General features: G+C 31.4%; 2 protein-coding genes across 2 annotated transcripts; one reads left to right on the plus strand and one right to left on the minus strand.

The window, feature by feature from the left end:
* Positions 1–9,086: 9,086 nt before the first annotated feature.
* Positions 9,087–17,312, minus strand: LOC143047691 (uncharacterized). Its single transcript, XM_076220896.1, has 3 exons — positions 17,091–17,312; positions 10,692–10,818; positions 9,087–9,297 (listed from the first exon to the last, which is right to left on the minus strand). Exons 1-3 carry the CDS (start codon positions 17,234–17,236, stop codon positions 9,223–9,225), a joined length of 348 nt encoding a protein of 115 aa, XP_076077011.1. The 5' UTR covers positions 17,237–17,312; the 3' UTR covers positions 9,087–9,222.
* Positions 17,313–17,787: 475 nt separating this feature from the next.
* LOC143047689 (uncharacterized) lies at positions 17,788–41,529 on the plus strand. Its single transcript, XM_076220895.1, has 9 exons — positions 17,788–17,892; positions 27,453–28,473; positions 30,486–30,708; positions 35,827–36,216; positions 36,712–37,329; positions 37,928–38,164; positions 39,357–39,543; positions 40,007–40,346; positions 41,156–41,529. The coding sequence occupies exons 2-9, from the start codon at positions 27,475–27,477 to the stop codon at positions 41,378–41,380; spliced, it is 3,219 nt and encodes a 1,072-aa protein (XP_076077010.1). The 5' UTR covers positions 17,788–17,892; positions 27,453–27,474; the 3' UTR covers positions 41,381–41,529.
* The last annotated feature ends 30,560 nt before the right edge of the window (positions 41,530–72,089 follow it).

Consider the following 72,089-nt stretch of genomic DNA (forward strand, 5'->3'; position numbering starts at 1 on the left):
GCGCAATTTTCTTGGTATTTTTTACAACTCTTATTAAGGAGTTGTCGGTATTCTTTAGCCTTCATATTCATCAGTGTTTTGTTTATATCAGCAGTCTTATTTTTTTTGTATTTCCTTCTTGCTCTGTGAAACTCATCACGCATAATCTTGCATTCTTTTTTAAACCATGATTTGTTTTGAGTTGATCTTTGGCGCTGTTTGCCCGCTGGTTCAAATGCAGTTGAAGCCGTATCTAAGAGTACATTTCCGAGTTCACTAATTAGGTCATTGACCTGTAGTGGTGTAACGGATTCTGTTTGAAAATTTTCGAGGGTGTGTTTATAGTACAAAATGTACTTGTATTTTGTTTACAATTTGTTTAAACAATTCTATTAAATTTTTACATAATTTTTATCTGGTAACTTTATTTCATCCATATTTCAACTTCCAAAAACTGCACCTTGAAATACATATAAAGTCTGGAAGAGGTCAGAAGACAAACAGCAAACTTTTATAAAGCCATATTCAATTGAAGTCAAAATAATTCAGAGATCAATGATGATAAAGTGTAATGGGTGACACAATGTTCATGTATGTATGTAGTGAACTTTTGTGGTTTATTAAATAGATGAAGTTTAAAGTTATCATTTTAAAATATATAAAACAAAATCCTTTCTTAAAAGAACTATAGTTATATTAAACGTTAATTCATTCACATCATTCAAAATGTTTTTTTTTTTTTTTCAATTCATTGTAATCAGATGTAATCATGATTACTTTGCCAATGTAATCATTAATTTAATCAGACACTTTGAGAAATGGTGTAATCATTAATTTAATTTAATCATACAAATGACAAAGTAATTGTAATTTAATCAATTACATTGAAAGTAATCGAACCCATCTCTGGGGTGTTTTGGTCCCAACAGTTTAGGAATTAGGGGCCAAAAAGTGCCCAAATAAGCATTTTTCTTGGTTTTTGCACAATAACTTAGTATAAGTTGATAGAAATCTATGAAATTTTAACACAAGGTTTATGACCACAAAAGGAAGGTTTGGATTGATTTTGGGAGTTTTGGTCCCAACGAATTAGGGGCCAAAAGGGTCCAAAATTAAACTCTGTTTGATTTCATCAAAAAATGAACTATTGGAGTTCTTTGATATGCCATATCTAACCGTGTATTCAGATTCTTAATTTTTGGTCTTGTTTTCAAATTGGTCTACATTAAGGTCCAAAGGGTCCAAAATTAAACTTAGCTTGATTTTAACAAAAAATGAATTCTTGGGGTTCTTTGATATGCTGAATCTAATCATGTACTTATTTTCACTATTAATATTTGGGCCCAGTTATCAAATTGGTCCACATTGAGGTCTAAAATTGAACATTATACGATTTCATAAAAAATTGAATTTTTGGGGTTCTATGATATGCTGAATCTAACCATGTATTTAGATTTTGGATATTGGACCATAATAGGTAAATGTCCAATTTAAAAATTTTAAGATTTTAAGTTTTTAAAAGTTCTTCGACCACATTCATTCTGTGTCAGAAACCTATGTTGTGTCAACTATTTAATCACAATCCAAATTCAGAGCTGTATCAAGCTTCAATGTTGTGTCCATACTTGCCCTAACTGTTCAGGGTTGGACCTCTGCAATTGTATAAAGCTGCGCCCTGTGGAGCATCTGGTTTAAGGTTCATTGGTTAAAGTTAATCTTGTGTTTTGGTCTGTTATTCTTATTCTGTATGCAATAGGTCAACTATATTTGATGTATGAAAATATTTTATGATGTACATGTCAGTCTGGCTTTGTTTAATTGATCATTGTTGATTTTGACCTCATTTTAACGGTTCATTGCTCAATGTTAAGTTTTTGTTTTTAGGTCTATTTCTCTTATAATAATAGCAATAACTATATTTGGTCTATGGAATGATTGTAAGTGTATATGTCTATCTGGCAATTATCTGATTATGGTTCATCAGTCAATCTGAATTTTTCCTGGTTACATTGGTTTCATAGATAGTGTATGCAAAAGGTCAACTATATTTACACAGTGTTAACCTATGTAGTAGTATTTCCAGCTTCTATTCCAACCACAATGTGTATATATTTTTTGTTTTTGTTTTTACCTCTTTTAGCTTTTACTATCACTGCATCAGTTAATAAACCTTTGTCTATCGTTGTGATCTTTAAAAAAAAAAACATCCCTTAAGAAATTCCTGGACCAAATGTTGCTGAACTTTACCTGAATATTCATTGAGAATCTAGTTTAAAATGTGTACCTGGGGATTAAATCATCATCAAACATGGGCTCTTTTACTTTAAAAAGAACATTGAATAAAAATGCAGTTTTGGCCTTAGGTTTGAGAATTTCTTCAACGTTTTGGCTTTTTAATTATATTGGACTCAAGCATCATTGAAGAGACATTTACTGTCAAAATGCACAACTAGAGCAGAAAAATTTGTGCAGTTAATGTTTTTAACCAATACAGTATGGGTTTTCCTCATTGTTTTATAAAAAATATCAGTAGTTCTCAAGTAATAATAAATCCAAAGCCTATCCCTGACCACTGGTAATCTGAGCTGTTGCTAACACTGGATACATTTTCAAGCCTGTAATTAGTACTGTAATTTTTGTCCCAGTATGCTAGACATAGGGATGTCTATTTGGTGGCGATGTGAACTATTTGTATTAAGCTTTATATTAAAGAAGGTAGAATCTGTCGTATGTCCATTGACCTTTACCTCATTTTCATGTTCCAGCAACTGCTTAAAAAAAATTGAAGATTTTTGTATTGTTTATTACTTTTGATGAGAAATAGTCTTACTAAATTTGGTATATGGGTTCCTTGCAATGTCTTCATATTTGTCAGACAGGGTTCACCTTATCTCAACCTCAGTTCATGGATCAGTGATCAATGTTAAATCTATGTTATTAAGTCTTTTTCATACGATTCAATTTTTGCGTCCTATATTGGTATCACGTTGGCGTCGTCGTCGTCCTCCGAAGACATTTGGTTATTGCACTTTAACTTTAGTGAAAGTAAATAGAAATCTATGAAATTTAAACACAAGGTTTATGACCATGGGTGTTTCAGACTTGGGGTAATTGTAATTGTAATCGTTAATCAGCTGTAATTGATTACAATTTTTTAAGTAATCATTGTAATCATTAATCAGCAAAAAATCTGATTACATGTAATTTAATTTAATCAATTACTTTTCAAAATGACCTGTAATCCTGATTACATTTTGATTACAATGAAAAAAATCTTGAACTGTTTTTATGGTCAATAAATGAATCTTTTTGTTATTCTTATTTAATAAATATCTAACAAGTTAAGATAGTTTGGTTTACTTTATCAAGCATGCATTTGTATACTTCAGTAAAAAATAATCTGTTACAATATTAAAAAGTCATCATTAGCCTAAGAAGGTCTTAGTAAAAGATATTGTACATATATTCACAATTTAAAGATGTACATATATATATTTGATAAAAAACAGTAATATTTAAGCAATATTATACTTTTCTTTAACCCCGAATTATAATCTTTTGTTAATATTGTGATTATTGTCAACTTTGAATTGACAGGTAGGAAACTAATTAAGGTTTGTTTTTATTGCAATTTCCAATTGAGTATAGCTGTAGGACAATATATATTATAAAAGATTAATCAGACATGTGAAAAAACCTACAGAAGATGAAAATTTATCTAATTAGCACTAACTAAATTAAAAGTTGGACAAATATCTTGTTTAAAATAAGCAAATGTTTGTATGTACATGTACTTGGACTGGACATGTAAAATGCATTGACTTATATGTCATAAATCAAGATTTCAAGATTTATTAGGAAAACACTCAGACACATTTACAATGTGTTACAAGAGGTCATTATTGATAACATATATACATTAAATATGACAGAAATGAACAAGTGATTAACAAATTAATACAAACAAAATTTACAGAAGAGAAGACAGTTTCTGATAAACATTGACAATTTCTTATATAATTCAATATTGCAAAGTGACAAAAGACCTTCCATTTTTACAATGTTTGGATTATTTCTATAATACTGTGGTAAATATTTGTTTCTCAAATCTACTATCTCTGCATTTTTACAAATAAATAATACATGATACTCATCACCAATATCCTCTTTGCATAAATTACATTTTCTTTCTGATTTTGGTATATTGTACCATCTACCAGTTTCTATAGGCAATCGTAAGTTTGCAGTTCTGAATTTTGAAATCCAAATTCTAGATGACTCTGGTAAATTAATAAGGTATCTTTCTATTTCAAATCTCTTTTTGAACAGTGAATAAAATTGTCCACGTGATGTGGTGTGTAAATCACTATACCATTTTTGTATGAACTGGTCGCACAAAATTTGTTTTACTAAAGCCTTTTCGTATACAGCAAACTGGTTTAAAAAAATAAAGCTCATGCCTAGCTCATTAAATATAGATTCTATGTGGTTTATCCACTTGAAATTCACACCATGATTGCTTTTTAAACATAGCATTAACTTGTATAAAGTACTGCTAAGTTTATTTTCATTTAATACTAATTTACTCCAAAAAAAAAATCATCCTCAATTTGACCCGAATTTCGAGTGGATACCTCCCAAGTTCTCCATAAACCATAAATGATGCAGTTGAATTTCGAACTTTCAAAATTCTCTTACAGAATTTCAAGTGGATTTGTTCAATAATTTTAAGGTTTTCAAAACCCCACACTTCTGAACCGTACAATAAAATTGGTTCAATCATAGAATCAAACATTTTTAATTGTATATCTATAGGTATTGATTTATTAGGAAATAGTTTGTAAATGCAATATAACGCTTTTTGTGCTTGCTCAACAAGTTTTTTCCTTGTGTTAATAAACGTTCCATTATATTTGAAAATAACCCCTAGGTATGAATATGTATCAACAATTTCAAGGTTACAATCTTGCAAGGTAAAAATAAAATTCTGTCTCGTTTTTCTTTTACAAAAAATCATAACTTTAGTTTTATTAACATTAACCTGTAGTTTCCATATATCACAATATTATTGAAAAATGTCTAGAGCTCTTTGCATACCTTCCATACTTTCAGACAGAATGACAGTGTCATCTGCATATAAAATAACAAATAATTTATAAAAAATGTGCAACTCACTTTCGAGCTTCTCTTTAATAATATAAAGAGGTTCACCGTCTAACTGGCTGAAATAACTTTCTAGATCATTAAGAAATATAGAAAAAAAAAACGGTGATAAATTTCCCCCCTGCCTTACACCAGTAAGACAAGGGAAAAATTCAGACTGGTCACCATTATACAGATTTAATATCATGGTACATGTTAAAGATAACCTTAAAACATTTACCTTTAATCTCACAATTTTGTAATTTTGTCCATAGCCCCGATCGCCAGACAGTGTCGAACGCCTTCCGAAAGTCGACAAAAGTACAATAAAGCTTCTTGCCAAACGAAAAATATAACTCAATTAGAGTATGCAATACAAAAATGTTGTCAACTGTTGAATATCCTTTCCTGAAACCAGCTTGGTTTTCGGAAATGAGACTCAACTCGTTAGCAAAAATATTTAATCTAGAATTTATAACAGACGTAAATAATTTCCCTAGGCAACTGATAAGTGTGATTGCCCTGAAATTATCAGGGTCAGACGGGTTACCCTTGTTTTTAAAAACAGGTTTTATAATTCCACTGGTCCAGCTTTCTGGAATAATACCAGTATCTAACACTACATTAAAAAGCTCACAATATATAGAAATTAACAATGGAGTTGAATATTTCAAATATTCATTTAAAATTTTATCTGTACCTGGAGCTTTGTTATTTTTCAGCTCCTTTATTGCATCAGATATTTCTAATTCTGTTATTTTTCCATTTAATAACTCATCATATACAGGATTTTCACAAATACTATCAATATTCAAACTAAAATCTCCCTCATCATCTTTACTTGCATTTAAATTTTTAAAATATTCAAAAAAAGTGTCAATCTCTACCTGTGGGTTATCTTTTCTTTTACTTGAAAATTTGTGAAGTGTAGTCCAAAATGCTTTTGTGTTTGTTTTTGATAGTGATCGAAGCTCGTTTGCGCAATTTTCTTGGTATTTTTTACAACTCTTATTAAGGAGTTGTCGGTATTCTTTAGCCTTCATATTCATCAGTGTTTTGTTTATATCAGCAGTCTTATTTTTTTTGTATTTCCTTCTTGCTCTGTGAAACTCATCACGCATAATCTTGCATTCTTTTTTAAACCATGATTTGTTTTGAGTTGATCTTTGGCGCTGTTTGCCCGCTGGTTCAAATGCAGTTGAAGCCGTATCTAAGAGTACATTTCCGAGTTCACTAATTAGGTCATTGACCTGTAGTGGTGTAACGGATTCTGTTTGAAAATTTTCGAGGGTGTGTTTATAGTACAAAATGTACTTGTATTTTGTTTACAATTTGTTTAAACAATTCTATTAAATTTTTACATAATTTTTATCTGGTAACTTTATTTCATCCATATTTCAACTTCCAAAAACTGCACCTTGAAATACATATAAAGTCTGGAAGAGGTCAGAAGACAAACAGCAAACTTTTATAAAGCCATATTCAATTGAAGTCAAAATAATTCAGAGATCAATGATGATAAAGTGTAATGGGTGACACAATGTTCATGTATGTATGTAGTGAACTTTTGTGGTTTATTAAATAGATGAAGTTTAAAGTTATCATTTTAAAATATATAAAACAAAATCCTTTCTTAAAAGAACTATAGTTATATTAAACGTTAATTCATTCACATCATTCAAAATGTTTTTTTTTTTTTTTCAATTCATTGTAATCAGATGTAATCATGATTACTTTGCCAATGTAATCATTAATTTAATCAGACACTTTGAGAAATGGTGTAATCATTAATTTAATTTAATCATACAAATGACAAAGTAATTGTAATTTAATCAATTACATTGAAAGTAATCGAACCCATCTCTGGGGTGTTTTGGTCCCAACAGTTTAGGAATTAGGGGCCAAAAAGTGCCCAAATAAGCATTTTTCTTGGTTTTTGCACAATAACTTAGTATAAGTTGATAGAAATCTATGAAATTTTAACACAAGGTTTATGACCACAAAAGGAAGGTTTGGATTGATTTTGGGAGTTTTGGTCCCAACGAATTAGGGGCCAAAAGGGTCCAAAATTAAACTCTGTTTGATTTCATCAAAAAATGAACTATTGGAGTTCTTTGATATGCCATATCTAACCGTGTATTCAGATTCTTAATTTTTGGTCTTGTTTTCAAATTGGTCTACATTAAGGTCCAAAGGGTCCAAAATTAAACTTAGCTTGATTTTAACAAAAAATGAATTCTTGGGGTTCTTTGATATGCTGAATCTAATCATGTACTTATTTTCACTATTAATATTTGGGCCCAGTTATCAAATTGGTCCACATTGAGGTCTAAAATTGAACATTATACGATTTCATAAAAAATTGAATTTTTGGGGTTCTATGATATGCTGAATCTAACCATGTATTTAGATTTTGGATATTGGACCATAATAGGTAAATGTCCAATTTAAAAATTTTAAGATTTTAAGTTTTTAAAAGTTCTTCGACCACATTCATTCTGTGTCAGAAACCTATGTTGTGTCAACTATTTAATCACAATCCAAATTCAGAGCTGTATCAAGCTTCAATGTTGTGTCCATACTTGCCCTAACTGTTCAGGGTTGGACCTCTGCAATTGTATAAAGCTGCGCCCTGTGGAGCATCTGGTTTAAGGTTCATTGGTTAAAGTTAATCTTGTGTTTTGGTCTGTTATTCTTATTCTGTATGCAATAGGTCAACTATATTTGATGTATGAAAATATTTTATGATGTACATGTCAGTCTGGCTTTGTTTAATTGATCATTGTTGATTTTGACCTCATTTTAACGGTTCATTGCTCAATGTTAAGTTTTTGTTTTTAGGTCTATTTCTCTTATAATAATAGCAATAACTATATTTGGTCTATGGAATGATTGTAAGTGTATATGTCTATCTGGCAATTATCTGATTATGGTTCATCAGTCAATCTGAATTTTTCCTGGTTACATTGGTTTCATAGATAGTGTATGCAAAAGGTCAACTATATTTACACAGTGTTAACCTATGTAGTAGTATTTCCAGCTTCTATTCCAACCACAATGTGTATATATTTTTTGTTTTTGTTTTTACCTCTTTTAGCTTTTACTATCACTGCATCAGTTAATAAACCTTTGTCTATCGTTGTGATCTTTAAAAAAAAAAACATCCCTTAAGAAATTCCTGGACCAAATGTTGCTGAACTTTACCTGAATATTCATTGAGAATCTAGTTTAAAATGTGTACCTGGGGATTAAATCATCATCAAACATGGGCTCTTTTACTTTAAAAAGAACATTGAATAAAAATGCAGTTTTGGCCTTAGGTTTGAGAATTTCTTCAACGTTTTGGCTTTTTAATTATATTGGACTCAAGCATCATTGAAGAGACATTTACTGTCAAAATGCACAACTAGAGCAGAAAAATTTGTGCAGTTAATGTTTTTAACCAATACAGTATGGGTTTTCCTCATTGTTTTAGGTCGTACGGTTGCCCATGTATAATTATTGCTTACATCTACACGTACATGTATCTACACGTACTTGGTGGATTGATGTATCATTAGCAATATAAATACCTCACCTTCTTATTACTATAAGGTAACAATGAACATATGGAAAAAGATTGTTTCTAAAATGCATACATGCTGACATTGATTGCAATTGTATATACAGACAGACAACAAACGCCAAGTGATGGCACTAGCTTACACATGTGGAGTGGGATCTGCTTACCCTTCCAGAGCACCTGAGATCACACCCAGTTTTTGGTGGGGTTTCGTGTTGCTTAGTCTTTAGTTTTTTATGTTGTGTCTTCTGTACTGTTATTTGTCTGTTTGTCTTTTTATTTTTAGCCATGGCATTGTCAGTTTATTTTCTATCTATGAGTTTGACTTTCCCTCTGGTATCTTTCGTCCCTCTTTTACATTAGCCCTTCAGACAGGAGATATTAAATTAAAAAAAAAACACCATTTCAGTCCATTTAAAATTTTATATCTCAACAAAACATTCATCCACTGTCTAGAGTTAATATACAGTTTATCAATTATACATGAATTTGTGTGTCAATAGCACTACATCTCTACATCATCTGGTGGTATTCCAATGTCACTCTACATCATCTGGTGGTATTCCAAGCTCTTCATCTGTCCATTGGTTAGGATCGGGAATTTTAAAATGAGGCTACAAATATAATATTGAAAATGATAACTTGCAGATCATTTCCTGAACTTAATATTTCAGAAAAGACAAAAGACTCTAACCAGATTTTCAAGCACCTGGTTATATCATTATAAGAATCTTTTTACATAAGTTATCACAATATTTATAATAGTTATTGAAAAACTGGTCATTATCGTGATTATAATATTGACTGCCCACAGGACAGTGGTATTGACTAAGACGCAGTCCATGTATCACGATAATGACCAGTTCTTCAAAAACTATAATGTTTATTTCATAGAGGAACCATGTTTTAAAATATTTTCATAAATTCAATTGTTCAAAGCAAACTTGAGTTATTGTACGATTTCTATAGGAAAGAATGAAGACCAGTCATAGTGATAAGTATAAGTCACTGCCATTCATTTAAGTGTAATTTTCAGTATATGAATACAAAAATAAAGTTTTCTTTAATTAATAATTTTATAATTAACTGGATCACTTATTTCAGAAACATCACTCTAATAAGAGAAACAACACCCAACTGGTCATTAACATGTAAAAGTCTGTTAAACTGTTTTCTAGTATTTTTTTTCTGTTAAAAACTGATGGAATTTTCTACTAAATAATAAAGAATGTTGTGTGGTCTCTTGTTATCCAATATAAGAAGCAAATTCTTTTTTACCAATACAAAATAACAAGAGTTCATTCTATCACTGTCTGATAAGATTTACAATAAAATTGCATAGTCATAATAATTAAGTGACTAAATTGATGTTCCATGATACAGCAAGTGAAACTGTGAGCAGTGATGTTACCCCTGCTACAACTAGATACTTTTAATCATGTTAATAGTGTAAAAAGTATGTAAGTGTTCAGTAAACAGGAAGTTGTTGAGTGATGAAACTGAAAATACATCACACGGTATAGCTGACGATATTAACACTAAAACAAAATTTCAGAAATCCTTGTATTATAGTTCCTGAGAAAGATGTGATGAAAAATATTCATGGGACGGATTGACAGACAGACACAGGTATAACAGTATACCCCCACTATTTTTAAGCGGGGTATCAGGTAAAATTATAGTAAATATGTCAGGTGCATCTGATAATGTAAAGCTATATAGACTGCAATACTGTGAATGATATGTAATAAGGGAGATAACTTGTGTATTTTAACTTGAATGAGCTATTTAACATGGGAGGTAACTCTATATGCTACACCCACTGTATCAGTGATTACCATGATTACAATAAATTTGATATTATTTTGTTTCTTGCTGGTAATTTTTGTATGATATATATGATGATTTGTTCTGTAATTGATGACAGACCAATGTCTGGCCTAAATTTTGATAAATTTACTTACTTACTGACCCCAAGACCCACAAAGGACAATTCATTTCTACTAACCATTAAATGACCGTAATCTGTTATACATTTATAAAATATCCAAAACCACATGCCAAACATCATTAGACCTTCTGTAGATCTCATACTCCAGTCTCTGTCTAAGTATTTACGCCCTCTGTAACCAAACCTTAAAGAAAAAGAAAAACATAGTCATTAGACCTTAAATTTACTGCTACAGTCTTTTATATGCAAGAATTTATGCTCTCTGCATCCAAAGCTAAAATAAAAAAAAACTCTTCACTTTTTTGGTAGATTTCAGACTCCAGTCTTAGAGAATATAGGTCCCCTGAAGTTATCAAACCAAAAAGAAGAGAAAAAAAGCATCTGTACACCATAAAATTTCATGATCCAGTCTTTATCTTAGTGTCCTCTGTATCCAAACCTAAACAATAATCATTATCAGGGACAACATCAAAAGATTGATGTAGGATAAAAAACTTAAATCAAACAGAATATAAAATCGATTTTACATATATCCCTATTGGTCAATCAACTTTTCCCAAATTAAGTGAAGGGGGGGGGGTCAGTGAAAAAAACTATGTGAATTAAGTTTTTTATCCTTCATTGAACTTTTGATGTCGTCCCTAAGACAGTGTGCATGGTGTGTATTGAATGTATTGTTTGATGCATTGCTTTTTTCAGTTTTAGAAGAGATAAAAAAGCAATTGTGTTGTATATATATTGTTTTAAAAATAAAACCTTATGTTTTATTGTCAAATTATATAACAGTCCAATGAGTATATGTATATATATGTTTTCTGATGTAATTTGAATTCAGACAACCAGATGATATAACTTTTTTGAATTTTAATGGGCATTTTTTTTCCTATATGCAGAAGGTGTAAAAATAAACATACACCTGAATACTGTCCACTCAGTTAAACCCTTTAAGGGCATACGATACAGTTTTGATCCTGTATTTACAGTTTGATGAAAATTTCCATATAGGCTATTTTTTGCCTGATTAAATCAAATATGTTATACATGTTACTTTTTGAGTTAAATGAGGTCGGACTTTTGTATATTTGCTCAAAATTTGGATTTGTGGCCGTATTTTTTCTTTCGAAAGAAAGCTGTAACTTTTTTGTTTTAAAAGATAAGCACAAATTGTTTTTTGTTAAATAATTTGTAATTTCAATATTTTAAAAGTATCCTAACAATTTATGCATTTTTTATTCAGAAATAACTCATATTTATCAAATGGTCATAAATTGAGAAAAAAACATAATTTTTTGCTGTATATTTATCAAAATTAAAAAAATTGCACTATTTACAGTTTTATAAAACTTGGTCCACATAATCTCCCTGGAAAATGAAACAAAATGTTGTTTTAAAAAATAGGGGTCCATGCACTCGTTTTCAAATAAAATCAGTTTGAATGATAAAAATCAGTCGAAAAAAGCATTTTTCCCGATATGTCAGTTTGACGTCGCGAAAATAACATTTTACGTTAGCCGGTCTTCACGCCTAGTGGCAGCCCAGGCTGGTAAAATTGCTCTCGGGCCTGTAAAAATCAGACCTACAGGCCAACAGAATCTAACTAAAAATTTTCAAAAATTGAGCTGCGGGCCTGTAGATTTAGCAGTTCAGCGTAAAGACTGTCTTAGCAACGTTATCACCTCCCCTGTAACTGTATCGTATGCCCTTAAGGTGGTACCTAACACTACAGGGAGATAACTCTGTAAAATCAGCTAAACGTTTTAATAACGTTGTGTTGTTAAAGGGATATTAAGCTTCTCAATGATCAAAACAAGTGTTTGTCAAACTGCTATATAACCAGTGTAATTTTTCTGATAAAACGGTTGGTTCAAAATTTTTAAAATTTTTATATTTTTGTCAAGGGGTCAAAGTAAATACTTTGTCAAAATTTTAAGAAAATTAAACGAGCCAAATTAATTTTACTTAAAGTGTTGGGTACAACCTTAAATCACCTATAGCTGTGTAGGTATGGTCTCCCTCCTTTAATCAAGTTTGGTACTTATGGAACATTCATTATTTCTATACTACCCTACAGAATGATGAGTATGAAAGTGCTGGAAACTTTTAATAGAGAAGGGATACAGGCACACCTTTTATATGGTAAATGATGCTATAAAAGCATTCAAAAATTGACTATCTTTTTTAGAGAAAGACATGATTCCAGAAATGAATTATTGTACATAATCTAGTTGATGACAGGCCTTAAACATTTCTAACTGGACAGGCAAGTCTGTACTTTTTTTAGTTTTTTTAGGTGTAAATACAGCCATGTTTATCCATTTGTTATGATGAACCTTAAGTCATAAAATTAACATGATTAATAACAATATGAATCCACCATGCCTATGGCTATGCCAAAACTGGGTCCATTGGCGCCCAATTACGTTCGCGCGCATTCACGTTCACACCCTACATGTTCGCGCCCAAATTTTATTAAGACTATCATATGTTATCATATACTATGAAATATGAATCGTACATTGTATCTTCATATCTTTTTTCTTTGAAAAAAAAAATAATAATGATAGAGTTAAAATTTTATTGGTTTTGTGTTTAATAATTTGTAAATGAGTTTTGGAAAGTGTATATTTAGCCATCATATTGTCATACTTGTCCAAACACACATGAGATCAAAAGAGATTGTGCCTGATATTCATATGATGAAGACATAATTTTTAATCAGTTTAATTGAAGTCCAGAGCTGGCATGTCAGTTAACTGCTAATAGTCTGATGTTATTTATGTATTATTGTCATTTTGTTTATTTTCTTTGGTTACATCTTTTGACATCAGACTCGGACTTCTCTTGACCTGAATTTTAATGTGCGTATTGTTATGCGTTTACTTTTCTGCATTGGCTAGAGGTATAGGGGAGGGTTGAGATCTCACAAACATGTTTAACCCCGCCGCATTTTTGCGCCTGTCCCAAGTCAGGAGCCTATGGCCTTTGTTAGTCTTGTATTATTTTAACTTTCAGTTTCTTGTGTACAATTTGGAGTTTAGTATGGGGTTCATTATCACTGAACCAGTATAATAATTATATTTGTTTAGGGGCCAGCTGAAGGACGCCTCTGAGTGCGAGAATTTCTCGTTGCATTGAAGACCTGTTGGTGACCTTCTGCTGTTGTCTGCTCTATGGTTGGGTTGTTGTCTCTTTGGCACATTCCCCATTTCCATTCTCAGTTTTAAGTTGTTAAAAACAATTGTATTTCATTTTTTTTTTATTTAAAAAAAATTAAAATCTTCAAAGTTTTAGTCATCAAATTTATAAAAATAACAAGAGGCTCCCAAGAGCCTGAAGCCTAAAGTTAGAAAACATGATAAACAAATTGTGTAAAATTGTCCTTAAAGGGCAATAACTCTTAAAGGGGTCAATTGACAATTTTGATCATATGAACTTATTTGTGGATCTTACTTTGTTGAACATATTTGCTGTTTACAGCTTATCTTTATCATTAAGACTATTCAAGATAATAACCAAAAACTGCAAAATTTCCTTAAAATTTCCAATTTAGTCATGTTAGTGGCAGCAATCCAGCAATGGGTTATTAGATTCAGGGCTGATAAAACGTTACCTTATGAACACTTTTATCCCTTGTCAGATTTGCTCTAACTGCTTTGATTTTTGAAATATAAGCCAAAAACTGCCTTTTATCCATATGTTCTATTTTAGCCATGGCGGCCATGTTTTTTGACGAAAAAGAAAATACAACACAAACTTTATTTCTAGATACTCTATGGATCATAGAATTAAGTTTAATTTGAATTGGTTCAGTAGTTTCAGAGGAGAAGATGTTTGAAATAGTTTACACCAGATGGACGACCACGACGGCTAAAGCTCAAAGTTCCTTCGGAACAGTGAGCTAAAAATTATATGGGGACGAAGTCCCCAATTACGGTAGAAAAATCAAAAAAAAAAAAATCAAAAATTTTGGGACAATTTCCCAAATTTTTCATTCTACTAATGAACTCAAAATCGTTAACTTTTTTTTTCAGATCTACTTCCGTTTCCGGTCTTGTTTGCATGAGACTTTGAATAAAATGTATATTTATCAACATATCAACAAATATAGGAAGGAATTCAACACCCAATCATTTTTAATCATTATTTGATATGAAACAAACGTTACCTGGATAACAGCTTTTCTTTGTTTACTTTGAATATGACGTCATAACTTAAATAACGTCACAACTAAATCCCTTACAACAGAACCAATATCGGAAACGTTACAGCATTTCCCTTTCTTTTATCAACATGTTTGAATTAAAAAAAGAATAATACAGACTTTGTCCCCATTCACAGGTTATGCCTGCCTCATATTATGATAATTCCTAAAATTTTATTCAACAAAATAAAATTATTTGGTATCCTTGTGTATTGTATTTTCAACCTTCTAACATATTTTTCTGAATTTCCCTTTTATATGTTTGAACACAGACATACCTTATATTTTGAGAGTCACTAGTATACTTGTGCATAAAATATTTGTATCTGAAACATATTACGATCTTTAATTTGTTTTTTTATTTGAGTTCATTAGATTGATGGCACCTTTGTGGTGGACAAAAACAAGCGTCTTGTGTTTTCGACCTATCTAAGAAACGGGTCAAAAGTCGTACAAATCCAGAATTGGTTATAAATTTAATACCATAGTTTATATCAGAGTAGTGTTAGAGGCGATCAAAATTATGACTTTATAAATTAAAGGGTTATATATACAACTATCATACCTGTCAAGTTTTGAAAGTGCCCATGGGGGTTTTAGTGCGCGACAACAATTTCAAAGGTTACAATTCTTTGTGACGACTATTTTGTGTGTGCTGTTTTGTGGTCTAGAAAAAGTGTCATATTTGTAAGATGAGCTTACATGCCTTTTTCTTAAGTTTATTTGCATGATTCTAGTTATTATATATCAGTAGAAAAGATGAACATGTAGCTGCAAGACCAGGAATTAATTTCATGTGTAACGAAGGATATTAAATAATTGTTGACTTTTCCAATTTAAAATAATGCACAAAGAAAGACCTTTATCAGGTTGGGAACAGCACCTAGGGTATCCCCTCAATGTAAGGACATTAAAAACCACTTTTTAAGTAAAAATGAGCACATATTCATATTATCTGAAGAAACTTTTCCCAAAGAATTATACATCTTATGATCTATCTGGTATAATATGGTCAACACATGTCCAAGAATTTTGGTATGTTCTTGGCCTAATATATCATGTATATCTTCTTTATTTTTCAAAATAATTGGACCCTACATTTAGAAAAGTAGTTCTAAATATAATGTCAGAATTTCCCATTTTTACATGTAAGTTAAATAAAAATCTACATTTTTCATTTTTATTTTTCACAGAAGTAAAATGACCCCTTGACTAACATACTAAGGCAAGTCCCCCATTTAAGGGATTCCTCATGTGGGTTTTTTTTTGTTTTGTCCATGTGAAAAATAAAGAATAGTACATTAAATGATTTGGTATTTTAATTAAATACATAAATAACATTTGTTACAGCAAGTGTAATATCAATAAATTAGTGAATAAACTACTATTTATTATCTTTATGGTAGTACTGCATCATTGAAGTTTGTCAATCAGCCATGCTTTTAATCTTATTCTGTGTAAGAACCTCCTTGCAGGTGAAAAATCATTTGCCATGTTCACGATTTTAAAAAACAGAGGAATTCAACACAAGTTCAAAATCTAGGATGTTAGAATTATCTTGAGAGAAAACGTTTTTGATTGGCTGATTAATTTGATCATAAGAAACATAGAATTTGATTGGCTGAACACGAATGTCTTCCTTGGACACAGTTCAAAATCGGGAACCATCATATTTTTCGTGTAGATTTTCACAAAATCGTGTTTTAGAGGGTTTATCACGATCACGATCGTGCAATCGTGACAAAGGGTCAAAATCGTGTAATACATGCCTAAATCGTGAAAGTTGGCAGGTATGAACTATAAGATGTAAAATGTTATTTGGATGTCTTTTTTGTCATGCGGGCATGCACAGCATACGGGAAGTGAAAGTAGAATTAGGTCGAAAACGTAAGACAGTCGAAAACACAATACGATAAGATATATACATATAAAAAAATATTTAATAATTCCAACTGAAATTCTAATACAAATTGGGCGTGAACCTGTAGGGTGAGAACGGTCTTCAGGGGCAAACATGTGAGGTGCGAATGTGTAGGGTGCAAAAGTATATTGGGCGCAAATGGACCTGATACCGGCTTTGCCATGGAATGTAACCAATATGGTACTGTGGTCGAAATGACATGTAGCTGCACTGATACTTTGGCCGAAATGTCTCTAAAGCATTTAATATATATAAAGTGAACTCTCAGTACAAGCTAGTTGCTGGCTACTGTACATATGTATATATGAATACATATATATATCTTAAACCTTACGTGCTAGTTCCAGGTAAACAATCAACATCGTTTATTTTAGCATCATGGATTATTTCACCGCTGGCTTTACGGGACTGGTTTCCATTCCTTTTTGTTGCATAGCCAAACAGCCTTTGTGTTGGTCGAATCAATCTTGAGACAATCATCTCAAACTGATTGAAAGACCACGAACTTTTAGATTTTACTTGCTATCCCGAAGGACAAATCCGAAAATTATTCGAATGAAGTTTTCGTCAGATTGTTCTCAGAATTTTTATTTTTAAATGATTCTATGAACCGAAACCAAATGTTTTGTCAGCAACACACCAGATTCCACCAAAAAATCAGTTATTTTCAAGAAATGGCAAACTTAAAACAATATATAGTACAATTTGTACTTCCATTTACTTGAGTTCATTGAATACAACAGCTTTTTGTATTTTGCCCTTAATTTTCCTTTGGTGAATCATGTCTTTAAAAGTCTTTAACGTACGTCGCAGTTGGTTTTGTTTAAACTATTAATCTGTATTTATCAAATTTTTACTTTTTCTATTGGGTGACAATGCAACGAGACCTTATTATATATTTTAAAGAAAAATAACAATTTCTTTATTAAACAGATAATTATCTGTGTTAAAAATATTACACATTATTATAACAATTCTAATCAATATAAAGTTTGCAAAAACAACCGTATTTTATAGTACGAAACAGAGGCTGTGAAATTGGTGACTTCCTTGACAACAACAGGTGCCCGAGGTAAACGATTGTAAACCAAAAAAATAATGAACGTTGGAAATTAAACAGTATTCTTCTAATAATTGTAAGTATAGCCTTTATTGTACCCTTAACTATATTTTATCCTTTGCAGAACTCTGTCTGTTTTATGAATGTTGTTTAGATCATTTTCTTGCATGTCTATAGAGCAAGCTTAATATGATGTTTGAAAATCAATGGATGGCACAAGTGGGATTCGAACCCTCAATGCCGGGATTTACAGACAGCACTCTAACCAACTGAACCAAAGAAGATCTTCCCCAACTCAACTGGTTAGACTACCTTCACATTTTCAGGTCTACAACGCTATTCCCCCTTTTCTTTTTCGAGCTGCGTGCAATCCATACAAGCAAATTGTAGGTCCACTACTGTACAACCCCGAGACATCTTACTACCTGGAAATACTCTGGCCAGTTCCACTTAGATATGTCATGGTCATCCTATGACTTCTGGTCAACCACCATGACCATATCAAACTGCCAAGCACCTACAGTATATACATTTTGTACACTGGGTACAAGTCAAATCGGCACCTGGTCAATTCGGGACCCACAGAAAAAGTCAAATCGGCACCTGGTTAAATCTGCATCTATTCAAATTGGCACCAATTTAAAGTCAATTCAGCATCCAATTATATTTGATATAAATTAATTAAAACTATTCAAAAAATGTACAAATGATCTTTCTATTTCTAATTATTTTTAGGGTTTTCTCAACATTCTGTGACTCTGACTGTTGTTTTGATTAGTTTCTTTTCAATTAATTGATTTTAAGAATTCACTAGTACCTATACAAATCTTTGTTGATTAAAAAGTCAACCAAACCAATGTCTTGCTAGCATCATTAAAAGAGCTGTATCTCTGATATACAAGTAGTTATTAATGCGTTTTTTCTTCACTAAAAAACTAAATAAAAAACAATGATGCCATTACGCAAGATGTTGTTTAATCTTGAGAAAGTTAGAAGCAGTAAGAGGGAAAACTATAAGTCCTTTTCATTAGTATCACTTATTATAGCAAAATTGATGCAATTCTAATTAGGTATAGCACTGTGGAATAGCACTGTGTCTGCTTCCGGTTCCGGTCTACAGCAAGTTGAAATTTTTTCTAGTGAAAAAATTTTTGGTAAATCTGTGTCAATCATACAAATTTGTGTCCATCCAAGCCAATTTATACATCAAATTACATCATTCCATCATATTATCCATATATACCACATTATTTAAACCTTTGAACGTACAACATCAGAAATATGTAGCGAAAAACAAAAGTCATCCACCACGTTTTTTTTTCTCCTTGTCCGACATAGGGAAGCCCTATACGGAACAAATCTACTGTGAAAATAAAACAATTACTGTTTAATCTTTTCCATATTGCAACAATTTGACTTAATACAGTTTGTATAAAACATATATGTCGGTGACAAAAATATTGAAAGAAAGGAAGAAGTTTTACTCAAAAATTAGAGGTACGGCGTTAGACCGAGAAACATACCTTTTTACTGATAGTAAAGGAGTTGGATTACAAGAATTTACACCGAATTCCGTTAAAGGAAATTTCAAAGTAATATACAAAAGAGGGGCAACCATAGAAAATAAACATCATATTGGAGACCTACTTCAAAAACTAAAATCGTCACCATCAGATAACCCAATAGTTTACATATGGTTAGGCACTTGTGAAATTACAAGGAAAGTAAATAGAATAATAGAAACAAGAAAATACCCATACCAAAGCATAGAATTCTTTCTGACCAAATACAGAGAAGTAAAAAAACAAATTCAAGATTTAAAACCAGGCAGCACAGTATTGTTTATAGACTGTCCATATTATTCTATAACTAGAGCAAACAATAAATATGCAATTAGAAGAGAAGGCAATGAAAGACCGAAACCAAATAAAAAACCATCTCTAGTGATAAATAAATTTAAAAAGAACAGATTAGTACAGTTATCAACAGAAATTGACAATCAAGTATGCAATCAAGTTGATTACTACAATCGTCAGATAAAACTAATCAACAGAAATACAGCAACTCCTAGGCTATCACAAGATTTAATAATATCAAATAAATCAAAAAAGGACAGAAGGGTAAGATATAGGAAAAACTATAATCTGCTACAAGACGGTGTACATCCAACACGAACTATAGCAAAGCTATGGATTTATAAACTCATTGATCTAGCGCTAGAACTATCAGAAGATAGGTGTTAGACAAACTTATTATAAGGAAGCCTTATTATAAGCTGAATGACTCTTATAGGGAAGCCCTAAATGAGTTGGATATATATAGCAAATGTAACAATTTAGAATAAATAGGGAAGCCCTGTTTGTCTATATTTAGAATTCAAGGAAATAAATTATAGGGAAGCCCTATAAAATAAACAAAGGTGACCCATACTGGAAAGAGTACAAATGAGAGTGGAAAATATTTTTTATTTAGGATAGGGAAGCCCTATACTATAAATAAAGGTGTCCCAGTCTGGAAAAAGTACAAGTAAGAGTTGAAAATATTTAATTTAGGATAGGGAAGCCCTATACTACAAGCTCAAGGGTAAATCAATAAAGGATAACATAAGATAACAGTAATAGTTAGGGAAGCCCTACTACACATACAAGGACAGTTATTTTAATCTTAAGAGTAAGATAGAGAAGCTCTATCATACAACGAAAGCAAATAGGTGTATAATTAGATTTTTAGGGAAGCCCTAGAATCATATTATCACTGTCTCAACTAGATAATAGATAGAGAAGCTCTATCAACTATCAAGAGAAGGCGTAATGACGAGACGTAACAGAGGTACATCAGTAGATGTAATGAACGAAGAACCATGGGAATGTAAAATCTGCTCAACAATATATAAAGACCCAAATGCTAAACTTCTAGAATGCCAGAGATGCAAGGACCACTTCTGTATCAAGTGCCTTAATAAATCAAAACCAGAATATGACCTTCTAAGCAAAACAGACTCAATGTGGTTCTGCGTCCCATGTAGGAAAACAGTAGAAGAACACATAGTTACTGATCTAAAGATAGAGGCGAGATGTAAGGAGATAATGGCAAATTATGAGCAGAGAATACAATTTTTAGAATTAGCTGTTGACACTAAATGTGACGAGACAAGAGTTAGGGAAATAGTAGAAGAATCAATAATTAAAAATAGCTGTGATAAAGAAATGATCAGAGAAATAGCTAAAGATGAAGCTACTAAAACAGGGGACGCTGTACATAAAAAAATGGAGGAAGCTGAAAATAAGGGAACAGGGCCGCAAAAGAAAGCAACAGTTACAACAGTGATAGAAGAGATGAATGAAAGAAAAGCAAGAGAGAAAAACCTGATTATATTTGGCATTACAGAAAATCAATCCGAGGTTAAACAAGAAAGAATAGACCATGATACAGAGAAAATAAATGAACTTTTTTATGATGCAAAAATACACCTGGAGGAAGGAAATATAATGAAAGCCAAAAGGCTAGGGAAGTACGATAGTAAGAAAGATAGTAGACCCTTATTGGTTAATCTTAAAAGCATAGACTCGAAACTCACTCTATTCAAAAATATGCATTATATCAGAGGTATACCAAAATATGAGAAAGTCAACGTTAGTAATGACCTGACACAAAGTGAAAGAGAACAGGAGAAAGTACTATGGGCAGAGGCAAAAAAGCTACAAGAACAATGCATATCGGGGGAATACCAATACAAAGTAAGAGGACCACCCTGGGCCAGAAAAGTGATAAGAATAAAGAAGTAGTGAAAAAAAGTTCAAAGGATGTAAATAAAACTGTAAAAAATAGGGAAAAGGTTTTTAACGGCGAAAATGTAAATAGTTTTGCAGTTCTACCCAAATTGAACTGTTTTTATACAAATGCAGACCAGCTATTCAACAAATTATCCGAATTAATAGTAAGAGCAAGGGATAATAAACCAAATATAATTGGAATAACAGAAGTTAAACCAAAGGTTAATAGGTACAAACCATCCAAGGCAGAATACTCATTACCAGAGGTGGGAAACTATAAAATGTATGAGAAAAATCTAGAAACGGATGAAGGAAGAGGACTACTATTATATATAGACTCAAATCTTGAATCGACAGAAGTAAATATGGAAGCCCAATTCCAAGAAAACATATTTATTAAGATCAAACTTAACCAGAATGACAAATTATTGATAGGCCTAATATACAGATCACCATCTAACAACACAAAGGAATATAATGATAAACTAACGGAATTAATATCGGAAGCAACTCAGAAAGGTTTTTCGCATATACTTAATTAATTAAGAGGAAAAATATACTGTCAAAGAAAATTGTAACCAACCAAGACCCGGAAATTAGAGCTGAGTATAACAGAGTAAGGAATAAAACAAAATCATCAGTTAATAAACTTAAGAAGAAATTTGAGAAGGGATTATCAGAAAATGCAAAAGCAAACCCAAAAGCTATTTGGAGTTACGTAAAATCAAAGTCCAAGACAAGGGAAGGTATTGGTGATCTACACACTGATCCCGACGATACTAAATCTCCAAAAACAGATGACGATAAAGAAAAAGCGGAAATATTATCAGAATACTTTGCAAGTGTATTTACACAAGAACCAGATGGCGAAATCCCTGTACCAAATTCAATAAATATTGCAAATGAATTAACTGAATTAAAAATCAACAAAGATATGATAATGAAACACTTAAAAAAGCTAAAGATTGATAAATCACCAGGTCCTGATAAATTACACCCCAGACTGCTTCAGGAAACAATGGAAAGTATAGCTGAACCCTTGAGCTTGATCTTTAACCAATCATTGAATGAAAAGACAGTACCAAAAGAATGGAAGAATGCACTTGTTAGCGCTATATTTAAAAAAGGAAACAAATCGCAAGCAAAAAATTACCGCCCAGTGAGTCTAACATCAGTTGTTTGTAAGATATTGGAGAAAATCATAAGAGAACACATAATACAGCATATGAAGCTAAACAGGTTATTCTCAAATAAGCAGTACGGTTTTATCTCGGGGAGATCAACATCATTGCAATTACTAGAGGTAATTGACAAATGGACAGAGGCTATAGACGATGGGTATGAGGTAGATTGTGTATATACAGACTTTATGAAAGCATTTGATACAGTACCACACAAAAGACTACTAAAGAAAATTGAAAATTATGGAATAAAAAACCCTATACTAGATTGGATACAAGATTTTCTATCAAATAGGCAACAAAGAGTCTCAATAAATGGTGAAGCATCAGAATGGAAGGATGTTACCTCAGGAATACCGCAAGGCTCGGTACTAGGACCACTCTTATTTGTACTCTACATCAATGACTTACCGGAAGGAGTTAACTCAGATGCTTACTTATTTGCTGATGATACAAAAATCTTTAAAATAATAAAGGAAGACGGAGACCATGAAACATTACAAAAGGATTTAGACAAATTAGAAAAATGGAGTGATACATGGTTACTCAAGTTTCATCCAGAAAAATGTAAACATATAAACATTAGCAAAAAATCAAAGCAAGATATTGAAAAATATAATCTACTAGGAAAAGAAATAAGCAGATGCAAAGAAGAGAAGGATATAGGGGTAGTCATTGATGAAGAATTATCCTTTGAAAAGCATATATGTGAGAAAGTAAATAAAGCAAATTCAATTTTTGCGGCATTAAGAAGATCATTCAAAAATCTAAATGCAGAAATCTTTATTCCATTATATAAAACACTAGTAAGAACACATCTAGATTATGCAAGTTCAGTATGGGCACCTTTTAAGAAAAAATATATCGATAAAATTGAAAGTGTACAAAAGAGAGCTACAAAACAAATACCGGGACTTAAAAACCTAAGCTACGAAGAAAGGCTAAAGAAATTAAAATTACCGACACTAGCGTACAGAAGAATAAGAGGGGACATGATTGAAACCTATAAGATCATACACAATAAATATGACCCGGAAACTAGTACTTTCCTAAAACTGATGTCGAGCACAGAAAATAGGCACAGTACTAGAACTAATAGCAGTAAAATCGTTCATCAAAGGTTTAATACTAATCTTAGGAAAAATAGTTTTACGGTGAGAATATCAAAAACCTGGAACAAACTACCAGAAAAAGTGGTTAAGGCACCGTCTGTTAATGCCTTTAAAAACAGACTTGACAATCACTGGAAAAACGAGGAATTATATTATTCTGATTACCGCGCAGTTATAACCGGAAGCAGCAGTAACAGTAATAATTACGACATAATATATGAGTCTGGTGAAGAGGAGCCGTGAGGATCCTGTACCGGAAAACATCTTTAAGTATCTTTAAGTAAGTAAGTATAGGAAGATGTGGTGTGAGTGCCAATGAGACAACTCGCCATCCAAATAACAATTTAAAAAAAGTAAACCATTATTGGTCAATGAACGGCCTTCAACACGGAGCCTTGGCTCACACTAAAAGGCTAATTTCATTCAGCAATTAGAGGACTGTAAATGACTCATACTAAACCATTCAAACAAGAAAACTAATGGCCTCATTGACTTCAGGGTTGTCAAGTCTCATGGCTTTGCGTGCTTATTTGGCAGCATTTTCCTTTGACATAAACAATTTTGTCCAAGTCTCGCGCATTTGTTTCATGAAAAGTTGGCAGAACTGGGACTTTATTATAAAGGTCAGTTACAAAAATGTATATTACAGTGTATGCTATTTAAAAATATATAGGTTTTTATGTCAAAGGATGCCTTTCCTTGTTAAATTTACCTACTTTTTAGGTTTGGAACACTTTTAACTACAAATGGATGGCATGTGCATATACATGTAGTCACATACATTGTACATTTGTACATGTACATGTAGATTCAAAACAATTTAAGATCAGCTGTTTTTGTTAATAATAAAGGATGACAAATACAAATACAATGTACTAACGATGCAGTAACATCAATAATGTTTTAATTAAATACAACTCTTTGACTGACTAACACCACAAATTGCATATATATATATATACTTTGTCTCCTTTTTAGCCCAACAATTAAAGATCTGCAAATTTTTGATCTTTTCCTCACATCATGGCAGTCCTGTCTGTACTAGCTGTGTGCAACCACCTAGAAATCTGAGTTCATATGTGTCTTGTCCTTTTATCTATAGGTGACTTTGCAGTATTGGTTTTACTCATTGTCAAAGGCTGTTTGGTGACCTATAGTTGTTAATTTCTGTGTCATTTGGTCTTGTGGTGGGGCTGTCTCATTGGCAATCGTACCACATCTTCTTATATTTATATGAATATTATTAAGTGGGAGATTTTACTATAGTTGATATTTGTTTCTATATATTTCCTTTTCAATCAGCCTCCAATTATTTTAAAAGAAACCTTGATAATTATTTAACATACAATATAAGGGCGAAATTTTCTAGGAATATTTGTGGCAGAATTAAAGATTTTGGAAATGATTTTCCTATTTTTTTTTGATTTGATGTTTTGTGTAATCGGTTATTTTTTGTGGGTATCAAATTTTGTTAATTGAAGAAAAGTAGTTTTAACTTTTTGGTTCTTCTCAAGTCTGGATATGACCATATACATGCACATGTACATGTACATGATGTGGAAAATTTTATTATTTTACTTTTTTTTTAACATTTAATCTTGTGGATCACCTTCAATTTTCCCACTATATAAAAAAAAAGCTATAACACAAATACATTTGAATCCAGAGTAGTCTTTACGTTCAGCCACAGGCCCATCAGCCCAGGCTTGTAAAATTGCTCTAGGGTCTGTAAAACATAAAGAGATCTCTACAGGCCATCAGAATCTAGCTAAATTTCTCCAAAAATTGAGATACTGGCCTGTAGATTTGAAACTTTATGATAAAGACTGCACAGTAATCAAACTTCATAAGGTGGGTTTTGCAGCTTACTCATTCTTTAACTTTTAACTGTGCTTAATATATATAATGTATTCTTCAAAATACAAACAATAAAAAGTACTATGCGAAAACATGTTTTGACACAATTAAGTTATCCTGTTCTTGTCCTTTTACAATAATCCCATGCATTTTGAACTTTAATTCAAAGGTCATCTCTCCATTAACGATTAAAGGCAATTTTTTTCTGGTCTCAAGGGTGACCTATTTTAATATAGAGATTTGACTGCTTTACAACTTTTACCTATATCCCAATGCATAGTCAAATATATTTTGATAGTTTGAATAGTTGATTCCGATGATTTAACTATTTAAACTGTTTTAGGAAGCATGTTTACACCCCTTTTAACACTAACATAAATATACTAGCTTATGTTCTATTGACAATTGATATAAAGGTTTAATTTTGACATTAAAAATTGGGAAACAATGAATTCTATTGATTAGTTAATTAAGATCTGTGGATTTCATATTGAATGTATCAAATTTTGGTTCCGACGTCCGTGAACTTTTTACTCTTTCAACTTCTTTTCGGGAACCACGTAGAAGGATCAATATTATGAATCTGTTATTTTTCTCTTCTGTTGAAGCATATGATAAAAAGATCATAACATGTCATTTTTCATATCGCATGTATTATCAGCCCTCGGTCAATATCAGCCCTCGAGCCATGCGGCTCTTGGGCTGATATTGAACCTAGGGCTGATAATACATGCGATATGAAAAATGCCATGTAATAATCTGATAATATTGCAATTTCTACTTGATAATTATACTTTTAGCAATCCATGTTCTAAACATTGTTAAATTAGTAATGCTCTCTGTTTCAAATCATATGATGTATTCAAAGCTATAATTCCTATATAGATAAAAAAAAAAACAAACAAAAAAAACACATATTCTTTGATAATGGGTAGAGTGAAGTTAAACTGTAAAAACATAATATGTTGATGAAGATGTACTATATCAATCATAACTACACAAACAATGAAATAAAGACTATAGTTGAAAAGCATCTTTATTTAAAAAAACCAACATATACAGTAAAAAAAAAAAGAGATTCGTTAACTCGTGATACACACAGAAACGTAGACAAAAAAATGAGCAGTGCCTTTTCTTATCATAAAAAGTGCCCTGCCCTCCACTGGCACCCTGCCCCTTTTGATTTCTAGCTAGAGCACTGTATAGCTTATGTTCTATTGACAATTGATATAAAGGTTTAATTTTGACATTAAAAATTGGGAAACAATGAATTCTATTGATTAGTTAATTAAGATCTGTGGATTTAAACAGATTGTTGAAAGATTTATAAGATATTGATTTAATTACGGTAACTAGACCTATCGATATAATTGAGATTCCCTATAGTAACTACCAAATTTGGAGACTTTAGCTTTCTTTTGTTTAAAAGTGATGAAAGTGAAAATGAAAACACTGAAAATTCCATAATTTCAAAGGTAAAATGTAATATTAATATATTCTTTGATCATGTTGATGCATATATATACATTTTGTATATGTAAACATTTGTTATTATGATTTATAAAGAGTATTTTAAAAATTATCTTGGAATTTCTTTTTCCCTATTCATTGAAATAGAAAATGTAACCTATATTTTGACTGCAGTTTGAGTACTACATTTGTACTTTGTACGTGTAAAAATTAAATGTTTAATAAAATGATCTTTTTTTTCAGGTACATGATCAACTGTTAAAAGATGGCATTAATACCTCCAGAATTGAAGGGTATTCCCACAATATTTGGAGAGGTGCTAGAGAAAAATGTTACATTTTGTATTGATACGTCTGGAAGTATGTACAAAAGTCTTGACGTTGTGAAGGAACATTTGATAGAAACCTTACTAAAACATGCTAACAAACCACCACCTAGGTCTTTCAACATCTTAGAATTCAATTCTGATGTCACCCAATGGGCCGATAAAATGGTTAAGTGTTCACCACAAACTGTGACTGTTGCTACAGATTGGATTAAAAATTTAACCCCTAAAACAGGGACAAATACCCAAGGCGCTTTGCTGACTGCTTTGTCAGATTCTGCATGTGGAGCTGTGTACATTGTCACTGATGGTCTAGCAGATCAGCATCCGGTAGACATTTTAGATAGTGTGTACGAAGCAGCTAGGGGACGTCCAATACACTGTATATATCTGAGTTCCGAGGAACGTACAGACAGTGTGGCAGTTGAATTGTTGGAAGATCTAGCTGTTGAATCTTATGGTTCATTTCATATCATAACATTAACAACACATGGATGTGTTGAACGAATAACACCAATTTATCGGGCAGATCATGCTGCTGAACGCTTAGTCAGAACAGCTAATGGTACAATTCATAGCCAGGACAAAATGTGCAGTATGTCAACATCACTTGCAGTGGACCCTGAAGAAAGTTTGTATCTTACACCTCGAGTCAATGCATTTGGGCAGTATGCCCCATATTTAGATCCTGTTTATCCTTATCAATATCCTGCGTATGCTCCAGGCCTTCCGTGGAATGCCTATCCGTTTAGGTATTATTATCCACATGGTTGGAGCAGATATCGTCCAGCAAGGAATTATTTGAAAGCAAAAGATGTCATGTTAGGGAGCATTGAGGGTGATCTCTCTCCTGCAGCAGGTGCCCTGTTGATTGGTAAAAGTGTGTTGGCTCGTAGAATGGATGATGGATATTTTTACCAGGGAACAGTCAAAAGTCAGGTAAGCAAGTTGTTGAAATTCACATACCCATATAATGGGGCCTTGAGAAATAAAAGTTTTAATTAAGTCCAAAAATTAAACTTCAATTGTTTGATTTTGCTCACATGTATATGTACCTACCCAACAAAAAGCAGCCTAATCAAAAAGTTACATGACACAAACATTTTGACAAAATTATTTTACAAATTTTTTAGTTTTTTTTTTCTGTTCTTCTGTTGTCTTGTAAATCATGATTTTGCCCCCCCCCTCCCCCCTAAAAAAAAGTTAATACCAAACCTACCTACCTACCAAACACTACACTACAAGGCAAGGGTAGGCATCATTAAACAATGAATTTCTTAAGCCTAGCCTAAGATCATTGTTGGATATTTGGTAGAGAGCTGATAATTGAAAATGGGAGGTCGAACGGCACATATAAAGATCACAAATTATTGCAAATATTTAATGAATGGCTATCATTTATTTTGAATTAATATTGCCATTCATTATAAAGAAATTTCCATCAAAAATAAGGCTCAAAGAAATTTTTATATTATTTAAATTTACAATAAAAACATACACACATGTTGGCATGTCAGAGTGGGCGTGTCGCCATAAAAATTGAGAACATTGAAATAAAAGTAATACTTTTAACCAATCAGAAGACAGCAATAAAATTGAGAATGAAAATACACCAAATTTATTTCTTTGAAAATGAAGGATAAACTTGGTTTAGATACATTTAATTTTGTATCAATAAAAATCATTAGAGAAACAGATTCTACCACTAAATCTCATGTATTACGATATCTCTCTCGTCTCAACAGCAGTTAAATTTTGAATATTCAATAAGCTCGGCAGTCTCTCATTTTATTATCACATAATGTCATTTACATTGTAATTAAAATGGAATGACTCCAGTATGAGTGGAGAAAAATATGCATTTACTTGTTCTATAAAAATAATACTTTAATATTTGAAGTAATTGGATTAAGTAAACATTGTAAAACATAAAAAAGAAAACAGGTTTACTAAGAATTTGCTTGTGAAATTTGTGTTCTTAAAATCTGCTAACTAAATATAATGGAGTTAAAACATTCAGACAACAGCTAGAAAGAAAAGAACAGTCTATTGGTAGAAAAATCAATATGCATACAAACATGTAATTTTGTTTCAAAGGTATCAATTATAAACCTTCAAACTGATTTTTTAAAAGACATATTATATCATTTTACCAATTATATATTATGTCATAAAAGTCCACTGTTAGAAATCCAGTCTCTTTTTTAAATGCCTCACCCAGGTGAACAACCAAACACACACTAAAATGTCTATAGCCTGTTAAGTGCAACAAATGGCTCCCTATTAAAAGTGAATAGACAAAGATCTTTATATATGATATAGGTTAATAAATCATTGTAAACTCTTATGTTGATATCAAATTTTGAATAGCTTAATGCAAGCAACGTTTACAACATTATCCCATAGTGAACAGCTTCAAATATTTCATATCTATTAATGTTTACTTTGTTAACTTGCAATTGTTTATATATATTAACCAATGAAATTTAGTAAGAGCTGTACATTCACCTTTGCTATAGGTATTGGTAACTGAATTTAGTTTATAGAAATTGAAAATAGAATAAATGCATTGGAGCTATAGTTATTCATTTTTATACAGAAACATGACAATATTCACAAAACTTATAATTATATCAGGCAGTTGAAATTGTAAATTACCTCCCTTACTTTGAAACAGTTAAGCAGTCTATAAATTTAATATTAGATTTCTCTTTTAGAGAGACAATTCTATCAAAGCAAAATAAGGAGAAAAGATTTACATTATGTAAAACTTTATTTTGTAGTCTTTATTTTGTTTAAGGGAGGGGGGGGGGGTTAAAAAAAAACCAAAGTACATGTACCTCATATGCTTATTAGTTAATTAAACCATGCTAATATAGTATACATGTATATGATGGACTGTGGAATTTTCTATAAAACTTCTAAAACTTTATTCTATTTCTTTGATTTAGATTTTGTCAGACAAATTCCTGGTTGCATTTGGTCCATGTAAACACGGTAAATATAAAGATACAACTTATCAAGATACACATGTGTATGACATCATTGATTATGAAGATGCTAAACGACACACAATTCTGGCTGCCGATCGTGTACTGGCACCATGGGAAGCAGATGGTGAAAGATTTGCTCCAGGAATAGTCATTGATGGACATGAGAAAAGACAAGCCCCAGGTAAGTTCTTTCTAGGTATTCTTATACTGTGGATTCATTTATTTTCGTGGGAACCAATTTTAGTGGATTGAGGAAAACTTGCATATTTGTTAATATTTAATTTCGTGGTTTTGCCAAATTCTGCCTACATTCCTTTAGAAAATTTGTAATTTGTTGAACACTTAAATTTGTGGTTCCCATATAAATGCATCTGTACCCATGAATTCCACGAAAATTAGTTTCCAACGAATATTAATGAATCCACAGTAAATTATAATTGACAATAACCAAAATGACCATCAAATATTTTTTATTAGGAAAAAAAGTTCATTATTATTAACTTTATTTGACAATCAAAATTGTTTTAAACATATCAAGAAGGGAGCAGGTGCATTTCAGACCCTAATTTTGTCTAAAATATTGTGCACACATTCATGTAAAAGTCAACATACAAGATCTATTAGAAGAAGAATAATTTTATTATAATTGTAGCAGTTCAGAAGTGTACATCATACATGTACAGTGTTCTTGTACCTGTCTCTGAGCAATTAATATAGCTTGGTATAGTGCACATGTCTGTTTTTGACCTCTAGATTTCTTTCTATTTTTGGGTTACTGTCTCATTGATGTACTGTCACCACATATTTCATTGTATTCAAACGTGTGATAAACTAGAGTTTTCATCATTCCTTAAATTTTGAATTCTCCGTATATATTTGGCCAAGAAAAGCTCCAGGGAATTGTTTTTAAAATTAAAAAAAAAAGTGATAGACATTCTGAAATATATATAAAATGGGCCTTATATCTATGTAACTAAAACACGTTTGTATAACACTTCAGTGATAAAAGCAACTGTAAAATTTAAATGTCAGGTTATGATTCCCTTTCAAACATACTATCTTTCATATTTGTCTTTTAATATTTACATTTTACTTGATAAATATATATGGACAGATAAAGTCTGAAGATGTTTTACATAGAATTAGAACTATGTACAACTTGTTGTCATAAACAGTCTGAACTGAAATAAGGAATTGTTAAAACATGTGTTGGGAGCTTTTTTTTTCTTCATTTTTATTGATTTTTTGGTCTGAAATTTTTGTGTTGGAGTGATTGCAACATATTTTCTTTGCAAATGTATAGTTTCTTTCAGTATGTTTTTTCCAGTAACTTTTTTTTTCTAAAAGAAAATTTGTCATGTCTACAGTTAAAGATCTTCTTTAGTTTGTACATTTATAATATATAAGCATATAGATAAGATGATCTGAGTGTTACAGATTTTCTTTCCTGTTAACTTATATGTGACAGCATGTTTTTTTTTTAAATCAATGTAAATAAAAAAAGTCTTTGGTATTTGAAGGATTTAGTATACATAGCATAATGACCTTTAAACCTAGAATATTTCAAGAAAAATAATCTGCTCCTGTTTATATTAGAGTATTGCCTGAAACTCTGAATACCATTTATTCCTTCATCAGGACTTCCCATTTGGATGGTTTTACATTAGTAATTTTTTGGGCCTTTTTGTGAACCAAGACTCTGTGTTGAAGACAATAATTTGACCTATAATGGTTTACTTTAACAAATTGTGACTAAGACTAAGAGGGAGAGTTGTCTCATTGGCACTCATAGTCATACAACATCTTTTTATATCTATTTGTAGCTGAAGTGATCTAAATAGATTATCTACAAATATATTGTTTCTGTCATTTGCACTTCTATAGACTACCAGTATACATGTACATTATATGACTATTGAGAGCTTATATATGGACAGAAAAAAGATAATGATATAACAGAGAAAATTGATTGTGAAAAATATACACAGTACCGGTACTGTAGTTGTTAATGAATTCAATATAAAAAGGTATACAAGAAAGGCAACGACAGGGGTTTGTCTCTCTACTAGTATCAACTTCTTTTTCTAAAAAAATATTTAAAAAAAAAATAAAATCTTATTTTTAATTTTCAAAAATTACTTATTTATATAAACTGGATATAATTTATGCAGTCTTTTTAAATGAAACACCTAATAGAAATGAAGATAGGATAATAAATGAAAACCCCAGTAGTGCCTCTTGACAAGTTTCACAGTCTTAACCAAACAATGATTGATTTTTCCTTTTCTATTATGTATAATATTCTTAATATTTGATGATCATTAGATATATAGATTTACCTATATTTATTAAGTCAATAATCCAAATGCAATCATACATGTTTCTTTTGCCCTCAATCTTTGTACTATTTTTTCATTTATACTTTTAATTCCAGAGAGATTTAAATTAATTTGTAATCCATTTTTTGATACATGGACAATTTTTTATTTGTATGAAAGCATGTTCTTTCTTTTTTTGTTATACATACATAAAATTATTACTGAAAATAGGATATTAAGGGCATACGATACAGTTACAGGGACGGTAATGACGTTGCTAACTTAAATTGTTATTTTCGCGACGTCAATCAGTGACTTGTCAGGAAAAGATGCAGTTTTCGGCTGATTTTTATCATTCAAACTGATACAACTTGAAAACGAGTTCATGGACCCCTCTTTTTTAAAATGATATTTGGTTTGATTACGTAAGAAGATTATGTGTACCAATTTTCATGAAAACGCAAATAGTGCAATTTTTTTTGAAATTTGATTAATATATTATACAGCAAAAAATGATGTTTTTTTCCTACATTCATGATCATTTGATAAATTTGAGTTATTTGTAAAAGTAAAATGTACAAATTTATGTAATATTCATATAAAACAAAAATTACAAATAATTTATCAAAAACAGATCATGTTTATCATTTAAAACAAAAAAAGTTTTGTAGTTCTATCGAAAGGAAAAATACATTCACAAATCTGTATTATGAGAAAATATCTCAAATTTGAACCTCAGTTTACTCAAAAAGTAGCATGTGAAGGTATATTTTTTATTACATATTTAATTTAATCAGGTAAAAAATAGCCTACATGCAAATTTTCATCAAAATTTAAATACGGGATCAAAACTGTATCGTATGCCCTCAACATAAAAATATGATATATTATTAGTCTCTACCATGGGAGCGACTGTGCAAGTGGTCTAAGTGTTCATCTTTCACTATTTGGTCAACAGCTAGGCTCTGTCAGTCTGAACCTCCCCCTGTTGGCCCCTAACAGGAAAGGTGTGTAAGAAGTAAATCTTCACAAACTAGGGTAATTTGCCAGTTAAGGTCTGTGGTTCTTTCCACCAAAATATTGTGATCTGTAGTGCTGAAAGTGGCTTTTGACCTCAACAATCAATCAATCTTTTATCATAGAAATGGTGTGTTGATAAACTGAAAAATAATGTCCCTAGAAAAAAGCGCAAATGTCCTAAACATCAAAGCACAAACTTCCCTCACCGAATTTAATTTTAAGAAAAACAAACAATGGTGTTAATTATATAATTTATAAGATCAAATGATCAGATGGTGTGACAGTTTAGTTGATGGCCTTTTGTAGTACTTAATTAATAATATTACCAGATTAATAGATTAATGTAACAACTTAACACTTAGATTAATAAAATGTAAACTTTTAATAAATCTGCCTGTGTCAAAATATTATAATTAAATATAATCTGACTTAATTTATTAGATTATGATTATTCATTACACCAGTCTGACCTGATTACAATAAATCAAACAAATAATTCTAAAAAAAATTCTTAACATGATATTTGTGCGAAAAGGTTAACTTTTAACAGCTACTTTTTTGAAAAAAAAACCCTTTTAATATCCCTATACCAAAATACAACGATTTTGGCAATACATTAAATAAAAAACAAACAAAAAATTATGTCCACATGCAGTGGCATAATTTACTGAACATTTCTTTAAATGAATGTGTCCACAGTATTTACTGACTGAGTTATAAACCATTGAGGGGTAAACAAAAATTTAAAAGAAGATTTTTTAGCTAGATTAATTTTAAGATTAAAAAATAGGATCATTTTAAGATTGCAGAGTTCTTGAATGGCTTTTTGATAATTCAAATTCAATATTTGGGCAGTTGTTAGGAAATTTAAATGATTCATACTAACACAGCACTGAACCATGTCATGACCGTGAAATGAGAATTTAAATATTTTTATTTCGTATCAATGTTACATGAATACATTAAAGGTTTTGAGCGAGAAGTTTTCTTTAAAGTTTAACATAACCGACCACTTTGTTTTATTTTAATGTTTATCAATAGATCTAACTTGATGAATTAAATGGATCAAAGTGTTATATGATTATATCCCTTGATTCTTCTTAGAATATTTTAGAGGTTTAAAATTTTATTCAGTCAGAAATTAAACGTAAATTTCACAGAATATTCTGGTGTAACTTAATGTTTAAGTAAAAAAACAAATCAAACTGATTTATAGAATATTATTTTATATATATGGAAGATGTTGTATGTCAGTGCCACTGATACAACTCTCCATTCAAATAAGTCTCAAAACAGAGAGATACACACAGAAAATATCAATTGAAATGGCTTAACTCGATCAATAAGAAAAACAAATGTATTAATAAAATAAGTAAACATACACATGATCTTTGACACAGTTTAAATACAATATGCATGATCATATGTAAAACAATGAAAGAAAGCTTAAGACAACTATAAATTTGAACAAAATAGCACACAAGTGTAATGAACAGTGATCTATAGTTAACCTCTTTGTCATTTGGTCTCTGGTTGATAGTTGTCTGCATTGGCATTCATACTATCTCTTATATTTTTATATATTAAACAGCAAACAATGATTTTATTTCAATAATATAAGAAATAAACAGAATGATATTTGCTTAAAAACATTAATCAGATTAAACTGGGAACAGATAACTCACAAATTGACTTTTATGTACATTTTGTGAGTCAGCAGCCCACACATACACATACACTCTAGAAAAAAAGTTTATAATTGTACATATCAATCTAATCAAAAAGTTTTCTCATTTAAAAAAAATAAAAATAATTTCAAATTTCTTGGAACTCCAGGATTCTATTCTGTAGTATCATATTGTCTCATTATCTCTCCTTTTAATTTCATTGCATCTTTATGTTGATATGAATTGAAATTGGATTATGAATATAATCAGTTTTTATACTTAATCCCTTTACAGGTCCTGAAGATGATGTTTTAACAGTAACATTTTCCAATGGTAAGACAGCTCAAATTCCTCCACATACTGCAATATGGACACCAACAACTGTATATGAACGACTAGCTTTAGAACTTAAAATGCCAAAAGAAGCAAGAGAGAAACTCCAATCTCAAGATGAATATCCAAAAGAATCTTTACCAGGCTATCCTACATCAGGACCAGAGGCAGAGCCAGAAGAATTTGGAAAAGCCCCACCATTTGAGTTTAATTTAGACCCAATGGTTTTGGAAACAAGGCCATGGCTTAGGCCTTACATACATGTACCTTTGGGACAGACCTTGGGCCATACAATGACACAGAGAACAAAATCGGCTGTCCGAAGTGAGGAAATAAGCAAACTTGTTCCTGGTTAGTGTTAAGATAAATATTTTTGTCAAGAATAGTTTTAATTGAAATCAATTTTAAATTATTAAAAAATGTTAACACCATTTAACATAAGCTTATCAGTCTTCAGTGTAAATGTATATTTTTCATCATTTCTGAGTGAATACAGCATTTGTAATGTCAAATGATTCTGTAATTGTTTTGATATCAACAAAAATTAAACATATTACATGTAGCTTAACCTTTCATGTATTTTGGTGTGAGCATTGATTTTTATAGATTCAGGAAAAATATTTTTTTTGTGTAAGAAAATTTGTTGCTTTGAAAAGGTCTGCAGTCAAGCCTATAATTTTTTTGGGGGTTCATAACTAGAATTTCCTATATGATAGCAACGAAAATCGCATCCGACATATTAACTTATTATATATAAGAGCTTTTTGTTTTAAAGAAGTGAAATTGAATGGGTTTTTTTCTGGAACAATAATGGCATAAATTTACACAAGTGTTTATATTTTGCAGGAACAACACTTACAAATGGCGAGCTTGAACGAAAAATAAGTATGCAGCTGAATGAACATAAACAATTACTTGATGAACAAGAAAAAGAAAAGGTAGGAAAAGATAAAGAAGAAACATATTGTGGAATATCAGACAAGGAAAAAGAAGAACAAAGAGTAAGAGAGGAAGCTTTACTGCTAAGACAAGAACAAGAAAGGGCAGAACTAAGAGAGAAAGAAAGAATACAAATGCTTAGACGAGAAGAAGAAAGGAGAATGGATGAGCAAGAAAGACACAGGTTTCTGGAAGAATTAAGAAGAAAAGAAGAAGTAATTTCTGGAAAAAGACAAGTTACCGAAACTGAGGAGATAGAAAATAGATTACAAGAGCAAAAATTGGCAGACGCATATGGTGAATGGAAATCGGCTGAATGGGAATTAGCATTGGAAACAGAACGATTGGAACATATAGCTCGACTTGAAGAAATTGAAAAGTTACGGGAACTTGGTGGTGATAGATTATTGCAAAAGAGACAAAAACAGGAAGAAAATATGTTTAAAAAGTCTGTATCATTCAGGGGTGATAACGAGGTCAAACGAGAACGACCACAGTCAGCACAAGTTCTTAGGTCTGATACTGGTATGTTTATTTTTAAGCGTTATTGTAACATCTATGCTATCAGTGATTATTTTAATGTTTTTAATCAAAACAAATATAATTATCACTGCAATATGATAAAGGAACAAAATTCAGATTTTTTTTTTTAATATTTACATGCATACAAATTAAAATGCTTATTTTCTGAATTACTTAATTGAATTTCACAAAATTTAACAACATCCATTTTTCTACCAGTTTTACCATCCATCATCAGGGATTTATATATATTCAAATATTCAAATGTTGTTGCTCGTAATCATTTGTTGCTTGTTAAACTATGAAAAATATTCATTCATATTCAGAATAAGAACAAATAAAACAATTGATCTTGTTATAATAGCTTCTGAAACATAGTTAAAATGAAATAAACATCAGTCAATTTCAAGTCACACTACAGTAATCAGGGACAGACCATTTGCCTGACAGAAGACCAGTTTATAGCTTCTTGGAAACTGAAGTTTGTAAATTGTGAATTGATGCCTTGAAAATTGGTACTGTTATCCAATCAAAATGAATGTTACAAGCAATGTTGTTTTAGAGTTACATTTCTCATCTTATTTAGTCTATTTTTTTGTAGGTGAAGAACAGTTTGACTACAGAAGATTTGCTGTTGATGATATGGATATGTCCAGGAGAAGCAGATTAGGTCTTTATCGTCGCTCAAGAAATAAATCCCCTCAGCGACCCGCATGGAAAAAATATTGGAAGAGTGACCCTGCTCCTGAGATCATTGCACCAAATACACATGGTGCATTCAGAGAAACAGCTCTGCAATGTCCTTTAGAAGCTAGAGATCAAAGAGGACCATATATTGGTAAGGAGGTTATCAATTTGAGTTTGTTTATTTGAAAATCTAAATATGGAGCAAAATTCTCTATTAAGGACCGGTATATAAACACATTAACACATAATGCATTTCAAAGGAATTTGGCACAATGAAAAAGGAAAGAAAAATAATAAAGAATTTTAAAATAAATTCAAGCTGGCTTATGATAGTGTAATATGATGAACATAAAACTTGCATCCCTTTCAAAACATGAAAAGAGAGCATTGAAAACCTGCTTTTAAGATATTTTACTATCATAGATATTGTTCTAGCAGAATTTGGTTGTAAACAGGCATAGGGGCATTTTTATTACACTGACACTTGCTGTTTTGAAATCTGCAAGATTAATTTAAATTCTGAAATAAAGGAATTCTTGACCACTGTCAAAATAGTATTATATGGTAAATGTGATGGACAAAATTTCATGATAGGAAATCACTTCTGAAATTATAAATGTGTTTTTTTTTTTATAAATCTGTTAGAGTGGGGTGCGCATATTTGCCTGGGACACAATTTCGCCGTTTTATGATTTTCAGGTGTAAAAACTTCAAAGGATGGCTGAAATGGAAGAAATATGCCAGTTAATTATAATTTTATAACTAATATGATTATTTTTTTAAAATGAGACAAAATTGCGGCACTTCCCGCAAAAGACCGAAAAACGACAACGATTTTTGGCCAATTTCCTGAATGAAAAACAGGATTTTGAAAGAAGTATTTCTTTAGTAATTTTTTTACTGCTTGTCCAAAATTTCAGTTCTTTACACCTTTGAAATGTCTGCTGTTCATCTATAATGAAATTGATTTGATAAATATTGTTTAAAGCTACAGTTATTTGGTTTTAAATAGATGTGTAAAAACGGCGAATATGTGTCCCCCATTGACAAAACATCAGGAAATTTCAAACATCATTTAATCTAACTTTACAGATGATTATTTTCAAACAAACGTGTTTTCAAGCTTTAGAATGCTTTGTATTTGTAGTTATCTTCATATAGAAATATCAGTATACTTCAAAAACATATAGACCTGAACATAAACTGTAGAAAACATGGAAAGATATGGCAAAAATGAGCACCCCACTCTACCCGTTTTGCATTCATAACAATGTCGCAATAATTTCTGAATTGACATTTCATGAGTATGCCAAACAATAAGCATTTTGTTTGTCATTTTGCAGCTGAATGGACAAGTCCTATGTCTAAGTATGTAGATAACTACGCCACACACGATTATTCCAATTCTGTTGAATTACTTATGAGGCACCCACAACCCCCTCCTCCTAGTAAGACAAGGACAGAAGTCAAACGACAGGTGGTTCAAAGGCATCCAGCAGAAGAGAAGGAGGAAAGACGAATGAATTTTAGGTAGGATATTTGTTGTAATCTTTCTGACCTCCTAATTCTGTTCTGTGACAACATGTTGGCTCCACTTGTTATCCACATTGTAAAAAAAAAAAATTATTAGCTTCTGTTATGATATGTGGCCATTTTTTAAAAGTTGTTGCGGCTGTGAAACATGTGAGAGCACAGTCCATATAGAAAAGATGAAAATTGCTGACCCAGACTGTGGCTGCTAGTTTCTATTCGAAAATCATGAAATATTTATTTTAACATTTATCCTTTGTTTTGTTATTAAAAAAACAATCTTTTATTGCTGTTGTTCATCATAAATTCACCTCTATTCAGCCAAAATATGTATTGACAGGTAACTTACTTTTTTAACCATCAATTTATAATTTATTGATCATTTAAAATTTGTGACGCCTACTCGAAATCTGTAAAAAATTGGTATCCATCAAAAATAATTGTATGAAATAATTCTTTGCAGGAGGCAGCAGGTACAAAATAGGCAGCAAGCTTGGGACAAAAGGTCAAGACAAGAAGACAGCATGAAAGAATTGATGCAAGACCATCATCGTGATCGTGTAATTGCTCAACTAGAACGTGACCACCAGCGTCAGGTCAAAGAACAACAAACTGTAGAAAAGGCTAGGGAAGCTAAGAAACATATCAGTGCTGAGATACGGTCAAAGATTGAGGCTAATCAGCTGAAAGAGAGAGAAAGAGACCAACAACGAATAGATGCTTTGAGGCTGAGGAGAGAAAGAAGGGAGGCAATTCAGGGACAACGAGCTCGAGAAGTGGAGCAAGTCGAAATGAAAAGACAGGTATGAAAAAATAAATTATGACATTACATTTTTTTACCTTAAAAAAAAGAAGTTTTCTTACATGACACAATGCAATGCTGATTTTGGCAGTTTTATTCATGTGTGATGAACTGAATATACAACTACAATGTATCGGCTGAAAATTGTTTGAGATTTTAAATGAAAGTAAAACAAGAAAAAAGTATAAAATTTTCTCTGCTTTTGAAACGAGTCTCATGAGTATTAAATATAGAATTTTTAGTATTTCTGTTCAATTCAAAATAAATGCAAAATTTTTAGTTTCTATGTTGTTTTTTTTTCGAATAAATTAAGGTTACTTGGACTTTGACTGCCAAGCAAAATGAACAGTAAATTATGACAGAAAGAGTAATTTGAACATCACAATTGGTGCATGGTATTAGCTGGATACCAAAACAGGATATCCATGTTATATATGTTTATTGCATAATTTTATTTGTACACAATTATGAGTGTAAAATTGCTGATTGCAGGATAAGTAGAATAGCTTGATACTATAATTCAAATTTAAAACAAAACAAATGTTTATAAAAAAAGAACAAAATCTCTTCTGTTGTAAATATTATAGAAACATTATTTTTATGGGTTTAAAATTGCATGGTTTTTATCTCTAAAATATTATTACACAGGTAGTCATTTTCGTTGATTCAAAAATGATGAAGTTATATTCTTTGTAATTTAAAATCTTCATTTAATTTCATGAATAAAGTCTATCCACTAGATTGACATAAATCAAACCCAAACTTCTGCTTTAAAAGTATTAAAAGATTATGTTTATGTTATGATTTCAGGAAGTCAAAGAGAGAAACTCACAAGCCAGATGGGATTCCCATAATCAGAGACTTATATATGAAGATAACCAAAATCATAACGAAGATTGTAGGGTAAGAGCCGCCAAAATAAATCGCATTCAGCATTTCCGTAAATTGGAAGAACAGGGACAAATGAGGAAGGATGCTAGAATTGGTATTACTAATCAACACATAGCAATGTACCAATCTCAAGTGTTACCATAGATAAATTGTTCAATAGGTCAAAGGTGAAGGTCAAATTGTATTTGTAAACTAGTCTGTTTGAAGAAGTAGAATAATGCTTTTAGATAACTCACTGAATGTGTTAACTGTCTTAGAAAACTAACAAAGGAAGACTTGTTTGCCGTTTTACAAGTACTGTAGAGATTATGAACATGATTTCATTCTTAATTTTGCTATAGAAAAAACATGTGCTCTTTATTTTTAATCAGTAATTGTTAGACCCAATACAAATAAACATGATTTATGAGAAGATATAGTTGTTGGCTTATCAACTTTTTTGAAAATATCCAGAATGATTCAAATTTTAAAATTTGTATATACAGCAGAGGGTACTGTTTGATATTTCAAATATAAGTTATCTCCCTTATATAGTAAACATTTTTCAAATATGAGTTATCTCCCTCATGAAGTAAACGTTTGTTGGTATTTTCTGTCTCAATGTATATAATTAGAATTACCTAGATTAATGCGCACAGATGCCTTATAGATGTAATTGCTCAGTTTTGTTATAGAAGAATTAAATGAATTGTTACATGTATATTTTTATATATGACCCCCAGCAAGAATGTGATAGTGTTATTAGAAGTTTATTTTATTTGATGATATGTGATAATAATTTTCGAATATTACAAAATATGTAAATGTAAAAGTCTTTCTCAATTTCATGTTACTCTATAGACCATTTTAACGGGTTAGATTTGAAAAAAAACCCCATCTTATTATGAAAAATAAAGGCAACAGTAGTATATGGCTGTTCAAAAATAGATTGAAATGAATAAGAAACAAACATTGATGAATTGAACACTAATATTGATGAATAGAACATTTATATTGATGAATAGAAAACAGATATTAATGAATTAAAAGTTAGTAGAAATGAATAAACATCAAATTTATTGGAATAAAAGTTAAAAAAGTGTATCATATAAAGTCTTTTTATCATGAATATTCATATTATTTTCAATTTTACTTTCATTTGTCATCATCATATATTCCAGTATGGAAAATTTGTGATTTATTCGTGTAAAAATGCAATTTTGTGATTTCATTATCATTATGGCATGTGTCGGTCAAACATTTATTTGTGAAAGAATAGAAAATGTGTGTTGATTTTACATACTTCTAAGTTTTAAATTGTTGAATGAAAGAAAAATTGATTCTGATTTCTTTTGAATCAGAAAATGTATTGTATAATGAACATCAAGATGTTTCGTTATTTTATTGATATAAATTAATTTTTAAATTTCTAATTGGGAACACACTTTTATAAATGTGTAGATGTTTTACAAATACATATGTCATTTGTACTGTATAAGGAATGTCTTAAAGTTACAGCTATGTATTTTAACTTCAATTACATTTAAAAGTTTAAATCATGAAATCAAGTACTGTCATTTTTTATCAGAACTTTTTTTACCATTTTATTTATATGTAAATGAAGACGGCATCAAATATCAAAATTTATATAAAATATAGAATGTTTTATGTTCATGCTGTATGATTTATAATTGCCTTTTTTTTTAATTTTTTTTATTTTATGAAATTTTTTTGTAATATAAATATATTTAGAAGTGTTCAGCATCATATTTTCACATTAGCGTGTGTATGAAGATTTGAACTATTTTTAATGATGATTGATCCAGAGCTATTTTTAGTTTAGTTTGTAGTGTAATTGATACACATACAGTCAAGTCTGGTAATTCATTTGTTTGGTAAGTCCCTGCATTTTGATCAGACTTATAGGATGAACAGAATTACTAGCCATCATTGTAAATCATTTCATTGCTGATGATGTGGGTTTTTTAAAGACTTAAACATGTAAAAAATGATCAAAATACCGTCCAAACTAGATGTCATTATTTTTTTTTAAATGTCCCCCAACAGTGTTGTTCTTAAAACCTGTTTGTGTTTAGATTCATATTGTTTTTATGTTAAATGGAAGTAGTATTGCATGTAGGGTACTAAATGGTCATCAGTATTCAATGAACTTATAAATCTTCAGACTGATTTGTTCATAAAAATTTCAGAGGAATCTATGTATATTTAATGCAGTTTTCTTGTTATGTTTTTAAACACTTCTTTTTCATAGCTCCTGAGAAATTTTCTGACTGGAAATTTACTCACTATAAGAATTTCCTTATATTAAATTTGTTATTATGATTAAATTTGAATGTTTGGTTTTAAAGAAAACTACAAATAATGTCAAATAACTCTTGACATCTAAACTTCCACAAGAAGTGATAGAACACTAAATTCATTTTGAGTATTAATTATAATGTTGTTTCAATGTTAGTATTTTTTACTTTTTGCAAATATTGTAATTCGTGTATGGCAATTGGCAAACTTAAATGAATAAAACATTTCAATAATTAACATAGACAATTTTCATGACTTTCCCATCATCCTTTTAAAGTTTAAATGCTCTTTGTGTATATATTAGAATCCAGTTTTAGTTCAACTGCCTTGTTTTAAGAATAGACTAGATTTTTTACTTTTATGTACCCAGTTTTTAAATTAGAAAATGTTGTTCAAGTTTTGTTGTCAAAATGATCATACACAGAATGGGATTTGTTATCCTTAGTAACAAGTCAGCAAAGGTTTACATAATTATCCTGAAAAGTTCAGAATCACCAATTAAAAAAAAATTGAAGTATATGAGGCAACTTATTTTTTTTTAAATCACAATATCAAGGGTTGCAAAGTATTAAAGATGTTCCTATAAACTTGTAGGAGGCCATAGTTTATTCAGAAATTTGGATATGTTACAGATATGTTTCATCTGTTGTAACAGGTTTTTGGTGAAATGTCCCGAAGGTCATCCTAAAAAGCAACTTAGTCAATCTATTACTTTTGGTGTCAATGAGATTCTTAAGTACCTTAACTAACAATTTAAAGATCCAATTTGTGAAGATATTTTTGACATACAGAACTTGAGACAAAATAGATTCTATTGCTATTTGGGATTGTGGCTCATGAGAAAAAACGTTTACTTTCTGCTGTGACATCAAATGTTTTCTCTTGTGATGTCACATTATATTGGAATACCTATGATATCCAATATTTGTAATCAAATAACAATAAGATTTATGTTTTTTGCTTTGCTCAACACAATCCAGTATTTATATTTGTCAGCTAATTTTTGGTAGATTTTTCGATTTGTTATTCTTAACATGCATTCATGTAGTACAGATAGTAGAGGCCAAAATCTTCCTAGAAATGTTTTAGTGCTATCATACTGTATTAGTTTAATTACACATAAATAATTCCCAATGAATTCTTCTAGAAATTAAAATTGTTATATTTTTTATATTTTTCTAATTGATTAAAAAAAGGTTTACAAGAAATACATTTGTAAGTAAACAATATTTTAAAAATTAAACTAATTTAGCAAGCGCATAATACCTAGATTAAATAAGTTCTTTCTCTTTTCATTTAATCTGTTGAGTTTTACCATGTCTGATTTAAACATTTAAACAGACTTTTATATCTATTTGACTTTCAGCAGTTTGAGGGATAGTGGAATTATAAGTTAAATTAATGTAACCAGATATAACATTAGGAATCTCTGTCAGTCAGTACTTTTTTTTCGAAAATCAAAATCTTTTTCCTGTTCTTTATTCATTGTAGCAACTTAAGTAAACACAAGGTGGCACTTTTATGTTAGATAATTTGAATTTTTATTTACAATAGACTGGTATCCTAATAAAATTGAGAGGAATACAGTCATAGAAAAATTACACAACAAAAAGCCCACTTTCTGTTTATTAAAGTTGTTAGATATTGTTATGTTTATGTGTTGTTTATCTGTTAACTATGTCTGTGATAATTGGGGTGTTGATTCACCAGATCAGGATTTTTATAGCTGATTGCTTGAAATAGATTCTGTTGTAGAAAATAAAATTGAAAACATAGAAATGTGTTGTTTTTTCTTATCTGATTCTAATATTCGTTAAAGGGAGATGTATGAATGCTCGTCTTGCATTGTAAATTACGGTCAGAGAGTTGAATTTAAAAAGGGCTCAGGGACCCTGTTCCCCTTTATATGGAGCTACATTTATGGTTTATGTATTGTTTAGTTTGGGGGTCCACTGGTCCTTCCTTTTTGAAAATTCTAGATCCGCAAATGACCATGACAGTGTAATCTATTGTATTAATTTAATATTACACAGAAAGAATTTCATGTTGCACATCGAAATTTCTTTCACTCTCCAACATACCATTATTTTCAAGTGGCTGTCCAACAATGCAGTTCTCCATTTCTGCATGTGACCTTTCAGAATCGAACCTACCCATTATATTAAGAATTGAATGCTGCTTTTTGTACATTTATTGTGGTGTAAAAGCGTTGACTGAAGTACATTTTGTATGAAGCACGGAAGCTGCTGGATGTTGACCAAGCAACAATCAATCATACAATCAAATAAAGAAGACCCTAATACTCATATGCTCTTTAATTAAGTGCTGGCATATGACTCGACTTTGAGCTCTTACAATTATTGAATAATTAAATGAAAAAGACCTTTTTAAGTTTTTTATTACATGATCTCTCCTAATACTTTGAATTATACCTTAACTGAATTTTGTCAATAGAATCATTGCAAGTTGACATTTTCATTTGACAGAGCTCACCTGAGTTGACCTCCTTTTTTATTGAACTTCAATGGATTCGTAGTGGCGTGCTTGAGTGCAGGAGGTTCTTGGATTTTAACCGAGGCCGGATCAAATAAGACTAATTTGGTTGTTTCGGGAGGTCATGTATAATACGGTAATCCCAGCCGTATCAAACTAGACTTGAATAATGGTATTTGCTGCTTTTCTCACTAAACACGCGACACTATGGAGTTAGAGCTATTTCTGGTTTGTTTGAATCAGAATAATTTGTCTGGAGAAGGTGCACTGTTATCTTTTAAACTAATTCTTAAAAATCTGGCTCAGTGTGTTGGTCTAGTATAAGGTAGGTTTAAGTTCCGATCACATTATATCATGTTCTCGTCCTGAAAATGCGTTTAATATGTCACTGGATGTGAATGATTCACCAATCAATCTTTTGCGACTGTCATACAAGTGTAAGGTTTATTTAGCTATAAAGTCAGGTTTAGTCCAAAATGTTCTATATAAGAAAATGCCTGTACCAAGTTAGGAAAATTATAGTTGTTTTCCATTCGTTTGATGTGTTTTGAGCGTTTGATTTCGCAATTTGAGACCGTATACGTGGACATGATAAGCGTTTCATGCAAGGCATGCATAACCCGCCATTGGAATTAACACTTAGTCAAAATGTTGCAATTGGGAATAGGACACAATCGGTTTAAATACAGATCATAAGACTTTACTGGTATCAAAAGATATTAGACAGCAAACACACGTCGCTAAATAGTTGAGATATTGAATGTAATAATGCACTCTTAAAGGAGATGTTGATTTGTTGACCGTTCAGAAAGATGTTGCTGTCCAGAAACCAGAAGTTTAAGCATTGCCATCCGAAATTGTAGCAAATATAAGTGGAATAAACTCCCTGTAATGCAAAAACTAGAAGAGTTTCCAATTGTTTTAACATATAGCAACATAGTCGTTTGATTAAGGATGAATATTTTTTTCAAAATTGAATCAAATGAATTCAAATACTTCAGAATTGTATTCATATGCAATTTTACCGTATAAAAATACTTTATGTATTACAGTGAGTCTACCGCAAGCCTCAAGTATACTTAAATTATAAAGCTTTCCGATCTTTCTTGAAAAAGAATAACTAAATTGAAAACGACCGTATGTACTTTATTCCATCCGAGTTTGTTCAGTATTGACAAAGAGGTTTCAGAGTTAAGTATGAACGACATTCAGAGATGAGCTACAAATATGGATTGATGAATGCTTAACGTCTAGTGACATATATTTCATGTCAAATAAAGTTAGAATAAGTACAAAATATGAGCAATTTTTATTACAAACATATATTGCACAAAAATACACAAGCATAGCATAAATGTGATTGAAGAAAACTTGTTACTTCTGACAACATAACAGCCCCTATTACACGTATAATGATATACTCCGCATGGAACAGCTTGATACTATAACAAAAGGCGAAACTTAATAAGTTGGAGCTAGTATGGAAACAACATTCAAGCATGATACAGCTATGAATTTGGAATGTGATTAAATACTTGTATACTTGCTGCCAAAGAAGGACAGTGGTTTCAGAATTTAAAATGTTTTAATTGAGCATTTGCCTTTTAAGGTCCAATATTATAAATCTAAATACGTGGTTATGTTCAGTATATCAAAGAACCCCAAGATTTGAATTTTTGATGAAATCACATAAAGTTTAATTTTTGACACCTATGACCTCCATGTGTACTTATTGTGTTAACGCGACAAAATAGTTTGCGATTATAAACTAGAGGCTCTTAAGAGCCTGTGTCGCTCACCTTGGTCTATATGCATATTAAACAAAGGACACAGATGGATTCATGAAAAAATTGTGTTTTGGTGATGGTGATGTGTTTGTAGATCTTACTTTATTGAACATTCTTGCTTCTTACAATTATCTCAATTAATAATGAACTTGGTCCATTAGTTACAGAGGAAAATATTACAAAAATTTACAAAATTTACAAAATTATTAAAAATTGACTATAAAGGGCAATAACTCCTTAAGGGGTCAACTGACCTTTTGGGTCATTTGACTTATTTGTGGATCTTACTTTGCTGAACATTATTGCTGTTTACAGTTTATCTCTATCTATAATAATATTCCAGATAATAACCAAAAACAGCAAAATTTCCTTAAAAATTTCCAATTCAGGGGCAGCAACCCAACAACCAGTTGTCGGATTCATCTGAAAATTTCAGGGCAGATAGATCTTGATGTGTTAAACAATTTAAATCCTGTCTGAATTGCTCTAAATGCTTTGGTTTCAGATTTATAAGCCAATATCTACATTTTACCCCTATGTTCTATTTTTAGCCATGGCGGCCATCTTAGTTGGTTGGCCGGGTCACGTCACACATTTTTTTTAAAACTAGATATCCCAATGATGATTGTGGCCAAGTTTGGTTTAATTTGGCCAAGTAGTTTCAGAGGAGAAGATTTTTGTAAAAGCTAACGACGGACGACGACGACGACGATGGACGACGACGGACGCCAGACGCAAAGTGATGAGGAAAGCTCAATTGGCCCTTCGGACCAGGTGAGCTGAAAAAAGTGGAGGAAAGGCTCACACACCATTAACAAGTTGTCTTCATATTGTATCCTTTTCGTGATTATTGTTTACAGACTTATATTTTTATTTTGCATGTCATTTTTTTGCAAGCTGGCCTACTAGTATGTCAATTTTCCTTATAATGAATTCTGTTTTGTTTGTTTGATGGTTTTTATTTTAAATCGACTTTGGCTTCATGACGTTGCTCAGTTTTGAATAAATAATAATAAAAAAGATAATCTTTCTTTCAAGAGGATTATCACATTAGTTGAAATTTATCTTCCTCAGAGTCCTCAAAATAGTATTAACATATTTATAGGTAACAAGCTATTTTAATGATATATAATGAATGGATGGAAGAAGAGGGAGTTTTCGAACAGATTCCACGACCGTCGGTAAAATCATGGAAATTGTTGTGACAGTGCACAGTTACGACTCGGGTACTACATAACATAGAAGCGTCTGGATACAGGTTCATTCTATAGTGTTTTGACTATTCTCTGTTATTTGATATCATTATCTACATGTCAATTTGTTGAAAGGAGAATTTGGTATGAATCCTGAATCTTGAATCTAGTATGTTTCTATTACTACTGTATTTCGTTGAACATTAAATTTCGCGGTTCCTTTGTACCTTGAAAATTGGTATCCACGGATATGTATGAATCCACAGTACTAGTATATTAACGGTTTTAACCCAGGCCAAATTAGAGCTTACCATATTCTTGACAAATAATTCATACCATTAAAAAGAATAGATACCAAATCTCAATAGATAATCATCATAAGTAACTTTTGCATCACATTTACTATATATGGTCATATATACATATGAAAAAATGCTATCCCAATCAATATATAAAACGTACAAGCTTAATAAGATGATCAGTACACACACTAATAAAGATGAACACATAAACAGATATGAATGCAACAATTATTTCATATTAAATTAAAACAATCTTCAAAGTACTCTTTAAGTCAAACTCACATGAAATTGCAAAAACACAACATACAACACTAAGATAAAAAAGACAAACACTACTATCTGAAGGAAATATGAGTTCTATAGAAAACTTTTTTTTTAAAAGTACTAACAGGTACTAAAATGCAAATTCTATGAAAATCTAGTTATAGAACAACGAATATATAAAAAAATAAATAAATAAAAAGACCGCTTTGCATGCTATGCTAAAACCCCTGGTATTCAATACAAAGATAATTCTATTTAAAACGTTTAATTTGCTAGTTCTGACTGCACTGAAGTTTTTATATAAATCTGAAAGTCATCTGATACACATATATTTAAAATTGCTTGCTTTTGTTTAGCGTATTCATTTATAAGCGTGGTGTTTTTGATGATTTTTAACTAACACATACTTATCTAAGTATGTGATTTATATTTCTGATGTTAACAATACCAGGATCAAATTCTGTAAACACATGCATCGATTTTTCTGATGTAAGTAAATCGAAATATGACTTTACGAAAATGCATTAAAAGTGGCTTGCAAGTGCCCTATAGCTATCGATTTTTCATCCGTACGTCCGTCTGCGGTCCATGAATAATTATTTTAAATGAAAAAAAAACTCGGAATTGTTGGGAGCACGTTGATAATTTTTGTACAGCTGCTGTGCATCATATGTAGCTGTGGATGTCATAAAATGGAGAAAATAGGAAAATCATAATAAAAAAGTCTTTAAAAATCACAAATGCTGAGAAATAATTTTTATGAACTCACAATTTGAAAGTATGAGAAAGATTGCGAGACACTTTGGTGTCAGCATTAACTTTTCTTTCGCCGTTTTTAAAATGGTCTCCTTAATAGGATATATTACGTCCAGTTTCTCAAGTCAAAAATTATCCATTGAATCTAATTTTCAATATATCTGTTGTTCACCTTTTAAAACATGGTGATTTTTTTTAATTGATTCAGTAAAACTCAATGGCAAATACAAATAGGCACGTTTTATGTGGACTAAATTTCATTTTGAGCTTGTGCCAAAAACTAAAAAAATGGATTAGTTATGGACAATCAAGGAACGTTTACATCAAATTTTATCATTTCTATCGTTGCTCCACACAAAAATGTACAACTAAGCACCCAGTTTCATATTTGAAATTCTTGCTCGAAGGTTGTAAACAAGACATGATAAACTTGATTGTTCATGTAGTATTAATCAAGAGTATGAAACAGGAACCGCACAAACTATAACAAGCAATTTAAAGCTTTCATATAGGTTTGTTCAATCAATATTATAACATTTAAAAAAATATAAATAGTAATACTATAGTTTAAAAGGGGATAACACCACTAAAAATTAATAAATATTTCGAATTAAAAATATCCTTCGTCACTATGTGTTGACTGATTCAAAATGGAAATATCTACCTAACACAAAAAAATATATTTTTGTTTGGATAACAATGAAAGATATTAACATATATCATGTATATTAGTGAAATCTCTGGTCTTACAACTACTTCGTCATCCTCTGTTATAAAACAAAGGCCAGATTTTATGTCCTTGCAAAACATATCTACTCTGCCAGTAAACCGCTAAATAAGTAGAAAGCTTAGGGTCAATTTTTAAACAGGCATTTTTTTTTATTTTCATATGTTTTATTGGATATGTTTTTCCTATGGTTATGTTTGAGAAATGTATTTTGTTTGCATTCATATTATTTGTCACAAACCTTTTTTTGAATTTAATTTGAAAATTATACATTATCCCACAAAATGCTTAAATTCTGAGTGATCGTATTCAAGCGAAAACCGATATAGGCCATACTATTATGAATTATTTCTCGTGGACTACTTTTGTTCTATATATGTCTGTAAATCACCACCAAAAACACGGTTTTATAAGCCTTGCATCTTTGGTGAGGTTGAAAAAAATGATACAGAAGAAATAAATTTGAAATAACAAGTGTGCACTTTTTCTTCACAATATTTCACATTGCGCTTGTAACAAATATTAAAAATTGGAATAAAAGTGGATAACTCAAGTTCGTTTAGACCAAATTTTATCATTTGTTTTAGATGGTTCACACAAAAAATGTACAACTGATATTTCATTTTAATAGTACAGATTTATTTGATCGAAGTGCATGCAAAAACTTAATGGCCTCTATTGTTATTATAAAGATCGTGAAATGGGAACAGTATGAAATAATATATGTGACATAAATCATTTGCATTGGTGTATACAATCAATATGATGGAATCCGAAAAATGAATAGCAATACTATACACCCGGTCCAATAGTACAACAACACAAACAAAATCAATAAATATTTCGGATAAAAAATATCTTTCATTAGAATGAGTTGCAAAGTATGGGACTAGTTTTCATTCTTTCTCATGTATAACAATTACTGTAAACGTTATATGTTTTATCAGCACCACAATCTATTTTGTAAAAATGTGTAGACTACTGTTCCCTTAGGTCAGGTTTTAGAACTAGTTTACATTCTCGTTAAAATTCTTGAATAAAACAATATTTATGATATGCAATTATGGTTTCATAAAGTCTTCGGAAAGACAGACCATATCGGTTTAATAAAATATATTTGGGAAACTTATATTAGATATATATTTTACAAGAATTCGTTAGCTTGATTGACTAACAACAATCGCGCGTCATTCATAAAGTCAACCGTCATATGAAAATAAAATATTACATTCGTGATGACACGTGTTTCTCCAAAAATGTACAAGTATTTGATTTTATTAAATTTTTCTTTCATGGTCTTATAAGTATAAATGTGATTATAAGAAACGATTGCTTCTTTTTGTAATTTTATTATGGTGTAAAAGTGGTGATCGTGTACACATTTCTAGAACCGTGCTTCATACAAAATGTCAGCACTTTTTACCCTAAAAAATTACAAAAGGAGCATTCGCTTCTTCAATATATGTAATTGAGAAAGATGTACATAAATGATAAAAAAAACCCAACAGAATAGCGGACCTCATGAAAAAATAATTTTGGAGATAAACTTTTGATGAAGGTCATTTGATTGTATACTACAAACGCTTAAAAAGTGTACAACAATATAAAAAATAAATGGTATTTCAGATTACAATTATCATTTATAAGTATTTATTTTGCAGATGCAAAGTGATACCGATAATTAGGTAAAAATGATAAATTATTTAAACTATAACCATGCGCGTAATGTTGACGTTTACGCTGATCGTTTAGTGTATAAAAACGAATCATTTGACTCTGTCACTTTCATTCAAATAACGATTGCAATTTCGATGTATGAATGCACCCCTATATAACAGTATAATATATCGATAATAGGCTCTGTCATTCAATAAGCCAAAAACGTTTTCATACATTGCTCGTCTACCTTGTGTATATAATAATTCTGAAAATAGCAAATACATTATTATCCAATGGTATGCATGGATGATTATTATGGAAGTTTGCGTTTTGTTTTACTTTAAGAGTTGAAAGGATTATCACACTGTCATAGTTGTTTTTACAGGATCTGTAAAAAATATACACGAATACTGTGTTTGCTCTTTTTAACTGTAATCAATGAATGCAAGTGACGCTCACATGTTTAGTTAGAAACCCTTCCACTGAACATGCACAATGTGAATATTATCATTTTGTAGGAAAACTTATTAATTACCACCTGATGACACAATCTGCAAGGTATATTCCAAAAAGTTTATATTCACTGGAACGATCTTGACATTCTAAACAAAGGCTGTCTTGTTAAAACGAAACACTTTTAAATATCTTTCTTAAAACATGAAGTATGAAGTCAGATTTTGTAAGTCATCTATTCTGACCCTTATTCTGGTTCTGAACTATCAGTTTCCCCTCTATTCAATTTAGGTTTCAGGAAATTAATAAGTGACATCAGATCTTTGATAACGACGCACAGGATGACTGAAACAATGAAGACTATTCCAAAAATACCTATAGACTGAGAAGACTTTCTCTCATCTTTTGCACTGATCCTTTTATTTATCGTCGCCGTTAATTTGGATTTATCAACTGATAATTCTTTTTCCAATTTTGCCAGTTGAGGCACCAACATTTCGAGTAGTTCAGCCATTGTATAGTTTGAAAAATCTTGCCTTGCCCCAATTCCTAGAGAGTTACATGGACATTGGCATGAAATCGCCTCTGCAAAATATCATTTAAAAAGATATAAAAAAAGTAAACTAGACTGTCCATCTTCTCCACGTTTAATTAAGCTTTTGCCAACGTAGACTATAGAGTAATCGGTACGTTGAAAGGGATGTGAAATGCACCAATAATGGTGGATGTTGTTCAAACTCAGTTCTGATAAATGCCACTAATTCTATATTATTCCTTTAGGCTATTAAAAACTTGTATTCCAAATACATGCTTATTAGTTGTACCAATCGTTTTTAATATTTAGACTTTGCTAAAAACAAATCGACTACACAGGATGTTTCGTTCGCAAATTGCTACATTGTTTAAGAGCAAATAAATGTATTGGGACATCCCAAATGCTTAATGTAATCAACATAGAGACTTTTACTAAATCAAGTGTTGTTTGATACTTTGGACGCAACAGGGGAGCGCCTGTAGATGAGAATTATATTACTTCGCTTTCTTTACTTTTTGAAACTTGAAATATGACCATTCCCTTTCCTTTTTACAAAAACAAATTAAAGCATCTACAAAATGTTATTAAACGATAAACTTTATAGAAAAAAAAAAGATTCAAATAAAATATTTACCAGGGTTTTTAGTCGTTTTTGATGTAGTTAGGAGCCTTGATGAAGATGTAGTTTCACGATTTTCGGGTGAAGTGGATGTTGTTGATGAAGATGCAGTTCCAGGATTATGAGTTGAAGTGGACGTCCTTGGAGGAGATGTTGTTTCAGGATCTGGGGATGAAGTGGCCGTCGTTGAATGAGATGCAGTTTCAGAAATTTGAGTTGAGGAAGACGTCGTTGAAGGAGATGAAGTTCCAGAATTTTGAGTCGAGGAAGACGTCGTTGTAGGAGATGTTGTTCCAGGATTTTGAGTTGAAGTTGACGTCGTTGAAGGAGATGTAGTTCCAGGGTTTTGAGTTGGAGTGGACGTCGTTGAAAGAGATGCTGTTCCAGTATTTTGAGTTGAAGTGGTCGTCGTTGTAGGAGATGCTGTTCCAGGATTTCGAGTTGAAGTGGACGTCGTTGAATGAGATGCAGTTTCTGGATTTTGAGTTGTAGGAGTTGCCAAAGATGGATCTTTAGTTACTAGGAATTAAAGTCAAACAAATCATATTTTCAATAGTTAAATATAACTTTAGTGGCTAAGAATTTGACACGCAATAGATGTTGTGACAGACGGCAGACGAACACCAGTATACCACAAAATGAATATCATCGCGCGGCTTGACGAAAACTAGCATTTTAGTGGATATTTGATTTCGTAGCTTTGCCAAAGTCTTCATACAAACTTAAAGAAAATTTGAAATTTGTAGAGCGTTTGAATTCGTGGTTGATATGTATCCACAAACTCCACGAAAAGTTGGTTTACAACTAATATTAACGAAATCACAGTAGATGACCTTCAAAAATGTTTCTCGTTTCTCATTTTTCATGTAGTTTAGACCGTTGGTCACTTTCAATTGGTTTTACACTTGTCCATTTTTTCGGCCCATTATAGCTTGCTGTTCGGTGTGAGCCAAGGCTCCGTGTTGCAGACAGTACTTTGAAGATGTTTTGTTCGCAAATTGCAACATTGTTTAAGAGCTAATAAATGTATTGGGACATCCCAAATGCTTAATGTAATCAACATAGAGACTTTTACTAAATCAAGTGTTGTTTGATACTTTGGACGCAACAGGGAAGCGCCTGTAAGTTAGAATTATATTACATCGCTTTCTTTACTTTTGAAACTTGAAATATGAGTATTCCCTTTTCTTTTTTCAAAAGCAAATTAAAGCTTTTACAAAATGTTATTAAACGATAAACTTTATAGAAAAAAAATTCAAATAAAATATTTACCAGGGTGTTTAGTCTTTTTTGATGTAGTTAGCAGCCTTGATGAAGATGTAGTTTGAGGATTTTTGGGTGAAGTGGATGTTGTTGATGAAGATGCAGTTCCAGGATAATGAGTTGAAGTGGACGTCCTTGATGGAGATGTTGTTTCAGGATGTGGGGATGAAGTGGACCACCATGAATGAAATGTTGATCCAGCATTTTGGGATGAAGTGGCCGTTGTTGAATGAGATGCAGTTTCAGGAATTTGAGTTGAGGAAGACGTTGAAGGAGATGTAGTTCCAGAATTTTGAGTTGAGGAAGACGTCGTTGTAGGAAATGTTGTTCCAGGATTTTGAGTTAAAGTGGACGTCGTTGAAGGAGATGTAGATCCAGGGTTTTGAGTTGGAGTGGACGTCGTTGAAAGAGATGTTGGTCCAGTATTTTGAGTTGAAGTGGTCGTCGTTGTAGGAGATGCTGTTCCAGGATTTCGAGTTAAAGTGGACGTCGTTGAATGAGATGCATTTTCCGGATTTCGAATTGTAGTGGTTGTCAAAGATTGATCTTTAGTTACTAGGAATTAAAGTCAAACAAATCATAATTTTAATAGTTAAATATAACTTTAGTGGCTAAGAATTTGATACGCGATAGATGTTGTGGAAGACGGCAGACGAACACCAGTATACCACGAAATGAATATCATCGCGAGGTTTGACGAAAACTAGCATTTTCGTGGATATTTGATTTCGTAGCTTTGCCAAAGTCTTCATACAAACTTATAGAAAATTTGAAATATGTAGAGCGTTTGAATTTGTGGTTGATATGTACCCAGAAACTCCACGAAAAGTTGGTTTACAACTAATATTAACGAATTCACAGTAGATGACCTTCAAAAATGATTCTCGTTTCTCACTTTTCATGTAGATTAGACCGTTGGTCACGTTTGAATGGTTTTACACTTGTCCTTGGTTTCTGCCCTTTATAGCTTGCTGTTCGGTGTGAGCCAAGGCTCCGTGTTGCAGACTGTACTTTGACGATGTTTCGTTCACAAATTGCTACATTGTTTAAGAGCAAATACATGTATTGGGACATCCAAAATGCTTAATGTTATCAACATAGAGACTTTTACTAAATCAAGTGTTGTTTGATTCTTTGGACGCAGCAGGGGAGCGCCTATAGACGAGAATTATATTACTTCGCTTTCTTTACTTTTTTGAAACTTGAAATATGAGCATTCGCTTTTCTTTTTACAGAAACGAATTTAAGCAATTACAAAATGTTATTAAACGATAAACTTTATAGAAAAAAAGATTCAAATAAAATATTTACCAGGGTTGTTGGTCGTTTTTGATGTAGTTAGCAGCCTTGATGAAGATGTAGTGTCAGGATTGTCGGGTGAAGTGGATGTTGTTGATGAAGATGCAGTTCCAGGATTATGAGTTGAAGTGGACGTCCTTGAAAGAGTTGTTGTTTTAGGATTTGGGGATGAATTGGACGACCGTGAATGAAATGTTGTTCCAGCATTTTGGGGTGAAGTGGCCGTCGTTGGATGAGATGCAGTTTCAGGAATTTGAGTTGAGGAAGACGTCGTTGAAGGAGATGTAGTTCCAGAATTTTGAGTTGAGGAAGACGTCGTTGTAGGAGATGTTGTTCCAGGATTTTGAGTTGGAGTGGACGTCGTTGAAAGAGATGTTGTCCCAGTATTTTGAGTTGAAGTGGTGGTTGTTGTAGGAGATGCTGCTCCAGGATTTCGAGTGGAAGTGGACGTCGTTGAATGAGATGCAGTTTCCGGATTTTGAGTTGTAGTGGTTGTCAAAGATGGATCTGTAGTTACTAGGAATTAAAGTCCAACAAATTATACATTGTATTTTCAATAGTTAAATACAACTTATGTGGCTAAGAATTTGATACACGATAGATGTTGTGAAAGACGGCAGACGAACACCAGTATACCACAAAATGAATATCATCGCGAGGTTTGACGAAAACTAGCCTTTTCGTGGATATTTGATTTCGTTTCTTTGACAAAGTCGTCATACAAACTTAAGGAGAATTTGAACTTTGTAGAGCGTTTGAATTCGTGGTTGATATGTACCCACAAACTCCACGAAAAGTTGGTTTACAACTAATATTAACGAATTCACAGTAGATGACCTTCAAAAATGTTTTTCGTTTCTCATTTTTCATGTAGATTAGACCGTTGGTCACGTTTGAATGGTTTTACACTTAACCTTTTTTCGGCCCTTTTTAGCTTGCTGTTCGGTGTGAGCCAAGGCTCCGTGTTGGAGACCGAACTTTGACGATGTTTCGTTCGCCAATTGCTACATTGTTTAAAGAGCAAATACATGTATTGTGACATCCCAAATGCTTTATGTAATCCACATATAGACTTCGACTAAATCAAGTGTTGTTTGATACTTTGGACGCAGCATGCAAGCGCCTGTAGATGAGGATTATATTACTTCGCTTTGTTTACTTTTTTGAAACTTACAATATGAGCTTCCCTTTTCGTTTTACAGAAACAAATTAAAGCATTTACATTATGTATATAAACGATAAAAAAAAGAAGATTCAAATAAAATATTTACCAGGGTTTTTAGTCGTTTTTGATGTAGTTAGGAGCCTTGATGAAGATGTAGTTTCAGGATTTAGGGGTGAAGTGGATGTTGTTGATGAAGATGCAGTTCCAGGATAATGAGTTGAAGTGGACGTCCTTGAAGGAGATGTTGTTTCAGGATTTGGGGATGAAGTGGACGACCGTGAATGGAATGTTGTTCCAGTATTTTGGGGTGAAGAGGCCGTCGTTGAATGAGAGGCAGTTTTAGGAATTTGAGTTGAGGAAGACGTCGTTGAAGGAGATGTAGTTCCAGAATTTTGAGTTGAGGAAGACGTCGCTGTAGGAGATGTTGTGCCAGGATTTTGAGTTGAAGTGGACGTCGTTGAAGGAGATGTAGTTCCAGGGTTTTGAGTTGAAGTGGAAGTCGTTGAAAGAGATGCTGTTCCAGTATTTTGAGTTGAAGTGGTCGTCGTTGTAGGAGATGCTGTTCCAGGATTTCGAGTTGAAGTGGACGTCGTTGAATGAGATGCAGTTTCTGGATTTTGAGTTGTAGTGGTTGTCAAAGATGGATCTTTAGTTACTAGGAATTAAAGTCAAACAAATCATAATTTCAATAGTTAAATATAACTTTAGTGGCTAAGAATTTGATACGCGATAGATGTTGTGAAAGACGGCAGACGAACACCAGTAAACCACGAAATGAATATCATCGCGAGGTTTGACGAAAACTAGCATTTTCGTGGATATTTGATTTCGTAGCTTTGCCAAAGTCTTCATACAAACTTATAGAAAATTTGAAATATGTAGAGCGTTTAAATTCGTGGTTGATATGTACCCACAAACTCCACGAAAAGTTGGTTAACAACTAATATTAACGAATTCACAGTAGATGACCTTCAAAAATGTTTCTCATTTCTCATTTTTCATGTAGATTAGACCGTTGGTCACGTTTGAATAGTTTCACACTTGCCCTTTTTCGGCCTTTGATATGTTGCTGTTTGGTGTGAGCCAAGGCTCCGTGTTGGAGACCGTACTTTGACTTATCATGGTTTATTTTTACAAATTGTGACTTGGATGGAGAGTTGTCTCATTGGTACTCATGCCACATCTCCTTCTATCGATGAATAAATAAAGTCCGAATTATGGCTATTTTTGACATTTTTACCTATTATGTCCGTTTGTTTTGTTTTGCAAATTGTTGTTAATAATGGAATTAAATGCGACTCTCATACTTTGAGCTACTAATAAAACCACGTTTGATCTACCATTTGCTACATAATAAAATATCTGTTCCAAGTCATGACTATGACAGTTATTAATCATTCGTTTACTGAGGTTGAGATTTTAATTTTGCCGTTTGAAAAGGGACTTTCAGTGTAATGTTTCCTACGAGTTCAGTATTTTGTTATTTTACTTTTCATTGAAAACCACTCTTTGCTTTTGTAATTGCCTTTTGAAATGGACAGCTAGAGTGTATAATGGAAATTTGAAACGTGATTGAATAGAAACAATCATATAACTTCTTGATAACAAATGAAGAATTTTTAACCACATAAAGACTTCTCATAAAAATTGCTTGAGCAGTCACGGCAACAAAAATCATGCACAGTTGTAGGCGTAAATATTCCCTTTATTCAGAAAAATTAAGAAAATAACCATTAAAATCGACTTTTCAGATGATTCAGATGATTCATTTTTGAATTTGGGACATTTTATTTTTCTTTAAAATTGCCAATAGAAGAATAAGGGGGGTGGGTGGGTTACCTTCATTTCTGTATTCTTTTATATGGGAAGCCTTTTTTTCTATACTTTATAAGTTTGACCTGTTATTCTCTATTCTTTAATTTTTAGTGACCAATTAGTCTCTATATTCTAGCTGTTTGCGTGTTGTTTCTTATTTATTATTTATAACTGTTGATGTAAATTTCCTTTGGTTTTTTAGTCTTTGTTTACTCCTTGGTTTTGATTGTTATTGTCTTCCTCTTTTCTTAATGAAATTTGTTTGTTAGTTCTATTCTTTATATTTGAATACCCCATTAAGCGATATGTTGAAATTCTCAAATGAGAAGACTAATCAGTAAAAAGCTAAAATTATTCTTAAGGATGTACAGGTACACACTCTGAGGAGCCAAACATTTCTAGAGTTAAAATTTTGTCTTAACTTGATTTTTGGGTTGATATAACTGTAATAAATAAATGTTGAAGAAAACATCGTATGGTGGTGGACTTCTCTTGCTTTGCTACGGCCCTTTGAAAAAACCCAAAATTGATGATTTTCTAATTTTTCATAAATGTTTACCCGTTTGTAGGCAATTATCATGAAAATAAATATAGTTCCACAATTAAAACTTTTTTTCTTAATTTAAAAAAAGACGAAGTTGGCAAATTGAATTAATTAGAATACAAAAAAATATAGTTAGGTGTTAATATAAGAAAGTTTTATAATATTTTGTTGCTTTTGTGTGTCAAATTGACCCTGCCGTCTATGTTATAAATTTGCCATTTTTCTCTATTTTAACCACAAAATGCATATCATTTCAACTTCATTGTTATGATTGTTGAAAAAAATACATATCTAGGAAACTTAAAAATTTAAAAAAATAAATGGGATGTACATGTTTCTGGTAAAATCATTTTTTGTACCCGTCACCAATTTTCTCAAAATTTGGCTAAAAAGACTGAGTTGGTTGGTTATAAAATTTGAAAACAATTATGATGCAAACACTTATTGTAAGTACACAATTTTTTTTTCACAGAGTAAAGTTTGATTATACATTTTTAAAAGTCATTGATATTTTCCGCGTGTATCAAGAGTTTTTTGAAATAATTTCAAATGAGATTACAACGAGTCCGAAACGTCAGAAGAATATATCCTAGGCTTATAACAAAGACTAACACTAACACACTCAGTATTCTAATAACAACACAAATACTTACTTCCGTACACTTGTATATTAACTACAGTACTTGGTGTTTTCCCAAAGATGTTTTCAGCTGTACATATATACTGGCCCGTGTCTGTAAAATCTGCCGATAATATATCCAGTGACGGAGAAGTTACTGAAGATCCAGAATATTTTTCACCTATGTTGTTTTCATCAGATGAAAAGACCCTCGTTCCAGACTCGGTTGTAATATTCCAATCTACAGAGGTGATATTAGGATAGGCTTCTACGCTACAGTTGATGGTATGTGCTGTTTGGTATTCTGCTACAATCGGTTCTGTAACCACATGTACAATAGGCTTATCTGTAATAATAACGAAAAAGTTAAAGCAGATACTCTACTTACATGTAGATTATAACTCGATTCAGTCAGGATTGTACTTCGTCAAAATTATCTCCGCATTACGCCAGTTCATTTTCACAATCGTAGAAATGGAAGCAATTGTAGGGATGACGCGCTGTCAATTTTGCTCTCGGAAACCGATAAATTTATCCACATTGCAGCATTACGATCCTTATATGTCAGTTGTATTTTAAAAAACAAATGTATCAACTAGCTAATGAGCATCAGTTAATGATCTTGTCTGCATTGATTCAACTTAAAACTATTGTATGATCGGTTGTCAGGTAGAATTTTCGAAAATTCATAAACTTTAAAAAAAATTCTAAATAAATATTTCGTGAAAGGGCAGACTAGATTTTTTTTTCGCGGTTGAAGACTATAAACCCTGGTTATCACATACAAAAAATTATAATTTTTCGAAGATATGCATTTTCTTCATCCAACTTGAAAGACTGTCGTCAAGTACTTTCAGTAAAAAAATAGCTATTCGAACACACCTACTCTGCTTTTGTGATTCATTAGATAGGTATTTCACTTGACCCATATATTTCATCTTTTAGTACTGTGATTTTTTTATGTTATAAAGTCAACCTGTAGCTTTGATATATAAAAATGATAGAATCTGAAGCGAAACGATGTATGAAATATTCTTGCTTTGTACGATATCAAGACAAACTATTCAACTCAAACACGCCCTAACATAAAAAGGTGCACTCGATTCTCTCTTTTCGATGCAATTGTTACCCATTTTTTGGAATTTTTGCTTGAGTCACATAATGGAAGGGCAGACACGAACATTACTGAACTAATAGATTGATATGTTTTCCGTCCGTGGTAAATTAAAAAAAAATTTGAGGTTATGCTTTTTCTACATCCAACTTGAAAGATACCCATGTCGTCGACTTGATATCTAATTCTTTTGCTTAACTATGTACTAGATAAATTGAAAACTTATGCAAATGGTGTTTTTAAAATACAACACTTCGTAATTGAGAAGAAAATTGTAATTTTGTTTGTTTCTATTAACTTTTAAATTTTTTGTCACTATAGTAAACATTACAGTAAGCTTTTATCGCCTTCTCTAACAAAGAGCTTTGATTCTTTTGTTCTTTTTCAACCGGGTTTCCGACTGGATTATAAAGAAATGAATAAGATCAATGTAACTTTTAATGTATTTTTTTAATGTAAATTATAAAGTATAACTCATAGCTAATTTGGTTATGATTGTCTACAGGTGTTATGCATGTGTTAAGCTTAGTTATTATTATTGTACAACATATTGGTAATGTCTTTGGGCGTCGTCTTTTTGTTTATTATTTTCGGTGCTGATGTCACATTGTTGTGAAAAAATCTTTATACTGCAACTGTCCTTTTTGCGTAGACAAATATGCATTGACAAAATACTGTCTCTGACCATATATGTGTTTATCTATCAGGTCGTAAAATACTGCAGGTTTTTGGAATTCTAGGAAAATATAAATGATTTTTTTTTTACATACGTAACATTTTTAATGAAAACTGATAAAACTGAATTGGTCCACAACTGCGCCGCTGAGGAGTCTTATATAGGAAAACTAAAATCAACCATAGCTTCTTTGAAGAGTTAAAAAAAAAAAATTTAACTCTTCAGTTAAAATCGGAAGGACGATTCTCTTTTTGAATTATTGGTTGATTGATTGTTGCTGTAAACGCAACTTTCGGGCGTACTAAATTATAATCCTGGTACCTATTTCGACACTTGACAATAAGTCCCTAAGGAAACACCATATAAGTTGTACACAATTCAGTACTTATACGATATTAAATTACATATTTTCTATTTCATTTTGGTATAACAATAAAGTTAAAGTTTCGATAAATATACAAATAAGGAGACTTATGTTTGCTAATGAGACCACTGTCCACAAGAGACCAATTGACATAGAAATAAACAATTATTAGTCACCGTACGGCTTCACATGCTTTCAATTTTTTAAAGACGCTTTGAACCTCTGCTTAATATCGGGGCCGTTCTGGTTCCTTGGTTTGTCGGACTAATATTATGCGTTATATGATAAATAGTTATTCATTCGAACTAATAAAGTGCTGTAGAAATAAATTGTCGGAATAATGGGTAACATTGTGAATTTCAATTTGTATTTAGAGTGACAGAATGTTTGGCCGGACTAGACGGAAGACCTATTTATTTTGTCCAAATTTTGCTAATGGAAGATATGCATTGTTTGTGCATCACTTAATTCGTTTTGTTTGTACAAGAAAGAGTATGTATTTTGTATATTTCATACACTGTACATCTGTCTTGACACTTTTGATTGCATCCTTTACAAATTGTTCAACGAATACCAATGTGTGTTCCCCTTTCAAACACATTGCTGATTACGTGTTTTCCACATCTGACAATGAATATGTCATACTTACAACCTACTACAATGTCATTTCCACATTGTTCGGAAACTGTATTAGTAACACAGCACTTGTAAGAGCCTGAATCACTAATCTGTGCATTAGAAATAACTAGCTCTGGATTTAGTAAGGACATAACATTCTGACTACCTGTCGGGTAGCCAGAGGGAAGTGAAGCTGCTGAGACACAATTTTTGATGATCTTTGAATCTTTTCTCCACTTGACACCTGTAGCCAGATGAAACGCTACGTACGAACAGGAAAGTTGTATGTCACCTCTAACTTCAAACTCATATTGAGTGATCGATTCTTTGAAAACAGCTTAAAATATACAAAGTAAAAATGAAAATCAATTTTATTATACTTACCTAAATGTATATTGATAAAATTTTGCTCATGACAAAGTTCCCGAAAAAATGGTGGTGCGAGGGTTTATATAAACTACAAGGGGAGACAACTTATAATACTGTTTTGGTTTCCCCAATATTTATTTTTATCTCTGACCTCAGGTTTTACAAAAAATCCGATATCATAAGCGTTTGAAGACAATTTCTATTTTGAAGTTAAAAAGACAATTGCTCTTTTTCCTTTTTGTTCCGCTGCCTATGCATTACTGAAAGGAAATAACAACCTTGATTTTTTAAATGCTTATACATTTTTACACATTTAGTCTCAAATAACATAGTTTATTTTTTACAGAAATATAACTTTTCCACGTTCAAAAATCATTTTAAAACCTCTCTATTATACAGATGCATAACGTATAAACATATAGAAGAAAAGGTGATAAATGCAAACGATCTAATGCAACGATTGACTAACAACGCCCTAAACTTTGGGAATGCAGCCAATAACATGGCCAGCCAAACCTTCGGCTTATATTTCAACGCTAAAAAATATCGCCAAAATGGCAATACTAAGTGACAGAAACACAGCACAAACAAATGCAAGAATACTAATCACAGAGAAAAGCACAAATAACTAATATAATAGACAACACATGATATCACAAACAGTAACGTATTTTTGTAACAAACATATAATCTTGAAAGTCATACAGTTATTTTCGCAATACTAGTCTAAACAATTATGAAAATTAAGGTTTTGAAAGACTAGAACAAATGAATGATGTGACGACGTCATAAAAACACTTGTTTATGTTTCATTCGGCTAACTATCTAATAACAAATAGCACAACCGAAGTATAACATACAAGATTTGTATTTGAAATATAGTTCCTTCCATGGTATTTGCAGCCAAGAAGAAATTCGATTAAAGATTAGAAAAATAAACACAGAATAATAATATAATGATTGAAAAGTCCCTGATTTGTTTTGGGAGGATAGCCTTTCGTGGAGGGGGTTGTATAAGAACCATTATAACTTGTCATTCAATTCAATTAATACACATAGATTTTTGAATTCTTTAAATATCTTATTTTATCGATAAAGGTATCAGATAATATAGCTTTGTTATTTCAATGCAGGAAGGTCACTTGTGTCGCTTTAAGTATCTCCATAAACTGGTCGAAGTAGTTTAAACTAAATTAGGCATTTATAACATGGTTTGATGAACATCAAGCTTATAAGGTGTAAAGCTATTTTTGAAATTTCAGTTGTTTGTTTTGCAACAATATTTTAATGGAATGTTTAGAAATAATAATCAAACCTCATCCTTTTATAGTTTTTGTCGGCTGAAAGTTCTAGCATGTCGGCACCAGACTGTGATTCGCCGGATTTTCATTAAAATATATCAAAATTAAACAATTTGAGTATAATTTTTTTTTTTATCTTTTGGCAACCTTTCTTGCTATTCAATCCACCTGATACAAGGTATTTCTATCAAAATTTGATATTTTAGAGATCAACTCTTTTTTTTTTAAAAAGAATTTCTGTTGAAAACATGATTATATTCACAAAAATCGATATTTGTTTTGTTTATGACTTTTTGTAAATCTGTAACCTAAAACTGATTTTCCCGTTCTTTTAATCTGTTCATTTGTTGAATTTCTATTACGCAAGAAAAACGCTAATGATAAATTTTAATGACAGTTATTAAATATATATAAATACCGTTTGACTGAACATGAAATTTCAAGTAAATACATAAATAATAAATCATTGGCTTCGATTTGCCTATACAAATTATATATAAAAATAGTATTTGATCACAGCCCTCACACCTTAGAGTACATGATTTATATGATAATTAAAAGGCGATCAATAATTTAATCTGAAACTAATCATTGAGGTGCATATGTTGAAATTATTGAATTTGTTATATCTAAATGCATGTGATGTCCCATAACCAGATAACAAGCTTTAAGTGATAAATTGAAATAGCTTATTCCAAATAAATATGCAGAAAAAGTAATGGTAAACTAAGTTTAAAAAAAGTTGTTGTACATATAAACATAATGTAATTTTACTGTTAAAGAATATCGTTATGCAAAAAATGTTAAATAAAGGCAACAGTAGTATACCGCTGTTCGAAATTCATAAATCGATTGAGAAAAAAAACAAGTCCGGGTTACAAACTAAAACTGAGGGGGACGCATCAAATATAAGGAACTACGACACAACAGATACACAACATTAAAATGTAACACACACAGAAACGAACTATAATATAACAATTGGCATTTTCCTGACTTGGTTCAGGACATTTTAAGAAAAAAAATGGTGGGTTGAACCCTATTTTGTGGCAAGCCAAACCTCCCGCTTTAATGACAATGTTAAATATAGCATTAAAATGACAACATTACATGCCAGAACTACAATATAAATAGATGGAAGAAAATATAGGACAAAGAAACACACGAATAATAGCTAACAAAAGATACAAGGTTTCAAATTTAATACGCCAGACGTGCCTTTCGTCCACACAAGACTAACCAGTGATGTTCAGATGAAAAAAGTTTGAAAGCCAAAACAAAGTTAAAGAGCACCGAGGACCAAAAGTTCCAAAAAGTTGTGATCAATACGGCTAGGATTTTCTGCCTGGGATAAGAACATCCTTATTAATTAGAATAATTCATACTTTTGAAAACAGTAAATTTTATAAAAGGACTATATAATAGATATACATGATAAAACCGAAGTGGTGACTAATTACAGAATAAAAACGGATACATTACATAAAACAACCCAAATACCAGCACCTAAAAATACACGGCCGAGTTAGACAAAGCCAGTTCAACGCACAAAGTGACGTCACATTTTAATTTCTAAAACGATTTCCCAAAAATAAGAGAAAATTAGGATATAATTCAAGATTAGATTTGAAAGACTTATATAACATTTTTTAATAACAATGAAAATTACAATACTAATTAATATCAAATTGTGGTAGTAATTAGATAATTAATTGTATTATCTAGCTTTGTCGGTATTTCTGTCTGTCTTTTAAAAGGGTTTGCATGAAATCTGCTTCATACGAGTACAAAACGAGATCGGCCAGTAGGGGTGCACAATTAGTACCCATTTTTGAATACCGACTGTGTGTTAAAATATGAATCCTCCAAACTCAATAAACATATTGTCGATCAAAAAGTCCAGCATTTTGATAATATCATCTTCAGTATATTTTCTGGTAGATTCAGTGTGGTTCTTCACAAAATATGAATTATTGTAACCCAAAACAAGAAATGTTTATCTACGATTCCCATTTTTATAGAAAAACACAAGCTCTGTTTAATGAGATGGTGCAGTTAATCTTTCAACTGAAAATGGGGAATAGTAGTGTAAAGCGTAGAAAAATCAAAAGTCTTTATGTTGCTGCAAAATTGCAAAGATTGTGATCAAAGATTAAGCAGTAGATATTTCGAATTTTTGAGAATCCACATCTGGAAGAATATATCTCATCACAATATTTTTGAAGCCCATCTTAAACTGTACAAAGAATAGTAGTCAATACTATAGAAAGATGTTAAGTCGAACATTTTGGTTAACCTTGTTAAGTTGTTACTTGTTCACAGTAATACTTTTTTTTTACACCATATGCAATTATCGACAAATTGATGTTGGTTTTGTAAAAAAACACGGAGCATTGTAACAACACCACCTCAATCATCGAGATACGTTTCAATTGTCCAATGGAGAAAAACCCTAATATCTTTAAAAAATTAAACCACGTGGGGACTTTATAAAACCACATTTATTTCAATTGTGTGGTTACAGACTTTTCAAAAACGGTTGCAAAAAAGTTTAGTTACAATTACCAAACTTTTCTCGCTTTCTGCACTTAGCTATGATTGATACTCTAGTCAGGAATTTGTATTAGTGTAAAAAAATAAATGGTATAAAGCTATGGGTTAAATGTTAATGTCGTTTTAGAAATATAAAGAAGTAGAAAAATTACTGGTAACGCAACTGATCAACAAATTATGCAGATGTAATGACAAATAAGTATGGCGCAATCAAAAGTGTTAAAGTGCGGCAACCAGGAAATGCATAAAATGAAATTTTAGTTCTATTATATATTTGATAGATATTATATTCCAGACTTAACTAATCGATCAGATCCGTAATCAAACACTTATCGATCATATTCGAGCAGTACTCGATTGATGACTTGAAGTCATCGATCAGTAATTGATCAAACTCTCTCAGGAGTTTGATCGATTAGTGATTGATTAGATTACTGATCGATTTAAGACCAATTACTGATGGAATAGTGATTGATTAATGATTAGTGATTGTATTGATATTGAGAAAACAATGTTATTCCAGAAATAAGCCACCCCCTTAAAGGAAGACATGAGTTGTGAAAAAAAAATTCCATGGAAATATTTTCACCATTGCCAAAATATTCTGAAATTCTAGAATTTAAAATCATTTCACGGCTAACTTGGAAGATATTGGATTTTTTTTTCATGATGTTGTCAATATGTCTGGAAATTTGAGAGTAAAGGTTAGAACCAATACCTATGGAAGACATCAGTGTTTATTTCTTTAGTCTTGAATTTATGTTTCTGTCTAAATATGCCAAAAAAATCCAGGATTTACTTAGCAATACATTTTAATTTATACAATATGCAGTCGTAACCAAGAGAAGCGTATCTAACATATTCCTGATCAAAAACTTCATTTTTGTAGGTTCATCCGTGTATTTTAGTACAATAACTATGACGTCTTGAAAGGCTATTGTATTTTTTTCTGTTGCGCCTTTCATTGACGGAAGGCGTCAAAGCAAAATTTAAAACAGCCATCCAAGATGTCATTATTATTGATATAAAAACTCTAATTTTTATATGTGTGCATGTAACAAATTTGGTTGTAGAGGGGTCTAAATACAGCACAAACTATATTTTCCAAAAGACCAAAAGAGTGAAAGAATAGATTTTAGCAACAATATTTGACTTGAATATAGTAGTATATATATACTTCCAAGGTTTGATAAATATTTGATGCCTTTAAAGTTAATGATCTTTGTTAACACATCAAAATTAATTTTGACATATAATATCAGCTTCAGACACTTGTGACGTTATTAAGAAAATGAAAATTTCAACCAAGTTAATTTAAAATCTGTACTTTAACTTTTGGATGGAATTTAGGGTTTGTCCTATAACATTATTAACTAATGCCAGATTTTAGGTCACAACTAAATAGCCAGAACATTTACCTATTAACAGAAAATTGATACATCATTTATTCAAACACACTTGTTTGTCTTCACAGCAGGATATTGTCTAATTACCACAATACTGTAGAAGACTGACCAGAAATTACCAGCTGTGGACTATGACTCTACTATGGATTGCAAAATACTGATAAAGATAAATAGATTGTTATCAGAGTCAGTGGAAAACTGTCTATTGACTTTTGAAATTACATACAGAAGATTCCCCCTTTTTTCTAAAATTTTAAAATAGTCCTAATACAAGGCAATAGTGGAGTATTTGTGGTTAGTGTTTTATTTTCACATGAAAGCATATATATCTATAAGTAAAATGAATATGAATAAGAAATTAAAGATGTTTTTAAATAGAATTGAGTATGTGCATGCTGAGTGTCCCTGTCACAAGTCAGAAGCCTGTAATTCGGTGATTGTCTTTTTAAAATTATGTGTTACATATTTGTTTTTGTTTATTAAATAAGGCCGTTATATCCACCTATGATTTGTAGTTGCATAGTGCAACTACAAATCATTGTTCTGGCCTTTCATTGATACTGTGTAGCAATGTTTAGAGTTTTTCTGGAAATATGTTGATTAAAGGGAAACTTTCAGCAGAGATCACCCCTTCTGTTTGTCATTTTTTTAATACTGTTTTTAATTTATTGATTTTTTCATAATTTTGTAAAATTTGTTAATTTGAATTTAGATTTTTTGGTTTTTTGATTTTCTAACTATTTCATCCTATTTCAATAAATGTTGAATAAAGTGCAGTGGCGGATCCAGCCATTTTAAAAAGGGGGGGTTCCCAACCCAGAGTAAAGGGGGGGGGGTTCCAACTATATGCTCCCATTCAAATGCATTGATCGGCCAAAAAAAAAGGGGGGTTCCAACCCCCGGAACCCCCCCTGTGTTTCCTGGTAGAATTTTGTCTTATAAGAATATCAGTTTACATGTGAGGTGTACATGTTGATGGTCATTAATTAGTTCTACACAGTGAAATATTTTGAAGGAATTGTGACCTTCATACAAACTATTTTATGGGTCATTTCATTAATTCACCAATGTTCTATTTCTTTTGAATCCTATTGATAGGTTTTAATGGGATATGATTCACTATGTAGCACCTATTGAAGAATCTGTTTTAATAAGATGCCAGTATTTCCTGAATACTTTTTGAAGTTCTTTTGCTTGAGGATGATAATATGTAATGAATGATACATAACATCTATTTTAAACTATTTTCTTTTTCTTAATTTTATCTTTTCTGTCATGGAATTTATTAAATTTTGTTTTACCAATTTCACTTAATAAAATAGTCTTTCAATAAAGAATTTTCCTTCTGGTTTGTGTTTCTATGTTAATGAATACCTTTGCCTTTAATATAGGATTTAAAGTTCCAAATGGGTTGGTTTGGGTTTTTATGAAGATGTTGGAATTTTTCTGTATTTTTTTTTATAGCATTTCATATCTTAAACACCAGTATTTTCATGTGTTCTTCTTTGAGGATTTCAAGGTCTAGAAATTTTATGGAATGATTATTGCATTCCTGAGTAAACTTTAACAGGTAATGTTGTTGAATAAATTGAGTGGTAGGGATGAGTTGGTCACCATGGTCACTATGTGTAGCTCTATTACATATTTCATGATAAAATCTTGAAACTTAGATGGAGGTGACGTTTTCAACTTGCCTGTTTATATCACAAGTGTCTGAAACTTATAAGATGTCAGAATCTTTTGATGTTTGTTAATGTTTCCAATAGTGTGGTCAAATCAATTATCTCTAAATCAATTTTCCCATGCAATCTTACCAGCTATTTATTTGCTGTTTGTGCTTTTGATCCTATTATTTTGACATTTTTACCTAATTAACATTAACAATATATAATAATGAAACATTACATTACAATGTACTGCAAATGTATCCTGAAAAGAAATTCCGATGTGTTTAGAAGAAATGGCAATGTATCTTTCATCTGTTAAATACATGTATACTTTAGGTTAATCTTATTTTCATAAAAAAAACATTTATATGCTTTTATGACACATATACATTTTTGATCAGTAAAAATATGATATGGGAAGGGTTGGGTACGTGCTGGATCCAAATTCTCATGATAATAATGTTGTACGTCATATATAATTATATAAACAGTAGTCCAAATAATTATGAAATCTTGGAAGGCTATTTTAAATTTTGCTTTGGCGCCTTCCGTCAATGAAAGGCGTAAACGAAAAAAATATAATAGCCTTTCAAGACGTCATAGTTATTAGGACTAATATACACGGGTAAACCTACAAAAATGTAGTTTTAATCAGTAATGTGTTAGGGCTAAGCTTTTAGATACGCTTCTCTTGGTTACGACTGCATATTGTATAAACATGTATTGCTGAGTAAATCCTGGAATTCCAGAAAATTTTTGCAATGGTGAAAATATTTCCATGGAATTTTTATTTCACAACTGATGTCTTCCTAAGGGGGTGGCTTAATTCTGGAATAACATTGTTTTCTCAATAACAAATCATTAATCAATCACTATTCCATCAGTAATCGGTCTTAAATCGATCAGTAATCTAATCAATCACTAATCGATCAAACTCCTGAGAGAGTTTGATCGATTACTGATCGATGACTTCAAGTCATCAATCGAGTACTGA

This window comes from Mytilus galloprovincialis, chromosome 10 (assembly GCF_965363235.1).
Source record: "Mytilus galloprovincialis chromosome 10, xbMytGall1.hap1.1, whole genome shotgun sequence".
Taxonomy (NCBI): domain Eukaryota; kingdom Metazoa; phylum Mollusca; class Bivalvia; order Mytilida; family Mytilidae; genus Mytilus; species Mytilus galloprovincialis.

Bases quoted from the DNA above. Each gene is read 5' to 3' on its own strand.
- LOC143047691 (XM_076220896.1), bottom strand. From the start codon at position 17,236: ATGATTGTCTCAAGATTGATTCGACCAACACAAAGGCTGTTTGGCTAT. The intron at 10,819-17,090 runs GTAAGGTTTAAG...TTTTTCTTTAAG, and splicing joins TGTTTACCTGGAACTAGCAC to GTTTGGTTACAGAGGGCGTA. The intron at 9,298-10,691 runs GTTAGTAGAAAT...TTATATTTGTAG, and splicing joins CAGATTACGGTCATTTAATG to CCTCATTTTAAAATTCCCGA.
- LOC143047689 (XM_076220895.1), top strand. From the start codon at position 27,475: ATGGCATTAATACCTCCAGAATTGAAGGGTATTCCCACAATATTTGGA. The intron at 30,709-35,826 runs GTAAGTTCTTTC...ATCCCTTTACAG, and splicing joins TGAGAAAAGACAAGCCCCAG to GTCCTGAAGATGATGTTTTA. The intron at 39,544-40,006 runs GTAGGATATTTG...AATTCTTTGCAG, and splicing joins GAAAGACGAATGAATTTTAG to GAGGCAGCAGGTACAAAATA.